Genomic DNA, 72089 nt, shown 5'->3' on the forward strand with positions numbered 1-72089 from the left:
ATTTCTCCAATTTTTTTTTCTCGTGTTACTATAAAAAAGAGAGAGCAAAAATAAGATCTATAACCTTCAACAGTGCCCTTGTAAAAGTTAGAGGTGTGACATAGATGCTATCTTTCACTCATCTTCGCCACCAGTCAGCATATCTCAGCAGCTGAGTGAAATGTACACCTGACCACGTTGTTCTCTGTAAATCCTGGAGGTTCTTTCTGGGTAATTCATGTGAATCTGACTTGAGAACCCTGGGTGTTAGGTTGTAAGGCCCAAAGAGCATGCACCTAGGCCCTCAGATCCTGACTATTCCAACCTCCACCAATTTTGAGCTCATATCTGGGAGCAGGGGTTGTGAGAGACTTGAAAATAAAATGCTGATTCTTGCCATTTACAAATCTTGTTTGATAGGAGTGAAATACATTATCCAAATTTCATCCCAAAACATTTTTTGCCAAATTTTATGCTGAAACCACCCAAAAAAAATAAAAAAAGAAAAACAAAGATTAAAACAGAATTTAGGGGCCAGCACTGTGGCACACTGGGTTAACGCCATGGCCTGAAGCGCTGGCATCCCAAATGGGTGACAGTTTGAGTCCTGGCTGCTCCACTTCTGATCCAGCTCTCTGCTATGGCCTGGGAAAGCAGTGGAAGATCGCCCAAGTCCTTGGGCCCCTGCACCCACGTGGGAGACCCAGAAGAAGCTCCTGGCTCCTGGCTTCAGATCAGTGCAGCTCCAGCTGTTGCAACCAATTGGGGAGTGAACCATCGTATGGAAGACCTCTCTCTCCCTCCCTCTCTCTGCCTCTGTCTCTCCTTCTCTGTCTGTGTAACTCCGACTTTCAAATAAATATATCTTTTTAAAAAACAGAATTTAAATGTCTCACAGGAAGAAACTAAGGGGCCAACACCAGTAGTGCAGCCGGTTAAGCCACTGCCTATGACACCAACATCTCATATGAGCACAGGTTGAATAAAGTCCCAGCTGCTCTTCTTGTGATCCAGCTCCCTGCTAATGCACCTGGGAAAGCAGTGGAAGATGGCCCAAGTGTGTGGGTCCCTCCCATCCACATGGGTGACCTGGATGAAGCTCGGGGCTCCTGGTTTCAGCTTGGCTCTTCAGGCCAACTGGGAAGCGAACCAGTAGATGGAAGATGTCTCTCCCTCTTTCTGTTTCTCCCTCTCCCTAACTCTTGAAATTTATATATATATTATATTAATATATATTATATATATAAACTAAATAATAGCATTCAGTACAAAAGCAACAATTATTCATCATTAGCAATGTTAAGACTACCAATAATAAGTCACCTAGGGCTGGCACTGTGGTATAGCAGATAAAGCTGCTGCCTTTGATGCTAGCATCCCATATGGGCACTGGTTCAAGTCCTGGCTGCTCCACTTCTGATCCAGTTCTCTGCTATGGCCTGGAAAAGCAGTGGAAGATGGCCCAAGTGCTTGGGCCCCTGCACCCATGTTGGAAACCCAGAAGAAGCTCTTGTCTCTTGGCTTTGGGATGGCCTACCCATGGCTGTTACAGCCATTTGGGGAGTGAACCAGTAGACAGAAGACCCCCCCCACCTGTAACTCTGCCTTTCAGATAAATAAAATAAATCTTTAAACAGGAAGAAGTCAACTGCAATGGGTTTAATAAGGAGCTCAATTTAAAAGTCACATAAATGAGAAGTCAAAAGATTTGAGAACTCAGTACAGTTTTTGAAACATTGCCCAACTATTTCAGGTTTGTAAAAATCCTTAATTTTTATATATTGCATGTTTCAGCTTCAAAAGAAAAACAAATATTTCCTTGCTCCCAAAAGGTCCCCACCGTGTTCCTCGATCTCTAGAACCAGTCTTTCTCAGTCTTGTGACCCCTTCTCTATTCTATTATTATTATTATTATTATTATTATTATTATTAGAGGCTAAGGAACTGCTTTTCCCTCTCACCCATGCTCTGCCTCCACAGTCAGAAAGATCTCTTCACCAATCCCAGGGAGAAAAGCCTTAGCATCACCAGCCCAGAGCTTCAGAAAAGGCTAAACTAGGAACTTTTTGTTTGAGGATATGCTATATTTTGCCAAACTTTATTTTATATCTTTGTCAAACAAATGGTTAAGAATGTTATAATCTGAATGTTCGGCGATTATTTTCAAAGTTACTGTATATGAGTGAAATTGACATCTTTTCATTTGATTGTTGTTTAGGGCCCTTGCCTGTGTTCCTGCTGAACTATGGAATTTCTGCTTTTTGTTTGTTGACTCTTTGTTGTCAAAGGTCTAATGCTCCACTAAATAATGCAAATTAAGGGGCCGGTGCTGTGGCACAGTAGGTTAATCCTCCACCTGCAGCAGTGCCGGCATCCTATATGGGCGCCAGTTCAAGTCCCAGTTGTTCCACTTCAGATCCAGCTCTCTGCTATGGCCTGCGAAAGCAGTAGAAGATGGCCCAAGTGCTTGGGCCCCTATGCCCTCATGGGAGACCCAGAAGAAGCTTCTGGCTCTTGGCTTCGGATCGGCATAGCTCCAACCATTGCGTCCATTTGGGGAGTGAACCAGCAGGTGGAAGATATCTCTCTCTCTCTCTCATCTCCCTATCTCTGTCTGTAACTCTGCCTCTCAAATAAATAAAATCTTAAAAAAGGGGGCAGGGGTGAGGTTTTTTAATTTGCCACGATGTGTATGCAGTGAAAATTGGTTTAACAGGGGACCAAAAAAAAAAGCAGGGATATTCTCAATCTCGTCTCCCATCCATTCTCCCCGCTCCATCTAAGGAAGAAGTACTTTTCTTCATCATGCAGAATCAAGATAAGGGGAAAGAAGGAAATTGAAGTCACCAAAGAGGCTAAGTTGACCTATATAACGAAGAGTCAAGAAAAGACAGAAGAGTCAGCAAGTTTATGCAAGTTCTCGGGTAAAGCCTTGGGGAATAGCTTAGGGTAGGGCAGAAGGAGGACTTTGGAGCAGCCGTACTGTTGGGTTTTCAAGAAGTTCTGCCAAGGCATTTTCAGGAGAGACGACAAGAATGCTCTGATCTCTTTGTAATCGTTATTTGATGGTCTGTGAGTGTAATTCACTGACCGGGACCCCATACTGCAAGGAAGCAGGAGTTAGTGTCCACATTCGCACATTGTCAAGTACAACAAGGATTCTGGTTACCAGATCATATGGCAATCATTGGCATGGTTTTCTGTCTATGTCTGTCTTGTTACTTTAACATGGGTTGCTCTGCTATCCTCTATTAGACTTTAAGGATTTCAAAATCCAGGACTGGTCCTACTCACCTCCCTAACCCAAGGGGAATTAGGGACTTATATAATCTTCTCTGACCAGAGCTAAAATACAGTACTATGACCTTAGAGAAGAGAGAACTGAATTAAATCCAACTCTGCTATCATCACACCAAAAAGCAACACAGGGCTAGGAGGTTGTGCAAAGACACGGACTTCGGAGCCAGATGGAACTGCGGTCACTCTCACTCTTGTGATCATAGACAAAGCACTTCAATCTTTTGTGCTTCATTTTCCTCATATAGACAAAGAGCTTATAACATTTACTTATCAGGATTTGTTGTAAGAATTAAAAGGGGCTGGCCCTGTGGCACAGTGGGTTAAACCACTGCCTGCAGCACTGGCATCCCATATGGATGCTGGTTTGAGTCCTAGCTGCTCTACTTCCAATCCAGCTCCCTGCTAATGACCTGGGAAAAGCAGTGGAAGATGGCCCAAGTGCTTGAGCCCCTGCCAACCACATGGGTGACCCAGAAGAAGCTCCAGGCTTTAGCCTGTCCCAGCTCTGGTCGTTGCAGCTATCTGGGGAGTGAACAAATGGATAGAAGAGCTCTCTGTGTGCATCTCTCCTCTCTCTGTAACTTTGCCTTTCAAATAAATAAATACATATTGTTTTTTATTTATTTTTATTTTTTAAAATATGTATTTATTTATTTGAAAGTCAGAATCACAAGACAGAGACAGAGAGAGACAGAGAGATTTTATATCTGCTACTTCACTCCCCAAATGGCCATAACTGCTGAGGCTGGGCCAGGCTGAAGCCAGGAGCCCCACCCTGGTCTCCCAGGTGGGTGCAGGGGTCCAAGGTCTTGGGCCATCCTCTACTGTTTTCCCAGGCCACAGCAGAGAACTGAACCAGAAGTGGAGCGGCTGGGACTCAAACCAGCACCTATATGGGATGCCAGGGCTGTATACTGATGCCTAACTCATAATAATATTGTAACTATTTATGGGGCACTACGCCACAGTGCCCCATAAATGAATAAATCTTAAAAAAAAAAAAAAGAAAGAAAAAGAATTGAATGAGACCAGTGTAGACACTCAGTAGAGGTTAGCTGCTTCCGAGTGGCCTTGGGCAAGTCATTTACTGGCTCTGGATCTCAGCTGCCTCATTGTAAAGCAATAGAAATAGACAACATAATTTCTTTTTTTTTTAACTTTTATTTAATGAATATAAATTTCCAAAGTACAGTTTATGGATTACAATGTCTTCCCCCCATAACGTCCCTCCCACCCACAACCCTCCCCTTTCCCACTCCCTCTCCCCTTCCATTCACATCAAGATTCATTTTCGATTCTCTTTATATACAGAAGATCAGTTTAGCATACATTAAGTAAAGATTTCAACAGTTTGCTCCCACACAGAAACATAAAGTGAAAAATACTGTTTGAGTACTAGTTATAGCATTAAATCTCAATGTACAGCACACTAAGGACAGAGATCCTACATGAGGAGTAAGTGCACAGTGACTCCTGTTGTTGACTTTACAAATTGGCACTCTTGTTTATGGCATCAGTAATCACCCTAGGCTCTTGTCATGAGCTGCCAAGGCTATGGAAGCCCCCTGAATTCACCGACTCTGATCATATTTAGACAAGGTCATAGTCAAAGTGGAAGTTCTCTCCTCCCTTCAGAGAAAGGTACCTCCTTCTTTGATGACCCGTTCATTCCACTGGGATCTCACTTGCGGAGATCTTTCATTTAGGTGTTTTTTTTTTTGTTTGTTTGTTTTTTTGTTTTTTGTTTTTTTGCCAGAGTGTCTTGGCTTTCCATGCCTGAAATACTCTCACGGGCTTTTCAGCCAGATCCGCATGCCTTAAGGGCTGATTCTGAGGCCAGAGTGCTGTTTAGGACATCTGCTGTGTATGAAATGAACACTATGAGAAACGGTGACTTGATCAGCCCTTGCCCTGACTGTTGATGAACAACTTAATATGTTATCCCTCTTAGTATTTTTTTGTTTGTTCTACTTAATACTTTTGGTTGAATACTGTAATCAATACACAATTATTCTTAAGTGTTGAAACTTAACTGAAAAGTGATCGCTGTTAAATATAAGAGTGGGAATAAGAGAGGGAAGAGATGTTCAATTCGGGACATGCTCAAGCTGACTTACCCCAAACAGTAGAGTTAGAAACATACCAGGGGATTCCAATTCAATCCCATCAAGGTGGCAGGTACCAATGCCATCTCACTAGTCCCAGTGATCAATTTCTGTTCACAATTGATCATAATGATAGGACTAAGAACCAAAGGGATCACATAAACAAGAATAGTGTCTGCAAATACTAGCTGATAGAATAAAAAAGGGAGAGAATGATCCAACATGGGAAGTGAGATACACAGCAGACGACATAATTTCAAAGACTCTTGATGCAGAGAACTCTGGGAAGATGTCAGATTCTGGAAGAGGATAACAAACATATGGAAGAAGCAGTTAAGGAAAAGTGAACCTGAGATGGTGGTTGGATCTTACCAAAACGGTCAAGGCAAAGGAGCCACAACCATGATCACAGCTTTGTTTCATTCTGGATCTCCCTGTGACTTTGTGTCTGTTCTTACAGTCCACTTGAATATCTTTACAAACAAGACAGGTATAAACAGAAACCATTTTTGCAAATCACTGTTACTTTACATGTAATTTTCCTATGTCTAAAATAAGAGTTTGGGACTCAGTGTCCAATATCTTTCAATTCTAACCTCGATAATTCTAGTCTTGCCTTTCTATAGCTCAGAGACCATATTAGGTTGTTTTTAATAGAGCCTTTGCTAACAAATGCAGGCAGCACTGGATTCTCCAATATATTTTAAGTTTTCCTTACATTTTTATTGGGAGTGATTTATGCTCTGGAAGGTGACTGTCAGTAGCATGAATAAATTTTAAATGACTCATTTTATATTCCATCCCATCCTATTACTATTAGATGCTCCACTTGTATCCTTGGAATCGGATCTAGAACAAGGCTTCACATTTGTATGGCACGTATAAACTTCACCAAGAGTTTGAAATGACTACACTTGGATCTTCAGCAACCCTACATGACCAGAGAAGTGTGGACAACGCTCTACTTCACAGATGGGAACAGAAAAATAGAACAAGATTAACTGAGTGCTTGAAATCACACAAGCAGTGATTGGCACTAGCACTTTCTGATGCTGAATCCTCAGCCTGCAACCTCCCAACCCCTGCAAAAAGATCCCTCACGCTCCCACTGCATCCTTCCAGGGCAGCCTCTTGGTTATGTGGCTGTAGACAGTTATCTGCTCCAGTGCCAGAGTGTAGCACAGAACTGGTCTCATCGCTTTTGACACACAAACCTTCTAATGTGTGAGCAATCCTGTATCCTTAAAAATCTTTTACTCTTGGGGCCAGTGCTGTGGCTTAGCAGGTAAAGATGCCACCTGCAATGCCAGCACCTCATATGCGTGCTGGTTCAAGTCCCGGCTGCTCCATTTCCGATCCAGTTCTCTGCTGTGGCCTAGAAAAGCAGTAGAGTATGGTCCAAGTCCTTGGCCCCCTGCACTCACATGGGAGACCCAGAAGAAGCTCCTGGCTCCTGGCTTTGGATCGGTGCATCTTCAGCTGTTGCAGCCAAATGGGGAGTGAACCAGTGGATGGAAGACCTCTCTCTTTCTCTTTCTTTGCCTCTCCTTCTCTCTCTGTGTAACTCTGACTTTCAAATAAATAAATCTTTAAAAATATTTAGGGAAACAATGTCAAGTGAAACTCATTTTCAAAAACAAAATATTTTTCTCTTAAGTTGCACAGAGTCAAATTTTCCCTCAGTGCTATTTTATCTGCTAGGCACACAGCCTTGGGCCCACTGGCTTTCCAGCGGCCTCTGGGGGCAAGGAATGAATTGCCAGTGCCTAGATTTCTACATGCAGGCCAAGACATCATTTAGTAAAATTGCTCCCTATGGCCTCACAGTTGATACAGTTTCTTCTAGTTGCTAAATTTGGCCCATAAACTGAGCCCTGTTTAAGAAAATGCACTTGCTAAAGAGCTCTCTGAGCTGTGCCTCCATACCACCAGCATGGCCTACAACAGGCCAGGGACTTAGGAAACCAGACATTCCAAAGGAAGCTTCCTCTCTCCACACCAAACCTAATCCCTGCCAGACATGATGAGAAAGTGCTCTAGAAAACCTCAGACTTTTGGCAAAAGGAGTTGCTGAAGCTGCCCACGTTGCCAAAGGCATGGTTTAATTGCCTGCAGGAGCCTTGCAGGACCCTGCCAAGCTCTGAAATAGTGTAGGTTAAAACTTCTTTCACCCAGACACAGAGACTGCTGCTAATTTGGTTAAACTTCTCATACTCAAGTGACTCACTTGGCATTCAAAATGGCCAATTTTTCCAAGGTTCAGTGGCTCTGTGACCGCTGCCTTCACAGAGCCTAAGATGAAACCATCTGGCACAAAGTCTGTGCCCTTGGTGCCCTCAGAAGTACAGAGGATCCACTTGTGAATTTCTAAGGCTGGTAATGGTTAGAGGCCAACTTCCTGGAGGGCCGAGCCTTGGTTTCAATCCTAGGCCTTCGGGGAGTCTTGGGAGCTGGACTACTGAGCAACAATATTGGTAGTCCTTGCTGAAGCCTTGGCCAATTCTAGAACTTCCTTCCCTGCAGGGACAATGAAAACCTGAACTTCATTTGGGTTCTGTGTGCTTCTGCCCAAGGAAGGATGTGGTGGAATGAGAAGGCCATGCCAAGATGGCTGCTGGCAAGCGAGCGTCAGTTACTCAGGAATGGCTTCAAAACCCACCTGGCAACAGAGCCTGCCTGGCAACAGGCTGTGATTGGTTAAGGCATAAACCACCCCTTGACCGGATTGGCTGCCTTAGCTATATAAGCTGTTATACCAACTGAAATAAACGAGTCTACAGGCTGCTCACCTCTGGCTCACTTTCATCCAACTCCCGGGGTCTGTGTGGTGACTCTGTGACTCTTGCCCCCACCACGCTCCTCCTCTCAGAAAAAATCCACCACAATAGAAGGTTGTCAAGCAAATTCTTCAAAGGGTCGGGGAGGAGACACACAGGGCTCTACATCAAGAAAATGTGCATAGCAGGACTGTGTCATGGCATGGTGGGCTAAGCCTCTGCCTGCAGCGCTGGCATCCCATATGGGTGCTAGCTCAAGTCCTGGCTGCTCCACTTCCAATTCAGCTCCCTGCTGTTGGCCTAAGAAAGCAGTGGAAAATGGCTCAAGTGCCTCGACCCCTGCATCCATGTGGGAGACCCAGAAGAAGCTCCTGGCCCCTGGCTTCAGATTGGCCCAGCTCTAGCTATTGTAGCCATTTGAGGAGTGAACCAGCAGTTGGAAGACCTTTCTATCTGTCTCTCCCTCTGCCTGTCTATAACCCTGCCTCTCAAATAAATAAATCAAAAAGGGAGGGAGGGAAGGAAGGGGAGGGAGGAGGGAAATGTGAACATAAAAACTTCTACCCAAAGGTACTGTATAACTTCAGAGGCTTGGCACCCTCATAAAAGTCCATGTCTCCATTCAGCTCTTTAGTATGTGTCTGGGGCTGCCTCTTACCTCATCTCAGGCTGATTGTCCTATCTCAGATTTGAGTCCACCCATCTGTCCAGGCCCTCAGACTCAGGCTCAGATCAGCTCAAGTCTAGACTCCGGCTTCCCCGAGGCTGCCTGTAGACTTCCCTGCAGGTTTTCCTATCATTGCTGGTTCTGGCTCTGGAAGCTGGCCAGAGCTACACAGTCACCCTCTCTGGTTATCCAGACCAATGCTCCAGAAACTCGGACACAGTGATATCGAGAACTTCCAAGTAGTAACTCAGCCAAGACCCTCGAGGAAGGGGACGTGTTTGGTCATGGAGCAGTAAAGCATCCCTAGAATGTGGTAATACTTATTAGGTGCCTGTGCTACACAAGAACTGTATGACGCACTGGGAGTACAGCAAGGAACAAGGCCCACCCGGGGCCCTGCCCTCGAAGACCTTAGAGTCCCCTGTGACCTGCTGAATAGACATCCTCTTCCTCACCCACTGCTGGGAGCACAGTGGTTGTGGCTTCCAAAACAGCTTGCCTCTGTCTAATCCTGATATGGGCAATGACAGCTGTCACCCCAGGTGGATAGCAGTAAGGCAAGAAATCAGTATAGCCAAGGTTCGTTCCATGTCTTTTACCCGATTCTCCTTTTAGTTCATGCGTTGTTGTTCTGGGGACCCCATGATCCACAGGTGCCTCCAAAAACAGCTCCATCAGTCACTTCAAGCTGTAGCTGTACAGCAAAGAAAATATGATGGATGATAAATACCCCATGGCTATTCAGGCTAATAAATGTTGAACTTGATCTTCCCACTGGAATAAAGAGAAGTCATTTACCACATTGGAGAACACATGATAGCAAGAAAAAATGTACTTCATAAAACCATATTTATTTTCTATTGATCTTATAAGAGCATCCCTCACACAGATTAAAAATCTCAAAACCAAGATTCATGATCACCTGCAGGGCATATGACTGATTTGAAAAGAAGCATTCCTGAATCATAGGGTTGGTTCCCTGGGGGTAACACAAGGAGACAGATGGTCTGCTCTCTCGTTACAGCTCCTAGGATAAGCTTCTCCCAGCTGTGACTAGGGATACTAGTGTCTCTGAGTCTTTCAAAGCTGAGGATGTCTAATCTAAATCCATTCAGAATAACAGAATTCTTACCCTTATGCTACCCTCAATGGCTCTAAATGTTGAAGATCAAATGTACATCATTTTACAAACCAAGAGTTGATTTAACATTTTTCAATTGTAAAATTATTTTTAAGTTGCATATGCATGGTCTTCTCTATGTTTACTGTGGAATAAATGCATCCCAGAAGGGTCACCTTAAAATTTAATCTTCGGCCGGCACCGTGGCTCACTAGGCTAATCCTCCTCCTTGCGGCGCCGGCACACCGGGTTCTAGTCCCAGTCGGGGCGCTGGATTCTGTCCCAGTTACCCTCTTCCAGGCCAGCTCTCTGCTGTGGCCCGGGAGTGCAGTGGAGGATGGCCCAAGTGCTAGAGCCCTGCACCCCATGGGAGACCAGGATAAGCACCTGGCTCCTGCCTTCGGATAAGCGTGGTGCGCCGGTCACAGCACACTGGCCGTAGTGGCCATTGGAGGGTGAACCAACGGCAAAAGGAAGACCTTTCTCTCTGTCTCTCTCTCTCTCACTGTCCACTCTGCCTGTCAAAAAGAAAAAAAAAAAGTGAATCTTCCCCCCCTGAGAATCAGGTGAAACCAACCCCAAGACAAAATAAAACCACCCTCCAGGCTTCAGAAACCCTTTTTAAATCGCACATTGAAAGGAGACATTTTTTTGATAAAATAATAATACCCATACGAAGACTAAAGTTTCTTTTGTTTGGCAGAGTCACTTCTAGAGTTAAAGGGAAAACAGCAATTATAGCTTGAGAACAGAACATCCTAGACCAAAAATGCATCCAGCTCTTATCAAATCTCCTCATCATCGTTTGACAAGAGAATAACAGGAAACTCTCTTTGGGTGCTCAGACCTTGTTTCCTAGCAATTCGTGGAGGCAGAAGGAAGAAGCAGTTGAGCTAAGGTTGAGGGAGGGTGGAGACCAGGATTCCAAGGCTGCAGGAAGTGCACTGATAAGCAGTTAGAAAAAGTAGGCCTCCCTCTTGTGTGTTCATGTTACCTGTTACCCAATTTAAAGCTGAGCTTTAGATATCACTTAAAAACCACTTTAATCGACCAGAAAGCACATATATCCATAAAGGTGGAGAAGAAGGGACAGAACAGGTAAGAGAAAGTAAGTGCCTCATAACAGAAAGCCCCAAGGCAGGGTTGTGAATTGTAGAGTAACTCAGAGTTCAGCACCTGACCCTAAGACACCAGTTAGAGTGTGTGAGTGTGTGCATGCCTGGCCACATGTGCAGACCCAAACAATGTAATAACAACCTCATGACTTCCCTGAGGCGCGGCACAGATTAACTCGGAAGAAAAAATCAGGAGAAGAAATCAGAATACATATCTAAATATACAGCATATTTTCAAGTATGTCAAAGTGAAAGAAATGGTTGTTTCTAGAATTGTGGATAACTCTGAATGATTTTTCTTTGTGCTTTTTTTTTTTGGATTTTCCTAATTTTGACCGTGAACCTGTGTCTTTGACTTCCATATAAAATGAGGAAATTTTTTGGTTTTAAAAAGAAATAAAAGATTGAGATCAAAGAACAGCAAACAAAGACAAAGTCCCCTGAGAAGAGAAAAATCAATAGAAGGAACACTGGATCAAGAAGCTGTGGGTGGAGTTAGTAGAGAAACTGTGAAAACCAGGAAATGGGCCAGGGTTGTGCTTAAAGCTGGCTCTCAAGTTGGAATAAGCAAAAGCTGTCAAACTGACGGGCTCATCAGTGAGGCTCTGGAGCTGGAACTGGCCCACCTGTGCATATTGGTGCCTCCAAATTGCCTCACACCGTAATAGAACTGACTTTGGACCTCAATCACCAACTGATTTACCTGTATGTGAACTCAAGAGCCACTCCAAAAGTAGGCCTAAGAGGAGTGGAAAAGACCTCCATCGAAAAAGTTACCCTCAAGAGAGATCACCAGCCCACGTCCATGGAAAGAGAGTACAGTAAACACATCCATGAACACCCAGAGCCTGTGTGTAATGTGTGGCCCAGAGCAGCAGTTCCCAGCCAAGCCAGGCTCAGCCAGGAACATCAGCATCCCAAAGGCAGGCCAAGTGCGGGGTGGAGAGTCCCCAGAGTGAGAGCTGTGGTCCCATCCTGTTCCCAGCAATCACAGTGCAATCCAGGATATGAGGACCAGAAAGCACATCTTTACCAAGAGGTGCACAATGAAACAGAAGCCGTTTGAATGTCAGTGCCCCACCTTTCTCTTCCTCCAAACCTTAAGAAAATTCTGGGGGCTGGCAGTGTGGCGTAGCAGGTAATGCCTCCATCTGCAACACTGCCATCCCATGTGGACACTGGTTCAAGTCCTGGCTGTTCTGCTTCCAATCAGCTCCCTGCTATGGCCTGGGAAAGCAGCTGAAGATTGCCCAGGTCCTGGGGCCCCTGCACCCACATGGGAGACCCAGAAGTCCTGACTCCTGGCTTCAGACAAGCCCAGCTCTGGTCATTGTGGCCATGTGGGGAATGAACCAGTAGATGGAAGATCTATGTCTCCTTTTCTCTCTGTAAACTCTTTCAATTAAATAAATAAATCTTTATAAAAAAAAAAAAAAAAAGAAAGAAAATTCTGCCTTGACCTTTCTTTCCCCTCCCCCAGCCATAGATGGTTCTGCTTTGCTACATAAGCCCTTTGGGGTTTTGTATTGCAGAGGACAGGGGTTAATGAGACAGGTATGGGGCTAGAGCAGGGTGGAGTGGGAGAGGAAGGGTTTTGTTGGAGAGAGGTTGGAATGACAGAGACGGGTAAGCATCTGCAGTTAGAAGGAAATGGATGAGAAAGCAAAGAATGTGTAAATGATGTGTCACTGCGGCAGGAGTTTGGCACAGCATTAAGTCCGCTTGGGATGCCCATGCCCAACATCCACAGTCCCTGGTTCTAGTCTCAGCTACTCTGCTTTCAATCCAGCTTCTTGCTGATGCACACCCTGGGAGGCAGGAAGCAACAGATGCTGGCTGGAGTACTTGGGTCCCTGCAACCCACATGGAAGACCTAGATTGAGTTCTGGGCTCCCAGGTTCAAGCGTGGCTCAGCCCTGATTGTTGGGGGAATTCAGGAAGTGAATCAGAAGATAAATGATTTTGGTGGGTCTGTCTCTCTCTGCCTCTGTCTCTGTCACTTGTGGTCGGTCGGTCGGTCTCTCTCTCTTTCTCCTTCCCTGCCTCCCTCCCTCTCTTTCCCTTTCAAATTACATGAAAATAAACATTTTCAAAAACCAAAGGATGTCTTGCTATGATCTCCTTAGCTCCCCTTGCAGAGTTCAAAAATGGTAAGGAAATGGTTGGGAGCTCTGGAAATTCCTTTTGAAAGCTGAACTGTATTTTTTTTAACCACAACAAGTGCTCCAAGCTGGTCCTGGGAGGAGGACACAGGCTTTTTTTTTTTTTTTTTTTTTAAGCATTCCATTTCTTTTTAAAGATTTATTTATTTATTTGAAAGTCAGAGTTACACAGAGAGAGAAGAGGCAGAGAGAGATTGGGGGGGGGGGGGTTCTCCATCTGATGGTTCACTCCCCAATTGGCCGCAATGGCTGGAGATGCACCCATCCAAAGCCAGGAGCCACGAACTTCTTCCAGGTCTTCCCACATGGGTACAGGGGCCCAAGGACTTGGGCCATCCTCTACTGCTTTCCCAGGACATAGCAAAGAGCTGGATTGGAAATGGAGAAGCTGGGTCTTGAACCAGTGCCTATATGGGATGCCGGCACTTCAGGCCACGGTGTTAACCTGCTGCGCCACAGCACCAGCCCCAACAGGCTTTCTAAGATCACACGTTGTTGTGTACTGCTTGCTACAGCGATCTTGGGGTTTGAGAGTGAAGTTAACAAGAGTTCAATTAAACCCACAGCAAGTAGTTTAACTTCCTAATGATCTTGTATGTATTGGCCAAAATAAGAGTTTTAGACCTTACTGTTTTCCCCCTGGGTTTTCTTTCTTGTTTCCTAGCAGAACTTCTCCTGAAGCTCCTAACTCGAAAGCTGCTCAGATTTCTCTGGCAGTACAGAAAGTATAAACACACACAGTGCTGGAAGTAACGGGGTGGGGACAGGGATTATACTATCTCCCCTAAGCTCGAGCTGCACAGAAATGTCTATGCTGGGTATGTTTTGAAGGATGAGCATCCAAATATGAAATATTCTCTGCATCTAGTCCACGGTACTCAACAATTTTATACCTTGCTACTCCCTAAAGAAAGCCCTGTAATGAAATCAGCTGCATTTAGCTGAGTCATTAGGGATACTAGTCATCCTGAGTACTCTGAGATGACCCTACTGAGCGTAGATGCACAGTCATGGTTATAAACGCACGCTGGGATCTTCCAGGGAGCTAAGAACTCAGTAGGAAAACCTGAGTCTTGGTAAACAGTCTAGAAGACAATGGTAACAAATGACAACCTGGTATGGTACAGGAATAGTCCTCCACCTCCACTTCCAGCAACCCTGGACCTCCACCTCCAGCGACCCTGACAAATACTCATCAATCTTCCTGCTGAACCACGCATGGTCTCATGGCAGTGCCCCAGGCAGTCACTCCCAATGAGTCAGAGCCGGCATGTGAGATGAAATCTATTTGCCATCCCTATTCTGTGGAAGTAAGGCCAACACATCCATGTGTGTGTGTGTGTGTCCAGAGATCCCTCCCCAGGGACACATGGGAGAATCAGCATTGATGGTGCTAAGCTGGCTCCTGCAAAGGACACAGACATGGCACATCCAGGTGGCAGCTGGCAGAATAACCACCACCGGCAATGCCCGGATTGCTCTTGGCTCTAGGCACTGGGGGCTGCTACTGAAACAAAGACATTATTAAGGAAAGATGAGCTTTTGAGCTATTATCTTTTATAAACACCTTGGCTCAAATCAACTTTCCACATCAATAAGCCAGATACCCAAAAAGACTGAAGGATTAGGGTTTAAGCTGGATCCCGTTTGAAGCAGCGAGTGATCAAGGATTAGTCAAAGATGACACCAAAGCCTAGGCACGGAGCACTCCCCACCCCCAGCTCTCTGGAAGGTCATCCTATAACAGGAAACTCTCCTTTGTAAACCCAGCATCAGATCACCAGGACGGAACAAAAGTCCACAGTAAACAGCTAGGGGAGAACATGTGATTTGGCCTGTAGTCTTGTAGGTGGAAGTAAAATTTAAGGAAAAAAAAGTTTGGTTTGTCTCGCTTTTTTTCACTAGGTTAGAATTAGCTCATCTGTGTCCTACATCTTTGACCAAAACTCAAATATTTCTGTTGGAAGGCATACATTTTCCAATGAAAAGTGGGTAACAGAATCATATAACATCCCTCCCTTCAAGGCTGATTCCTACAGTATGGTTATAAAGAAGATCACTTTGGCAAAGATAGTGAAGAGATTATTAATTTGCCAATATTAATATAGTTTGGCCTTTATTTGCTGTGAAAATTATCATGCTAGAATCCTTGCTGGCTTTCTCTTCTTTGGTCCTTATCTTTCCTGAGCCTCCTTTGTGTACGGGCGATACCGCAACATCATTTTCTTCGACTTCATGAAATCAATGCAATGACGGATAATTCCTCTTCACGGCCTCTTCCTATTGATTTTGCATTTACATGATATGATGTCCCAATGTCCATCAGTGAAACTGGACAGACATGTAGCCAGGTGAGGAGACAGGTGCTTAATACTGGTATTTAGCAGCAAGCATACTTGAAAGAAGTCAAATTTTACAAGCTAATAAGTGATTGCTTCCACAGGATGACAACTTGAGCTTCCCTATGAAGTGATGTAATTGTTGTGACTGGGACAATGAACACTCAGAGAATGAGGGAGCCTGTAATATGCCACCCTCCTCCCTCGGCCACAACAGGTTAGATCACAGATGGACAGACACTTCGCTCATCTAAGCCAATCATTTTCTTCTGGAAACTTGGGATTAAGGCAGTTATATTTCAAGAATAGAGTGGTCACTGTACTTTTTTGGTTCTATATCTCTGTCAGTAAAAATAGTTTATACACCTTCAATAGGCTTGCTTTTATTCATAAATTGTATTAACTATATTTCTTTGTAAGTCACATCAATATGATTTTTAACTATTTCTTTAAAATTTAAAAATTAGTGAAAAGATCTTGAACGTTTTTAGTTTATAACCGGTGAAGAAAATCTTTGTAGGGTTGGGCATTTGGCACAGCAATTAAGACAACATTTGGGATGCTCATATCCCATATCAGAGTGCTGGGATTTGAGTTCTGGCCCTGTTTCTGATCCCAGCTTCCTGCTAATGTGTACACTGGGAGGTAGCAGGTAATACTTGGGCACTTGGGAACCTGTCACCAACATGGGAGACCTTGACTGAGTTCTGGGCTCCTGGCGTTAGCAGGGCTCAGCCTCATCTGTTGCAGGCGTGTAGGAACTGAACCAGCAAATAGGAGATCCAGCTCTCTCTCTGCCTCTCTCTCTGTCTTGACTGTCTCTTTCTCTCCCCACCCCCATCTCTCCGCCTTTCAAATAAAATGAAATAATAAAATTCAAAAATGTTAACAATCACTTTGTTTTTAAAAAGGTTTCATTCTCTATAACAAAAATTATGAGTGAAATGTTATAATTTTTATTATCATTTGTAATCCACTATTTTTAAAGATTTCATCAACTCTACAACCCAAAAGTTCACATTCAGTTTTATCCCAACAGTTGTTTTTAAATACTGCATTAAATTCTGATTCATAATGATGAACAGGTTCAGGCATAGCATTGTGGTGCAGCCAGTTAAGACACTATTTATGATATCAGCAACTTGTTTGGAACTTCCTGTTTGAGTCCTGTTTGCTCTGCTTCCAGTCCAGCTCCCTGATAATGTGTCTGAGGAGGCAGCAGAGAACAGTCCCAAGTATTTGGGTCCCTGCCACTCATGTGGGAGAATAGATGGAGTTCCAGGCTCCCAGATTCAGCCTGGCCCAGCCCTGGCTATAGCAACCAATGGACAATGGAGGGGAGGGAATCAGCAGATGGAAAACCTCTCCCTCTCCCTCTCTTTCCAAATCAATAAATGTTTAAAACATGATAAATAGATCCAAACAGAAAGAAAAACATAAATCATTGACCAATTTTTGAGACCAGGATTTTTTAATCCTAGCCATCAACTACGCAAAAGTTTTTGTTAAAATTGGGTTCACAAATTCATACTTTCTCTGATGCCAATCAGTTGTAATCAAATTCACAGATTTCCTTTCCTGGAAAGTTTTATACCAGTTAGAAAATTCTGCTTTTTGGAGTGTAGAACCATGTAGTTATGAGTGAGATGCATTATTTTCAAAAGCAGAATCACATAATAATAGAAACACTGCCAAACAGCCATTTTCAAGATGTTCTTTCCATAGCAAGAGTTCTTTTGAAAAGCAGATACTTTCCCTCTCACTGACAAAATGTCATCCTCACCTTGGAGAAACAGAAGAAATGTATGCTTTAACAGCCATTAACAACACAGAACACGTCAGTGAATTTGGAATACTTGCCTTATTGACAAAGAAAAGTACATAACTGATCTTCAAGAAAGACCATTCTTGGGGCAGTGTGGCACAGCAGGTTAAGCTGCTGACTGAAATGCTTGCATTGCCCAGTTGGAGTTCTGGTTCAAGTCCCAGCTGCTCCATTTCTAATCTAGCTCCCTGCTAATGTATCTGAGAAGACAACAGATAATGGCTCAAGTATTTGAGTACCTGCCACCCGTGTGGGAGATCAGGAGTTCCGGGATCCTGGCTGCAGCCTGACCCAGCCCTGGCTGCAGTGACCATCTGAAGAGTGAACCAGCAGATGGAAGCACACTCGCTCACTCTCGCTCTTTCTCTCTCTCTCTTCCTCTTCTCCTACTCTCTCCCTGAAACTCTGCCTTTCAAATAATTATTTTTTTAAAAGACCATTATTTTGCCATAAAATGACCAGGAAACTTCTTGTGATGAAGATTTCCATGGTCAACCCCTTTCTTTTTACAAAGTATTGAGACGATTCTGCTACTTAAAAGTCCTTGTTTTTGAAGTAAGCATTTGCCAGAGTAGACAAGAGGCTGCTTGGGACCCTGGCATCCAAGGTAGGAGTATCTGGGTTCACATCCTGGCTCTGCTTCCCACGCAGCCTTCTGCTAATGGACACCCCAGAAGGCAGCAGGTGAAGGATCTAGTACTTAGGTCCCCGTCACTCATACAGAAGACCTGGATTGAGTTCTGGGCTCCTGGCCTGACCCAGTCCCGGTTGCTGAGGACATTTGGCAAGTAAGCCAGCAGTTAGGATCTCTGTGTGTGTGTGTGTGTGTGTGTGTGTGTGTGTTGAAGTGGGAGGGGGTGGGGGGGTCTCCTTTCAAATAAAAATCACTGAATTTAAAAATAAAAAATTAAAGTCCTTGTTTTTATAAAATTAATCTTCTCAATGACCTGGTGGCACACTGTACCTTTTGACATCAATCTTTTCCTACACCAGATTCCTCATGAATAACAGTGGATTGATTTCAGAGTTCATGCTCTAGTCCCACTGCAGAATTGGTTTTTTATTCCAATCATAGAGACTGCTCCATGCGTGCTCACACATAGGCACAGAAAATTATTTTATTAAGGAATTCATTTCCTGTGTGATGGCAGCTGCTGTGGCGTGTTCTGCACCCTGTCCAGGCGGCACAAACACCTCACACCTTGGATGTCCGCTTTGCTGGGTCATTTTGCCAAATGCAGACAGGGTGTGAATGAATATGCAACCATTATCAGAAACCCAGAGGCCACCTATCTCACCCTGTCCTTTTCACGAAAAGAAAGAAGACGCTGTTTTGTTAACAATAGCGACAGATGAGCAAGGCAGAAATTTCAATGAAAAGAAAATACAAAGCAAAAAGCAAATAAGAAAAACATGATTTGATCACCAATGGGACTATTTAAACCCATTCTGACCAGGGCTACTCCACACTGAATGTCCTGTAATCATTCTGAAGAGCTCTGAAAATGGGTTATTTAGCTCCCTCCTCTTAGAATCTAATGCGACTGGATGGAATTCACCTTTTAAAAAAAAATCCTTTTCTAGGTCTTTTGTTCTCAAGGAATAACACAATAATAATGAGCTGGACACTCAAAAGACAGGTATTACTTTTAAATGCTCAGCTAGCTCCTTCTACCTATGTTCTCAAAAGGGAACTGATTCATTGAAGGGAATTAAGAAAACACACTCTGGCATTAGAAGGGATTGTCAGAGCAATGGAATTTGCCTCAAATCAGAGACTCTGAGCCCACCAGAGCTACAAGCTATGGCTCTTATTCTCACCTTTTCTGAAATACTTTAGAATGTTTCTCACTGTTAGAAAGATTTGAAGTCTAATTTCAAACAGTGAATAGAAATGACATTTAGCAAATTAAAAGTGAGCACAGTCTCCGTGGCAATATTCATGCAAATACCTCTATCTTCACATGAACAAAGCCCTTCTGCCAACGGAATTTAAATCAGAACCTGGCACAACACCTCTGCTAGGCTGGCTGGCTGTGCCATTCCTGAGTGAGTAGACTCTTTGGTAAGGAGTCTCAACCCATCATGTATTTTATGAGCAAAATTGCATTGTGTTTTTTAGGATAGCATGCTAAGAGCTCTTTCCTTCTTGAGATGCTTTAGAGAGAAAAGCATCCAATTCGGCAGCTGCACACTGAGCTCCTGGTCATGCAGAGACTTCATCTCAGGTCTGTAAAAGCTTTGAAGATGAAGAGGTCCCCACCCTCAAGAGCTCCCCCAAGGAATATGAGAATGGTCATTTTTTTTAATGCTGGGATGCTCAATGTCATAAAAATCACTATTAAAAGTGTTCAGTTTCAGAGCCAGTGCTGTGGCATAGTGGGTAAAGTCGCTGTTTGCAGGGCAGGCATCATATAGGGGCACTGGTTCAAGTCCTGGCTGCTCCACTTCCCATCCAGCTCTCTGCTATGGCCTGGGGAAGCAGAAGAAGATGGCCCAAGTCCTTGGGTCCCTGCACCCGCATGGGAAGACCAGGAGGAAGCTCCTGGCTCCTGGCTTCGTATCAGCACAGCTCTAGCTGTTGCGGCCATGTGGGGAGTGAACCAGTGGATGGAAGAGCTCTTTCTCGCTCGCTCGCTCGCTCTCTCTCTCATCTCCCCCCACTCTTCAAACAAACAAACAAATCTTTAAAAATAAATGAGTTTATATTGGTGCCAAAAACTTTTAAGTCCATGCACAGTTTTCGTAACACTCCTTCCCATAAACTGTTTTGATGAGCCCCTTATACGTCCAGCACCTCCTGAAGGTAAAACGAGGCCACAGGGACTACAGGTACATGGCCATCATCCTGGTGTCAAGATACCAGGGAAGCCAAACGACAATCAGAGGATTATTCAGAACTAAGGAAATGCAATGCACTGAGGAGAGAGATTCCCCCTAAACTCTAGAAAAAACAAGTATCATGTTCCTCAAGCAAGACCCCAGCTCCAGCAACTTGGCTCCTGAGGCCCTTGTGCCTCCTCCCTGGTTCACGCCACAGAGCTGCTTCCTTCTACACCCATTTTCTTGTACTCATACCCACACTGATCCACGAAATGCACTTAGATGCTACAAGTCTTTCTTTTTTTTTTTTTTAATTTATTTGACAGATAGAGCTAGACAGTGAAAGAGAGACAGACAGAAATGTCTTCCTTCCATTGGTTCACCCCTCAAATGGCTGCTATGGCCGGAACTACACCAATCCGAAGCCAGGAGCCAGGAGCTTCCCCCTGGTCTCCCATGCGGGTGCAGGGCCCTAGCACTTGGGCCATCCTCCACTGCTCTCCTGGGCCACAGCTGAGAGCTGGACTGGAAGAGAAGCAACCAGGACTAGAACCTGGGAACCTGGTGCCCATATGGGATGCCGGCACCATAGGCAGAGGATTAACCAAGTAAGCCATGACACTGGCCCCACTAAAGTCTTTATGAGTCTTAGACACACTCTATCTGATCCCATCTTCATCTCATCTCTGAATTTTCTGAAACCACTCTTAACAAATGTACAGGGAAAATGTACTAGCCTTGGAACGGAGAGACAGTTATCCTAAACACAACAGCACTGCGTCCAGGCAATCGGGGATCTTGGCACAGGCTAACCTAAGAGAGGCCCAGATACAGCATCTCTGTAAAAGAAATAACAGCCCACAGAAGGACAAAGTCTAAGCTTCTGCACAAATGAACACGCCCCTAGAGGGCAATTCAGCAGCAAGATTGTGCTCTAAAAGAAGAAAAACACAATGGGAAAAATGTTCACATCTGCAGCTATCCAACATCCACAATGCCCATGTTGTTTATAAAAATAAAGAATCAGGCCAGCGCTGGGGCTCACTAGGCTAATCCTCCGCCTTGCGGCGCCAGCACACGGGGTTCTAGTCCTGGTCAGGGCGCCAGATTCTGTCCCGGTTGCCCCTCTTCCAGGCCAGCTCTCTGCTGTGGCCCGGGAGTGCAGTGGAGGATGGCCCAAGTGCTTGGGCCCTGCACCCCATGGGAGACCAGGAGAAGTACCTGGCTCCTGCCATCGGATCAGCACAGCACGCCGGCCGCAGCGTGCCAGCTGTGGTGGCCATTGGAGGGTGAACCAACGGCAAAGGAAGACCTTTCTCTCTATCTCTCTCCCTCTCACTGTCCACTCTGCCTGTCAAAAAATAAATAAATAAATAAAGAATCAGAAATAGACCAGCGCCACGGCTCAATAGGCTAATCCTCCGCCTGCGGCACTGGCACCCCGGGTTCTAGTCCCAGTCGGGGCACTGGATTCTGTCCCAGTTGCCCCTCTTCCAGTCCAGCTCTCTGCTATGGCCTGGGAGTGCAGTGGAGGATGATCCAAGTCCTTGGGCCCTGTACCCGCATGGGGGACCAGGAGAAGCACCTGGCTCCTGGCTTCGGATCAGCATGATGCACCAGCTGCAGCGCACCAGCCACAGCAGCCATTGGAGGGTGAACCAACGGCAAAGGAAGACCTTTCTCTCTGTCTCTCTCTCTCACTGTCCACTCCTGCCTGTCAAAAAAAAAATCAGAAATAACCTAAATGTTCAAGAATTAGGAAACTCATAATTAAACTAGTCTCAACTCAATGCTATGTTATACACACTAAAATGATATTTAGAAAATTCTGATGAACTGAGCTTGTGATACATGATTGTCCTCTTTTAGAAAGGAATATATAGAATTGTGTATCCATTAGAATTACAACTTTTGTAGAAAATTTTCTATATATGGGACAAAAAGATGGAAAGAACAACCAATTGCGGGGCTGGCGGTGTGGCACAGTGGGATAATGCCCTGGCCTGAAGTGCCCGCATCCCATACGGGCACTGGTTCTAGTCTGGCTGTTCCTCTTCCCATACAGCTCTCTGCTATGGCCTGGGAAAGTAGTAGAAGATGGCCCAAGTCCTTGCACTCCTGCATCCACATGGGAGACCCAGAAGAAGCTCCTGGCTCCTGGCTTCAGATCAGCGCAGCTCTGGCCCTTGTGGCCACCTGGGGAGTGAACCAGCAGATGGAAAAACTCTCTCTCTCTCTCTCTCTCTCTCTCTCTCTGCCTCTGTCTCTCTAACTCTCTTTCAAATAAATAAAATAAATCTTAAAAAAAAATGAACAACCAAATGCTAATAATTACCTCAGGATGATGAGATCATGGGTGCTTTTTAAAATCTATTTTCCAAATGTTCTTGTATTGTGGTATATTAGTTCTACTGTGAAATATATACTGGTATATAAACAAATGGAAGCATTCAAGCTAAATTAAAACTTAGGAAGTACATTTGATGGGGTTTTACATTGTTACAGACAGAGTCAAGGTGGCAGAATAGGGAGGGAGCTTACTGCTCTAGTCTAGGGGAAGGTGGCTTTTAAAAAGAGGGAGAGAGCACAGTCTCAGGGAAGATTTAGGGAGAAAATGGCAGAGGACACGCCACAAAAATTAGAGGGACACTGTGGATCTACATGGAGGATGTGGACAGGCGCAACGCAGGACCCCAGCAACTGAGAGCATCAGCACCAGCTTTGGAGTGCGCCGAGACCAAACTGCAGCAACCTAAGCCACTGGCGATAAAGCAGCAGGAAGAGCCTGGTGGGAGTCTGGGTTGGAGCCCTGTGGGGGACAGCGTATCTGCCAACTTAGAGGGAAAAAAAAGAGGGGCACATGTCTCTCCCCCACAACCGAGCACCGGGGTCCTGTAACTAGATGAGAAAGGGTGGGCTGGGAGCTCTTGACTGTGGGAGCCTTGTGTGCTGGGTCTGTGACAACACTGTGGTCGTGTGGGATGGTGCAGCATGTGGCTGGGATTTGGGGCATTCACTATGGGTGACTCCACATGCTTGGGGCTCTCTGATTCCCTGGTGAGGGTCATTTCTGTGGGATCCATGCTCACACCAAGGACTGCACAAATACTTTATGGGGTTCTTGTGGCAGTACAGATGAAAATTGTACCCACTTGGGCTAGTGACCAGGCACAAGTCTTCTTTGAGGAGAGGAGATGAGCATGAGACTATGCCAACAGAGCTGAACAAACCTACCCTCTGAATAAAAAAGAAAAAAAAAAGAAGATATTTATCATGTCCAACTTGGGTGTCACCTTGGACACTCCCCTCACCCTGAAGCACTGAACAGAGCACCCTGGCCACACCCAGCACACAGGGTATTCAATGAAAGAGGGGACACTACTAAGCCACAGAGCCATAGTTCAAAGATAAAAGCCATCACAGAAAAAAAAAAAAGTATCACCACAAAATCCTAATAAACACAGCATTTCAAAAAACAGTAAGAGGCCGGCGCCGCGGCTCACTAGGCTAATCCTCCGCCTAGCGGCGCCGGCACACCGGGTTCTAGTCCCGGTCGGGGCGCCGGATTCTGTCCCGGTTGCCCCTCTTCCAGGCCAGCCCTCTGCTGTGGCCAGGGAGTGCAGTGGAGGATGGCCCAGGTGCTTGGGCCCTGCACCCCATGGGAGACCAGGAAAAGCACCTGGCTCCTGGCTCCTGCCATCGGATCAGCGCGGTGCGCCGGCCGCAGCGCGCCGGCCGCGGCGGCCATTGGAGGGTGAACCAACGGCAAAAGGAAGACCTTTCTCTCTGTCTCTCTCTCTCACTGTCCACTCTGCCTGTAAAAAAAAAAAAAAAAAAAAAAAAAAAAAAAAAAAAAAAAAACAGTAAGAAAGACAACATGATGCCCCCAAGAGAACAGAACATTTCAACACTAGAATCTTAAGATGAAAAGATTGAAGAAATGCCAGAAACAGAATTCAAAAAAAAGCTCATAGCATTACTTAGAAGTAATCAGAAGTAAATTCATAAACTAAAGAAATCCAACATGACATGAATGAAAATTTTTCCCATGAAACTGAGATTTTAAAGAGAAATCAAAATTAAATATTGGAAATGAAGAATTCAGTAGGACAAATAAAAATTACAGTGGAAAGCCTTAAGAACAGAATTGGTGAGGCAGAAGAAAGAATACCTGAGTTAGAAGACAAATCTCTGGAGATTTCACAGTCAGACAAAAAATGAAGAAATGAGAAAATAAAAAAACAGTGCCATAGATTTATGGAATACTATCAAATGAACCAATACTGAGGTCTTAGGAGTTCCTAAAGGTGTGGAAAGAGAGAATGGATTAGAAGGCCTCTGTAGTGAAATAGTTACAGAAAACTTCCCTAATTTGGAGAAAAGGAAGTCCAAGTACAGGAAGCACACAGAGCTGCTAGTAGACATGAACAGAAAAGATCTTCACCATGACACACTGTAGTCAAACTCTCCACAGTAAAACATAAAGAAGAGATTCTAAAATGTGCACAAAGGAAAAGCCAGATTACTTTAAGAGGAGCGCCAATTAGACTCACAGCTGACTTCTCATCAGAAATCCTACAGGCTAGGAGAGAATGGCAAGATATATTCCAAGTCTTAAAAGAAAATAATTGTCAACCCAGAATATTGTACCCTGCAAAGCTCTCATTTTTAAACAAAGGTGAAATAAAGACCTTTCATAACAGAGAAATTGAGAGAATTTGTCACCACTCATCCAGTCTTACAAAAGATGCTTAGGATGTGCTACAGAGAGAAACGCAGAAGCATGGTCATCACTACAAAAGAAAGTGGAGGCAGAAAACCTCCCAGTAAAAGCACAAAGGAAATCCAAATAAACAATGGAATATTTATAGAAAAATTTCAGGGCCAAGTCATTACTTATCAATAGTCACTCTGTATGTAAATGGCCTCAACTCTCCAGTTAAAAGATCACAATTTGGAAACAACGGGCCATCAAAGAAGGAGGTACCTTTCTCTGAAGGGAGGAGAGAACTTCCACTTTGACTATGACCTTGTCTAAATAAGATCGGAGTCAGTGAACTCAAAAGGCTTCCATACCCTTGGTAACTCATGACAAGAGCCTAGGGTGATTACTGATGCCATAAACAAGAGTGTCAATTGTTAAGTCAACAACAGGAGTCACTGTGCACTTACTCCTCATGTAGGATCTTTGTCCTTAATGTGTTGTACTATGTGAATTAATGCTATAACTAGAACTCACACAGTATTTTACACTTTGTGTTTCTATGTGGGTGCAAACTGTTGAAATCTTTACTTGATATATACTAAATTGATCTTCTGTATATAAAGATAATTGAAAATGAATCAATGTAAATGGAATGGGAGAGGGAGTGGGAGATGGGAGGGTTGCAGGCGGAAGGGAGGTTATGGGGGGATGGAGCCACTGTAATCCAAAAGCTGTACTTTGAAAATTTATTAAATAAAAGTTAAAAATTTTTAAAATAAATAAATAAAAGACCACAATGGAATGAAGATGGAGATCAACAACTTAGGAATCTCTAGAATATATGTAAAACATAAAGACTGAACAACATGCTCCTGAATGAACAGTGGGTCACTGGAAAAACTTTAAAAATTCTGGAAATGAATGAAGATGATAGTATAACATATACACATTTATGAGATACAGCAAAAGCAGTGTTAAGAAGCAAGTTTATAGCAATTGGTGCCTACATCAAGAAATTGGAAAGGCATCAAATAAATAAGCTGTCAAAGGATCTTAAGGACCTAGAAAAACAACAGCATACCAGACCCAAATCTAGTAGGAGAAAAGAAATAATTAAAATTATAGAATAAACAAAGTCAAAACCAAAAAATAAAAAAAAAGCTATACAAAAGATCAACAAAACAAAGAGCTGGTTTTTTGAGAAAATAAACTAAACTGACAAACCATTGGCCCAACTAACCAAAATAAGAAGACAGAAGACCTAAATCAATAAACTTAGAGCAGAAAAAGGAAATGTAAAAGCAGATAACACAGAAATTAAAAGAATATTCAGAAATTACTACAAAGAGCTGTATGCCAACAAACCGGGAAATCTAGGAGAAATGGATAGATTCCTGGACACATACAAACTACATAAATTAAGTCATTAAAAAAAACTAAAAAGACCCATAACCAAGACAGAAATTGAATCAGTAATAAAGATGCTCCCAGCAAAAAAAAAAAAAAAAAAAAAAAAGCCCAGGACCAGATGGTTTCACTGCTGAATTCTACCAGTCATTTAAAGAACTAACTCCAATTCTTCCCAAGGTATTCAAAACAATTGAAATGCAGAGAACCTTCCCAAACTCCTTCTATTAAGCAAAAATCACCTTAATTCCTAAACCTGAAAAAGATATAACAGAGAAAGAGAACTATAGACCAATTTTCCTGATGAACATAGACACAAAAATATTCAACAAAATACTAGCCAATAAATCCAACAACAAATCAGAAAGATCATTCACCTGGACCAAGTGGGAATTATCCCTGGTTGTGGGGAGCAACTCGGACTAGACTAAGTTACTGGAATTAAGACTTATTCTATGCATCTGCTCTCCCACAATATGGCGCTGGGAGAGGAGGCAACAGCTTCTACCCAGCTGCCTCTCACCAACTTGACAAGCTGCAGGACCTGCTCCTGATTGGAGAAGAGCAGAGTACTCGGCGTGTGGGTAGCAGAGTTGGGATTGGTGGAAAAGGACTATAAAGGAGGAGAGAGACAACATGCACGAGGAACATCTAAGGGGAACATCTATCTGAAGGAACACCTGTGCAGCCCCCGAGAGAGCCGGCCGGCAGTGTGCCGCTCCCCTGCGGAAGTGGGGAAAGTGGCCAGGGGGAACCGCCCTTCCACGGAGGTGGAAGGGACAGTAGCCAACCCGGGAAGAACCAGCAGCAAACCCGGGGAGGGCCGAGCAGACGAAAGAACAACGCAGGGTCCTGTGTCGTTCCTCCACGAAGACGGGGAGCGACACCTGGTATGCAGGGATTGTTCAACATTTGTGGTGGAATGAGAAGGCCATGCCAAGGTGGCCACTGGCAAGCGAGTGTCAGTTACTCAGGAATGGCTTTGAAACCCACCTGGCAATGGAGCCTGCCTGGCAACAGGCTGTGATTGGTTGGGGCATAGACCGCCCCTTGACCAGATTGGCTGGTCTTGGCTATATAAGATGTTATTCCAACTGTAATAAACGAGTCTGCGGGTTGCTTGCCTCAAGCCTGCTTTCACCCGACTCCCGGAGTCTGTGTGGTGACTCCGCGCCTCTTGCCCCCACCACACTGCTCCTCTCAGAAATGAATCCACTGCAACATTGTTGAGAAATCAACAGTAACATCTGGCGGGCCAACTTGACCTGACTGAGAAAGATAGGGTGTTGTGTCGGACTCGGCAAGGTCCCCCCTGGATTTTGGCAAGAAGGCCCCTCGGTGTTTTGCGTGCTGTTCGGTTCTGTGAGGGTGAGCACAGAACCCCCTCCTACGCCCCTTTCCTTGTCCTTGTCCTCAGTCTAAGTGACCCCAGGTTAGGCACACACCGCCCAGAAGCGTACGTCACTTCTCGGCTCCTCCTTTTACTTTTGGTTCGCCTGGAGAATTCACATAAGGGACTGATCATTCCAGAATTCGGAACCAAGTCATCTTCCCTCACTCGAGAGAGGTGACACTCCGGAGACACTGTGTGGGCATATGGCCTTGAGCTAATGAATCAAGGAAGTCCCCCACTAAGCACAGGACATACTTACTTACGATCTGATACACCACTGTCTGTTTGTCTAATGTAGGGAAACCTCCTGCAAAATGCCATCAACAGCTGAGGTGCTAGGAATTTGCTTTGTTACGGCAGCAGTGCTGTAAGTGTCTTTCCTTTGGCTAGAGTTGGCGTGCCATGCTGCTCTTAAGCGCTCAGACATGGGAAAGATACCCTCCTCTCAGAATCCTGTGCAGGTTATCAAAGATAGTGAATCTGTGAGTGATAAGAGCCTGACACTCCAGGTCCCTGTCTCACAGACAATGGTTGATGACTTAGGGAGAGAGAGCTCCCACAGTGAAAAAAACAAGGTAGCAAACAAGGTAGCAATGCCTAGTCAGCCACCCCCCACATACCTGTGGGATGAACCAAGAGGACCTCTAGACAATAACTCATTCAAGGTCATCCCATCCACACCCAGTGAGGATCCCCACATTTGTGGCAGTACTCGGACACCCCAGGCTCTCAGGGCAGCCGCTAGACCCCATCCCACCTGCACATTTGCTGTTAATGTAGGAGCGGATGCAGAATTCAGGCCCTGGATTCCAACACCCATAAATGACCTTACTATGCTAAAAAAGGCTTCTCAAGAGTCAGGTCCTGACTCTCCCTACTTTGAACAGGTGCTCATACAATGGGCAGCAAACCTTCAAACTCATTTTGACTGGATTGCACTGCTCAAAGCATGTTTGTCGAGACCACATTTTTTACAGTGGAAAGCCTCCTATCAGGAAGAGGCTGAAACTGTGGCAAGGAATAATGCTGCCTATGGAATAGCAGTAACCTTTGATATGCTTACAAGCCGTGGCACCTACATATATCCTCAAGAACAGGCCCGCATTGGAGTACTTGCCTATTTTGATCAGGTCAGAGATTTGGCAATTAAAGCCTTAAAAAATATAAATCCTCCTGATTATAGTCAGCTCTTTGGAAATCTAGTTCAAGACCCAGGTGAATGGTTCCCCGATTTCCTTGCCGGAGTCTTGGAGGCAGTAGAGAAAAGACTACTGCCTGGCCCCAATCAAGACAATTTGGTCAAACAATTAGCTTGGGAAGGTGCTACCAAAGAGGCAAAAGCAGCAATCACCCCAGTCCATAATGAAGACATTTCTAAATGGATAGTAGCCACAAAGGAGGTAAACCCTGCTGATACACCCATACAGGCCCTGACTGCAGCCATTAACAAATTGAGCACAAAGAAGTCTAATGACCCTCCAGTTTGTTGGGGATGCCAGGAAATAGGACACCTACGGCGAAACTGCCCAAACGCTGCAAAATGGGGCAAGCCCAAAACGCTGTGTCCCAGATGTAAAAAAGGCTTTCATTGGGCAAAAGATTGCAAGACCAAACCTTTAAACTCCAAGTGGGGTGGCCCTCAGCCCAGCAAGTAAGAGGGAGTCCCACCACCATTAACTGGTGGATGCCTATCTTCAATCTGAGGCCAAAATTGACCCTATATTTAGATAACATTGCCTTTGTGGATTTAATTGATACGGGAGCAGATGTTACTGTCTTAAAAGCTAGGGATGCAAGAAAAATACAACATTGGAAGACAGCACCAGACCTGACCTCCAAGGTGTTGGAGGATTAAAATTGGCTGATCAGGTCATCACACCTATAACTTGGTGAGATGCCAATGGAGATACAGGAACCATCTTTCCACTAATTGCTGAGGTTTCCATGACCTTATGGGGGAGAGATGTGCTCTCACAAATGCAAACTGTCCTTACTACGGATCACAAATCTCCACAAGCCAGAGGTTTAATAGAGAACCTACCAGTAAGATTCACCCCCAATTCTAGGGGCCACTGCTCACCTCATACAAAAGCTAAGCCCAATCCCCACTGAATGGGAAAAAAACAGGTAACATCTGGGTAGAGCAGTGGCCAATAATACAACCCAAACTTCGCATCCTTAAAGAATTAGTACAGGAACAATTGGAAAAGGGACACATAGAACCCTCCACTAGCCCTCATAATACACCCATTTTTGTGATACAAAAAAAAGGGGGGGGGGAATATAGGCTTCTACAGGATTTGAGAGCCATTAACAAAAATATAAAAAAGATGGGAACATTCCAGGCTGGCATTCCCCATCCAGGGGCCATTCCTAATGGATACCACATAGTTACCATTGATACAAAGGTTGCTTCTTTTCCATTCCCATTGCGGAGCAGGATAAGGCTTACTTTGCCTTTACAGTATGGGAGCCCAATTTCCAGCTCCCTGCAAAAAGATTCCAGTGGACAGTACTCCACAAGGCATGAAAAATAGCACTGCCATTTGCCAAAGACATGTTTCTCATGCGACCAGCACACTTAAAGATCAGTGCTTGGTCATACATTATGTGGATGATATCTTACTGCTCACAAGAATGCAGCAATTCTGAATGCCTAAGTGAGACAGTAAGAAATTTACAATTCCTGGGTTTATCTATTGCCACAGAAAAGGTACAACATTTTCCTCCCTTTCAATTTTGGGTTATCAAATCTTCTCCCATATATCTCCAATGAGCCCAAACCTAAAAGTCAAGATAAATACTCACTTAATGAACTTCAGCAACTATGTGGCCAAATCAATTGGCTGAAGCCCTTCCTTCCCCTAACACTTGCAGAACTTAGACCGCCATACGATTTACTGACTAAGGGAAACAGACCTTCTTCAAAAACCACATTGACACCTGCAGCCAAATCCACTATAGAAAAGATTAACACCCAGTTATCAAATTTAAAAACCTTTAGATATGACCCTCAGGTACCTCTATTTGCCATAACAATATCTACCCTCAAGGCCCCCCCCCTTTTTTTTTTTTTTTTTTTTGACAGGCAGAGTGGACAGTGAGAGAGAGAGACAGAGAGAAAGGTCTTCCTTTTGCAGTTGGTTCACCCTCCAATGGCCGCCGCGGCCAGCGCGCTGCGGCCAGCACACCACGCTGATCCAATGGCAGGAGCCAGGTACTTATCCTGGTCTCCTATGGGGTGCAGGGCCCAAGTACTTGGGCCATCCTCCACTGCACTCCCTGGCCACAGCAGAGAGCTGGCCTGGAAGAGGGGCAACCGGGACAGAATCCGGCGCCCCGACCGGGACTAGAACCTGGTGTGCCAGCGCCACTAGGTGGAGGATTAGCCTAGTGAGCCGCGGCACTGGCCTATCCTCAAGGCCCCCTTAGGAGTTATTTGACTTTTTTTGGGTGCACATAGTCTGGAGCGATTGTCATAAAATAGTAAACAAAGTAGCTGCCATCCTTATGATGGGACTTAAATTAAGATATTATACCAATAAAATATTTAACACAGAGCCAGACATAGTGATCCTACCACTATCACAATTAGAACTGTCGACATTGATGCAGAATAGCACAATCTTTCAAACTTTAATGATAAATTTTCCAGAACAGATTGACAATCACCTGCCAGCAGACAGGCTACTCCAGACACTACAAACCTTAGAAACAGACTATCCAAAACATGCTTTCCCTGCTAATCAACCTATACCCATGGCACCATGTGCGTTTACGGATGCCAACAAGTCACTCTTTGGAATACTGATCAAATCTTTAACAGAAAAATATAAGATCCATGTAGAACCCCACGGGGGATCAGTACAGTTGGGAGAAATAAGAGCAATAGTCAAGGTTCTACTCCTTAGCCAAGATGGACCGGTAAATATATTTTCAGACAGCGAATACTCAGTACAGGTAGCAAAGACGATCCCTTTTGCAGTCTTTAACCTGACCAATAAGCCAATTGACCAGATGCTCACAACACTTAAAGAGCTAACGGAAAACAGAAAATACCCATGGTATATATCACACATAAGATCACATACTTGGTTACCTGGCTTTATTTTCCGAGGCGACAGAAAAGTTGATCATCTTATCTCCTGCAACACGGCTTCCATTGGACACTTAGAACAAGCCTGTATTTTACACCAAAAATTTCATATGTCAGCAAACAGCATAAAATTGCTTTTCCCAGAGCTAACAATGAGCCAATGCAAACACCTAGTGCACTCTTGCAAGAATTGTGCACCCCTCGCCCCATTAGGCCCACTGCAACAAGCAGGAGTGAACCCGCGAGGCCTTGCTCCTAATAAGCTATGGTAAGTGGACATCACCCACATTAACTCCTTTGGTAAACTTAAGTTTGTCCATGTGGTGGTAGATACTTTTTCAAAGGCTGTATTTGCAACATCCCAATCCAGAGAAAAAGCTAGTAATGTGATAAAGGCGGTTAAATTAGCCATGCTGGTCCTTGGTGTCCCCTGGACCATAAAGACTGATAACGGGCCAGCATATACATCACAGGAATTTAATTCCTTCCTGAAATCTTGGAACATACAGCCTGCTACAGGTATCCCATACAACCCACAGGGACAGGCAATCATTGAAAGAACTCTTAGGACGATTAAAGATCTCTTACAAAGACAAAGAAACAATCATATGCCCTCAGACCCACAGCTTGCTTTGACTGAGGTCCTTTTCACTATCAATTTTCTTACTTTTGATTCCCAAGGGATAAGCCCAGCTTATAAACACTGGGGATCCTTTCCATCCCAGCCCCCAGCCCCTATGGTTAGGTGGAAAGACCCCCTGACAGGAGAATGGAAAGGACCACATCCTCTGCTAACCAAAGGTCGAGGGTATGCTTGTGTCTTTCCAGAGAATGCGGAACAGCCCATTTGGGTACCAGCCAGAAACATCAAGGCTGCAACTGACAGCCAACCAGAACCAGCTGAACAAGACCGAGACTCCGCCTTGTTAGCAGACGCACCTGCCCTATCATCCTACCCTGAGGAACTGCCCATAGCCATGCCTGTTACTGTTTTATACCCCACTAGCTCTGGTCAGCCACTCAAATGGCCCACAGCCTGTGTGCGCTCATGCCATTCCTGATAACCATTATTCCTCATTCCTACCCCTATCTGAGCAAGCAATCCTGTGGTCTCTCAATTTGAGCGCTGGTTAGTCAATGACGGGTAAGATCCCCTGGGGGACAACCTAAGACAGGCACAGCTGCGTATGGAGACCACATGGAAATGGGGTCAACAATGGTATGGCCAAGAATCATGCCTCCCATTGCTCAAAAATAAACGAAAAGGGGGAAATGTGGTGGAATGAGAAGGCCATGCCAAGGTGGCCACTGGCAAGCGAGTGTCAGTTACTCAGGAATGGCTTTGAAACCTACCTGGCAATGGAGCCTGCCTGGCAACAGGCTGTGATTGGTTGGGGCATAGACTGCCCCTTGACCAGATTGGCTGGTCTTGGCTATATAAGATGTTGTTCCAACTGTAATAAACAAGTCTGGGGGCTGCTCACCTCAAGCCTGCTTTCACCTGACTCCCGGGTCTGTGTGGTGACTCCGCGCCTCTTGCCCCCAACCACACTGCTCCTCTCAGAAACGAACCCACTGCAACATTGTTGAGAAATCAACTGCAACATTCACAAGTCAACCAATGTGATACATCACATTAACAAATTGAGGAACAAAAAACATATAATTATCTCTATAGGTACAGAGAAAGCATTTGATAAAATACAACACCTTATCATGATGAAAACTTTAAGCAAACTGGGTACAGAAGGAACATTCCTTAACATAATCAAGGCAATTTGTGACAAACCCATAGCCAGTGTCCTACTGAATTGGAAAAAGTTGGAGGCAATCCTACTGAGATCTGAACCAGACAAGGATGCCTATGTTTATCTTTGTTATTCAATACAGTCCTGGAAGAATTAGCCAGAGCCAACAGGCAAGAAAAAGAAATCAAAGGGATACAAATGAGGAAGAAAGAAGTCAAACTGCCTCTATCTGCAGATCAAATGATTCTGTACATAGGGGATCCAAAAGACTATGCTAAAAGACTATTAGAACTCAGGAGCCAGCACCGTGGCTCACTTGGTTAATCCTCCACCTGCGGCACCGGCATGCCATATGGCTGCCAGTTCTAGTTCCAGCTGCTCCTCTTCCAGTCCAGCTCTCTGCTGTGGCCCAGGAAGGCAGTGTAGGATGGCCCAAGTGCTTGGGCCTCTGCACCCACACGGGAGACCAGGAGGAAGCACCTGGCTCCTGGCTTCAGATCGGCACAGTGCTGGCTGTAGCGGCCATTTGGAGGTGAACCAACGGAAGGAAGACCTTTCTCTCTCTCTCTAACTCTATCTGTCAAATAAAAAAAAAAATACATGGGGGCCAGCACCATGGCTCACTTGGTTAATCCTCCACCTGCAGCGTCAGTATCCCATATGGGCTCCAGGTTCTAGTCCCGGTTGCTCCTCTTCCAGTCCAGCTCTCTGCTGTGGCCCAGGAGGGCAGTGGAGGATGGCCCAAGCACTTGGGCCCCTGCACCTACATGGGAGACCAGGAGGAAGCACCTGGCTCCTAGCATCAGATCAGCACAGCACCAGCTGTAGCAGCCATCTTGGGGGTGAACCAACGGAAGGAAGACCTTTCTCTCTGTCTCTCTCTCTCACTATATAACTCTATCAAATAAATTTTTTAAAAAGACTATTAGAACTCATAAAAGAGTTTGGTGAAGTAGCAGGATATAAAATCAACACACAAGTATCAGTAGCCTCTGTATACACAGACAATGCCATAGCTAAAAAAGAACTTCTCAGATTAATCCTATTCAAGGGGCCGGCACCATGGCTCACTTGGTTAATCCTCCGCCTGTGGTGCCGGCATCCCATGTCGGTGCTGGGTTCTAGTCGGTTGCTCCTCTTCTGGTCCAGCTCTCTGCTGTGGCCTGGGAGGGCAGTGGAGGATGGCCTGGGTGCTTGGGCCCCTGCACCCACATGGGAGACTGGGGGGAGGCACCTGGCTCCTGACTTTGGATCGGCACAGCACCGGCCGTGGCGGCCATTTGGGGGTGAACCAATGGAAGGAAGACCTTTCTCTCTGTCTCTCTCTCACTGTCTGTAACTCTGCCTGTCAAATAAATTAAAAAAAATCCTATTCAAAATAGCTACCAAAAAAATCAAATACCTTGGAATAAATTTAACTAAGGATGTCAAAGATCTCTACAATGAAAATTGCAAAACATTAAAGAAATAGAAGAAGATACAATCAATGGAAAAATCTCCCATGTTCATGGGTTAGAAGAATCAATATCATCAAAATGTCCATATAACCAAAAGCAATTTACAGATTCAATGTGAAACCAACCAAAATACCAAGGACATTCTTCTCAGATATAGAAAATATGATACTGAAATCCATATGGAAACACTGGAGACTCCAAATAGCTAAAGCAATCTTTTACAACAAAAACAAAGCCAGAGGTATCACAATACCAGATTTCAAGACATACTACAGGGCAGTTATAATCAAAACAGCCTGGTACTGATACAAAAACAGTTAGATAGACCAATGAAACAGAATAGAAATGCCAGAAATCAATCCATGCATTTATAACCAACTTATCTGTGACAAAGGAGTTAAATTCAATCCCTGGATCAAGGACAGTCTTGTGGGGAGCAGCCCGGACTGGACTGAGTTACTGGAATTAAGACTTATTCTATGCATCTGCTCTCCCACAATATGGTGCTGGGAGAGAAGTAAACAGCTTCCGCACAGCTGCCTCCAGTTCAACCAATAAACTGTAGGACTTGCTACTGATTGGAGGAGAGCAGCGTACTCGGCGTGTGGGCAGCCGAGTTAGGATTGGCGGAGGAGGACTATAAAGGAGGAGAGAGACGGCATGCACCAGGAACATCTAAGGGGAACATCTAAGGGGAACACCTGTGCAGCCCCCGAGAAAGCCGGCCGGCGGTGTGCCGCTCCCCTGCAGAAGTGGGGAATGTGGCCAGGGGGAACTGCCCTTCCACGGAGGTGGAAGGGATAGTAGCCAACCCGGGAAGAACCAGCAGCAAACCCGGGGAGGGCCGAGCAGATGAAAGAACAACGCAGGGTCCTGTGTCGTTCCTCCACGAAGAGGGGGAGCGACATAATGGTGCCGTGACTCGGATATGAAGCCTAGGCAGGGTTTAGTGTCGTTCCTCCACGAAGAGGGGGAGTGACACAGTCTCTTCACAAATGTGCTGGGAAAACTGGATCTCCACCTGCAGAAGTATGAAGCAAGACCCCTACCTTACACCTTACACAAAAATCCACTCAAAATGGATTAAAGACCTAAATCTATGACCTGATACCACCAGATTATAAGAGAACATTGGGGGCCAGAGCCACGGCTCAATAGGCTAATCCTCTGCCTGCAGCACCGGCACACCAGGTTCTAGTCCCGGTCGGGGTGCTGGATTCTGTCCCGGTTGCCCCTCTTCCAGTCCAGCTCTCTGCTGTGGCCCGGGAGTGCAGTGGAGGATGGCCCAAGTGCTTGGGCTCTGCACCTCATGGGAGACCAGGAGAAGCACCTGGCTCCTGGCTTCGGATCAGCACAATATGCCGGCTGTAGCGTACCAGCCGCGGCAGCCATTGGAGGGTGAACCAAAGGCAAAAGGAAGACCTTTCTCTCTGTCTCTCTCTCTCACTGTCCACTCTGCCTGTCAAAAAATAAAAAAATAAAAATAAAAAAAAGAGAACATTGGGGAAACTCTGCAAGACAGTGGCATAGGCAAAGAGTTCTTGGAAAAATTCCCAGAGGCATAGGCAATCAAAGCCAATATTGACAAACAGGATTACATCAAATTGAGAAGCTTCTGTACTGCAAAGGAAACACTCAAGAAAGTAAAAAGGCAACTGACAGAATGGGAGAAATTATTTGCAAACCATGAACTGATAAAGGATTAATAACCAGAGTATATAAAGAGATCAAAAAACTCAACAACAACAAAACAAATCATCCAGTTAAGAAATGGGAAAATGACTTAAACAGGCATATTTCAAAAGAGGAAATCCAGATGGCCAACATGAAAAAATGCTCAGGCTCACTAGCCATCAGGGAAATGCAAATCAAAACCACAATGAGGTTTCACATGACCAGTTAGAATGGCTCTCATACAGAGATCAATAAACAATAAATGCTGGTGAGGATATGGGGGAAAAGGCACCCTAATCCACTGTTGGTGGGAATTTAAACTGGTAAAGCCACTTTGGAAGACAGCATGGAGATACCTCAGAAATCTGTATATAGAACTATCATATGACCCAGCCATCCCACTCCTGGTAATTTACCCAAGGGAAATGAAATCAGCATATGAAAGAGTTATCTGTATCCCCATGTTTATTGCAGCTCAATTCACAATAACTAAGATACAGAATCAACCCAAATCCCCATAACTGAATTCTGGATAAAGAAATTATGGGATATATATACCATGTAATACTATACAGCAGTTAAAAAAAATCCCATTGTTTGCAACAAAATGTATGAAACACTTAAAACATCGTACTTAGTGAAATAAGCCAGTCCCCAAAGGGCAAATACCATACATTCTCCCTGATCTGTGATAACTAATAGAGCACCTAAAAGGTATTCTATATAAGTGAAATTAACACTTCAAGATGCAATGGCTTTGAACAGCTCTTGTTTCGACTGTTGAAGAAGTGTTTTTTTTTTTTCATAAAATTTGTTGAATTCTTTATTTAGTATAGAGTTAATTGTAAGTGTATAAAGTTAATTGAAAATAGGCCGGCGCCGCGGCTCACTAGGCTAATCCTCCGCCTTGCGGCGCCGGCACACCGGGTGCTAGTCCCAGTCGGGGCGCCGGATTCTGTCTCGGTTGCCCCTCTTCCAGGCCAGCTCTCTGCTGTGGCCAGGGAGTGCAGTGGAGGATGGCCCAGGTGCTTGGGCCCTGCACCCCATGGGAGACCAGGAAAAGCACCTGGCTCCTGGCTCCTGCCATCGGATCAGCGCGGTGCGCCCGGCCGCAGCGCGCCGGCCACGGCGGCCATTGGAGGGTGAACCAACGGCAAAGGAAGACCTTTCTCTCTGTCTCTCTCTCTCACTGTCCACTCTGCCTGTCAAAAAAAAAAAAAAAAAAAGCCCATGAGAGTATTTCAGGCATGGAAAGCCAAGACACTCTGGCAAAAGATCTCTGTGAGTGAGATCTCAGTGGAAAGAACAGGTCTTCAAAGAAGGAGGTACCTTTCTCTGAAGGGAGGAGAGAACCTCCACTTTGACTATGACCTTGTCTAAACAAGATAAGAGTCGGAGAACTCAGAGGGCTTCCATAGCCTTGGAAACTCATGACTGGAGCATAGGGAGATTACTGATGCCATAGACAGGAGTGTCAATTGGTAAAGTCAACAACAGGAGTCACTGTGCACTTACTCCTCATGTAGGATCTCTGTCCTTAATGTGCTGTGCATTGAGATTTAATGCTATAACAAGTACTCAAATAATATATTTCACTTTGTGTTTCTATGGGGGTGCAAACGGTTGAAATCTTTACTTAATGTACACTAAACTGATCTTCTGTAAAAAAAAAAAAAAAAAAAAAAAGAAAGAAATTATCAATTCCCAACTTGACTCTCACTGGGATTAAACATGACAATAGGTCTGATCTGATTTCATCATCATTTAAAAAAAATCATCTATTATTTTTCACTTTATGTTTCTGTGTGGGAGCAAACTGTTGAAATACTTACTTAAGGTATACTAAGCTGATCTTCTGTATATTAAGATAATCGAAAATGAATCTTGATGTGAATGGAAGGGGAGAGGGAGTGGGAAAGGGGAGGGTTGTGGGTGGGAGGGACGGTATGGGGGGGAAGCCATTGTAACACATGAGTCGTACTTTGGAAATTTATATTCATTAAATAAAAGATTAAAAAAAAATAAATAAATAAATAAAGTTAATTGAAAATAGATATTAGTAAAAACTAAGAATCGGAATAGGAGAGGGAGGAGAGAGATAAGTGGGAGTGTGGATGGGAGGGTGGGTACAGTGGGAAGAATCAATGTATTCCTAAAGTTGTATCCATGAGAAGCATGAGACTTGCATTCCTTGAATAAAAAGTTTCTGGGGAAAAAAATAAATTGCTATAGATGATGGCCAGACAGTGACATCATCAGAAGATCATCAGAAGCCTGCATTCAGGAGGGCATAGGAGAGGCTCTCCCTTGGATCACTTGAAGTAGGGAAGAGGAATAGGGAGGCTCACAGCAGGTAGAAAGTCTTATAAGGTAGACAGTGGCAAGAACAGAGGTACCAGGTACCTCAAAAAGTTCATGGAAATGGGAATGAAAGCATAAGGTTTTTTGGTTCAAAAAAATTTTGAAACCCATGCATGGCTTTTTTCATAATACTATTTGTCACTCACTTTTGGAAGAAGCCTTCATATACATGGATTTCAAAAAAATTGCTACAAAATAATCTTATCTTTTAATTTTATTTTTCACAAGTTTTGTTAACATTTTTAATATTTATTTAGTTATTTTAAAGGCATAGTGACAGAGTGAGTGGGAGAGACAGGCACACAGGAAAACAGAGATGGAGAGAGCTCTTCCATCAGCTGGTTCACTCCCCAAATGGCCACAGAGCTAGGTCTGATCCAGGTACTCCATCCTAGTCTACCACCTGAATGGTACAGGTCCAAGTACTTGGGCCATCTCCCATACTGCCTTCCCAGGTATTTTAGCAGGGAGCTAGCTAGATCAGAAGTGATACAGCTGGAACTTAAACTAGCACTCTGATATGGGATACTAGCATCACAAGCAACTTAACCCACTGTGCACAGTGCTCCCCAGTTTTTTTTTTTTTTTGGTTTATTCATTTGGGGGAGTGGAGAGAGGGAGGGAGGGAGGGAGGAAGGGAGGGAAGGAGGGAGTGAGGGAGAAAGAGAGGGAGGGAGGCAGGGAAGGAGGGAAGGAGGGAGAGAGGGAGAGAGGAAGGGAGAGAGATCCTATCCACTAGTTCATATCCCAAATGCCCACAACAGCTGGGCTAGGCCAGGATGAACTCAATCCAGGTTTTTGATATGAATAGCAGAATAGCAGGAACTCAATTACTTGAGCCATTACCACCATCTCCCATGATCTGCATCACAAGGAGTCTGGAGGTCTGGAACAGAGTCAGGTATTGAACCCTGGCACCCAGATATGGGACATGGATGTCTTTACTGGGACAATTGCCTGCCCCCACAGTTTTTGAAGAACATTTATATAGTAATGTCTATTCTTTTATTGCAACCTTATTTTTACCTGAACATTGATAAAACCAAGGTGCAGCTATACTATATATATATATATATATATATATATATATATAATATTAATTATACTATAATATACTTTATACTATATATCACTTCTTGGGGCTGGCATTGTAGCATAGCTGTTAAGACTCAGCCTGCACATGAAAAGCCAAAACACTCTGGAAAAAAAAAAACCTAAATGAAAGATCTCCGCAAGTGAGATCCCAGTGGAAAGAACAGGTCATCAAAGAAGGAGGTACCTTTCTCTGAAGGGAGGAGAAAACTTCCACTTTGACTACGACCTTGTCTAAATATGATCAGAGTCAGTGAACTCAAAAGGCTTCCATTGCCTTGGCAACTCATGACAAGAGCCTAGGGTGATTACTGACGCCATAAACAGGAGTGTCAATTTGTAAAGTCAACAACAGGAGTCACTGTGCACTTACTCCTCATATAGGATCTCTGTCCTTAATGTGCTGTAACTGTGATTTAATGCTATGTAACTAGTACTGAAACAGTATTTTTCACTTTGTGTTTCTATGTGGGTGCAAACTGTTGAAATCTTTACTTAATATATGCTAAACTGATCTTCTGAATATAAAGAGAATTGAAAATGAATCTTGATGTGAATGGAAGTGGGGAGGGAGAGGGAAAGGGGAGGGTTGCGGGTGGGAGGGAAGTTATGGGGGGGGGGGGAGCCAATGTAATCCATAACCTGTACTTTGGAAATTTATATTCATTAAATAAAAGTTAAAAAAAAAAAAAAAGCTGGTGCCTGCAGCACCAGTATCCCATATGGGTGCCAATTCAAGTCTCAGCTACTCCATTTCTGGTACGGCTTCCTGCTAATGCACCTGGGAAAGCAGAGGAAGATGGCCCAAGTACTTGAGCACCTGCAACCAAGTTGGAGACCCAGACGAAGCTCCCAGCTCCAACCTGACCCAGCCTTGGCCACTGTGGCCATTTGGGGAGTGAACCAACAGATGGAAAGTCGGTCTCGGTCTCTCTCTCTCTCTCTCTCTCTCTCTCAAATAAATAAACCTCTTTTAAAAAATCATTTCTACACTAGACAATATAGATACTGATCATTTTCAAATTTCTCCCCAAAATCATTTCTCAATATAATCTCTACCCTGAGCCCTAATGGCATCAAAGTGATCCAGAAGTCCCTCCATCCCCCACCTGCCACCAGTGACTTATTTCTAAGGGAGCTGAGAGATCTTAAGATATAAAATTAAAGAAAACAAAGGTTCTTTCTGATCTTACCTGATTCAATTCCTGGCCTGTAAATGCCAAACCTCCCACTAAAAGGGAAAAAAGTCAGCTCTGTCAATCTATAACACTAATAATACAGTAATAGTGCAGTATTTCTACCTGTTCCATTAAATGTGTCTATTTTACATATGGTCTTGATACTGGCACCAAAAATATGTAAAAAAAAAACTGTATTAGTTGGCTGGGGATATCACAACAAATACCCTAGATGGGGCAGCTTAAACAATGGCACTATCAACAGCCACTATCAAAAGATGTTTCAAAAAATCATCACTCTATTAAAAGAATCGACAGCTGAAATCTGAGAAAATTCTTTCCTTTCTTCCAATCCAACTGTATATCTCTCTCCCCACTCCCAAAACATCATTTTTCAGAAATAAATCTACATGTAAATCAAAGTATACCTGCAGCTTGAAACTCCAATCAATAAAGTAACAAGCATTTGTTAAGGCTTCCTAGGTGCCTACCTATGTTTTAAGTGTTTGGAGGTACAAAAGAGCCACATGGAACCTCTCTGGATCCATTTAAAACTTATTTTGTTACATTGAAAATATATCAAAAGTTCCAAAGGAAAAAGAGAGACAGGGCCCCTTCAGGAACCTTTTCCTGGTGAGCCTTTGAAGCTCATGTTAAATACTACAGAAGAGTTTTTGAAACTTGGATCCTTAAAAGGGAAAAAAAATTAGGTTGGCCTAAAGTTTAAAAGAGGTTGTAACATTCTAGGAGGCATTCTTCAGGAAGAATAGTGCTTTCGTGTTGATCAGTTATTCACTAGAAAATCGGGGTTTGACTGGCTGACTCCTCATGTAGGATCTCTGTCAAGGCGAGACTTTCATCCTGGAGGGGAGGTAAGTGCTATAAAGCCGGGCGTGGGCTGCCATGTGCTTCTCCAGGGCAGTTCTGAACCACAGGAGCATAGACAGAGGCGGGATGCAGCAGCATCAGAGACAGAGAAGGCTTTGCTGCTCCTTGCACGGAAAGAAATCACGTCTCTCAGAGGAAGAGCGGCTCGAGGACTCAACAGCAGGAGGAGGAAGTAAAGAGGAACATCATTCTGAGAAGACAACCACAGGGATCAGAGCCACGAACATCACTTTTACAGGCCAGGACAGTACAGCCTCTGGTGCAAATAAAATATTCAGAGTTAAAGATGCGGGATCATTAAATAGGTGGTTACAGTCAGAAAGTATTGAAATATTTTAGTTTTATTTAAACCTAAGTGATTCATTTAGATGGATTACAGGCACTCCTCCCTTTGCACAATTCCCATATTTACAAATTTCAGCTATCATGGTTTAATTAAATAATAGCCATCACTCAGCAGATTGTAGCTGCCACTGCATATTAACTGAATAATCACACAAACTACAGACTTTGCTGTGAACCTTCAGTGCACAAATCATTATGCACGAAACAGATGGGCATCATGATCAATAATCAATCACATCTCTGCTTTCAAAGCCTCTCCGTGATTGATTACTGTACACCTGCTACTCTGCCCAGGGTCAAACAGTAAAGCACAGGGTCAGCACTGTGGCATAGTGGATAAAGCTGCCACTTGCAGTGCCAGCATCCCATATGGGCACCATTTCGAGTTCCGGCTGCTCCACGTCCAACCCAGCTCTCTGCTATGGCCTGGGAAAACAGCAGAAGATGGCCCAAATCCTTGGGTCTCTGTATCCATGTGGGAGACCCAGAAGCAGATCCTGGTTCTTGGCTTTGGATCAGTGCAGCTCCAGCCATGGCGGCCATCTGGGGAGTGAACCAGCAGGTGGAAGACCTCTCTCTCCCCTTCTCTCTCTCTGCCTGTGCCTCTCTGTAACTCTGCCTTTCAAATAAAAAAATATATCTTAAAAAAAAAAAAAAGTCAAGCACATAACAGGGTTGCCTTCTTGTTTGCAGTGACAAACTCATGTAACATCTTAACCACAACAAAGTGCAGCAAAGAAATAAAAATTTGTAATGTTGGAAATGAACTTGGATGTAATCAGAATACTTGAAAGTGGCAACACAAAAATAAAAATAGGATAAGAACTAGATTTTCATGATGCTACAGCACAAACCAGATTGACAAAATTCAATGACTATTTAAAAGTTACATTCAATGACTATTAAAAATTCAATGAATATTAACAATATTAAAAATGACTAATAAACAGTAGGGAGTGGGCATTTGGTCCAGCAGTTGAGACTCCTGTATCCTATACTGAAGTACTTCTATACAATCGCTGACTCCAGTTTTTGGCCAATGCAGATCCTAGGAGGCAGCCATGATGAATCACATTCTTGTCACCCATGCGGGAGGCCTGAACTGAGTCCCCAGCTCCTGGACTGGGCACCATCCCAATCCACTGGGCATGTGGGAAGTAAACCAGCAGCTGGGAATGCACATGCTGGCTCGCTCATGTTCTCTGTGTGCATCAAATAAATAAAGCGAGGTAAATTGCTTCAACATATTTTAGCTTAAACTGCAACAGAACACAAAATATACAGTTGAAATATAGTTTTGAAGAAAATAGTTATTTCTTCTTTGGATTGAAGGCTTTAATATAAAATAATACCCCTCAGTTTGGCAGGCATTCAGGCCAAGGTATTACAGCTAGTTGACGCATTGAAAGAAAACAGTAATTCCAAGGAAATCAAAGAAACTTTAACTGCCAGTAAAGATTGATTTTATTATTTCAGATGTCAGCATGAATCAATTAATGTGAAGCTATATGAAAAAGTGGCTAGTGAAAGTAAGGATGGTGCTGTGAAGTCGGAACCCAGATTCCAACAGACACTCTCCTGTTTGCAAGCATCATAGCTATCACACAAACATGAAGATGTCCCAGAGGAAATGATGGAGGAGGAAAAAAAAAAAAACCTCAGGTTAAAGGAATTTTCAGAGGCACTCACAACCTCACAGCCCTGAAATGTAAAGGATAAAATGAGGAAAGCTGAAGCAAACTTTGCAAGGATCATGACACATCACCAAGGCCTTAAACAGGATCGGAATATGGATCACAAACACGGATGAACCTTCAAACACTGAGACGAGTGAAAGAAGTTCATGACAAAAGACTGATTGCATTGGTATAGAATTCTAGAAAGGGCAAATCTGTAGGCACAGAAAGTAGAAACAGTGGTCTCCGACTGGAGGGGGTGGGACGGGAGGTTTGGCGAGGGCGATGACTAAATGGCATGGGGTGTAAATGGTCTGCTTATAGCTATCATCAGGAAGCTGCCAAAATCTGCAAGATTTGCAAGGCAAATGTTCCAAAGGAAAAGGAAGCTCCCTGAGTGAGCCAAGCATTCTGGGAAACCCCCTTTACCCTCAAGGCATTAATGATCCTATTTTTCTTAATTTGTATTGATTTGTGTGTGTGTGTGTGAGAGAGAGAGAGAGAGAGAGAGAGAGAGGAAGGAAGCACACAAACAAGCATACAAGTAGGCTCCCATTCTCTGGTTCACTCCCAAAATGCCCACAGTGACAGGGATTGGGCCCAGGACCAAAACCAGGAGCCAGGAACTCAACCCAGGTCTCCACAAGAGGGCAGGGACCCAACCACTTGAGCTATTGCCACTGCCTCCCAGGGTCTGCATTAGCAGGAGCTGGGGTCAGGAGCCGGGTATCCAGCCCAGGTACTCTCATGTGGGACGCCAGCATCTTGACCGCTAGGCCAAATGCTTGCCTTGCAATGATGATTCTGAAGGAGGGGTGGGGGTGTTTGCTGAGAAGATGAACAGTGAGTGGATGGTAAGAGGCAGAAAACCCTGAAATTTCACAGAGCTGGGGAGGAAAAGCAAAATGTGGAGGCTGCCAAAGCAGCTAGGGTTTAAGCAGGCAAGATTCCTGCAGAGGGGGGCCTAGGAAAGAGAGGCCAGCACTAATGGTTTTCCCCTCGAGACAATAAAAGTGATAATCCTCTAGCAAGGCTAAGCAAGAAAAAAGACAAAAGCACACACACATACACACACACACAAAAAAAAAAAAAAACAGGAATACAAATGTAAACTTCTTACAAAGCCTACAAACATCAAAGAGTTACTAGTGGGATACTAAAAGAACTTTATATGGATACATTTGGGAATTGAGATGAAACTTTTAGAAAAAAAAAAAAAAACTTACCAAGCTGACTCAGGATAACCAGAAAATCTGAACAGTGTTTTAGCTATTAACCGAATCAATCATTGAAAATCTTCCCAGGGCCAGTGTTGCAGAACAGTGGGTTAAGCCACTGCCTGCAACACTGGCATCCTATATGGGCACTGGTTCAAGGTCCAGATGATCCACTTTCAATCCAGCTCCCTGCTAATGGCCTGGGAAAGCAGTGGAATAGGAAATTGATTGAGGCCCAATGAGGGAGACCTGGAAGAAGCCCCTGGATACTGACTTCGGCCTGGCCCAGTGCTGGCCATTGCAGCCATCTGGAGAGTGAACAGATGGAAGATTCTCTCTCTCTCTAACTCTTTCAAAATAAATAAATAAATCTGAAAGAGAGAGAGAGAGAGAGAGAGAGAGAGAGAGAAGGAGAGAAAGGGGGGGAGGGAGGATGGATCTTCCCAAAGAGACATCTCCAGAACCAGTTGGCTCCACTGTTGAGCTCTTCCATTTAAGGGAGAAAGAAATGTCTCAGAGAAGACAACCTAAAATAAGTGAACCTACCAAGTTTGCCAAAGTTAATACATAAGAAAAAACAAAACTCAAAAACAAAACACTAGAGAATAAAATTTAAAGATGATCCACTAGTAGCTCTCAACCATCCCCCTCTCCACTGCAGCTCAGACATATTTTTTTAATAATTATCAGATGCCAAATTTAAAACTTTGGAGTGACAAGAGAAGACCTGTACTGAAACAGCTGGACTCCTGTTTAACCCAACAAACAGGAATACACGTGTCTTCCTTTTAGACAGGCCTTCAGAACAACTCTCTCAGCCTTCAGCCACAAGCCCAACATTCCAAGCACCACACAACTCCCAGAACGTCCCAGTTCTGAAGGAGCCGGAAGGAAGCCTGTCCTCCAGTGGATCCAATCCACAAGCTCCTTCTTAAGGGGTTTAAACTGCATATGGGGTTTAAGCCACCAAATGGTTTTCTAACATGATTTTCCTATAAGCAAAACTTCCTTGAACCTGGCTGGAGAAGCTTCTAGAAATTTAGACAAAAGGGTAAGGGCCAGAGGCCAAGAACATTGGCTGGTGCACAGGGGCCCAGAGTTTTATGTCAACCCACTCTAAGGACTGTTGATGGGCCTGGTGTTGTGCCACAGCAGGTTAAGCCACCACTTGAAGCACTGACCTCCTATGTCAGAGCGCCAGTTCCAGTCCTGGCTACTCCACACTTCCAATCCAGTTCCCATCTAATTTGCCTGAGAAAGCAGCAGCAAAAATGGCCTGAGTTCTTGAGCCCCTAGACCCATGTGGAATACCAGGATGGAGTTCCTGGCTCCTGGCTGAAGCCTGCCAGCCCTGGCTATTCGACTGTTTCGGGCATCTGGGAGTGAACCAGCAGATGGAAGATTGGTATCTCTCTCTTTCTCCTCCTGCCTTCCTCACTCTGCCTTTCGAATAATCTTTCCGATTATGGGAGGGAGGGAGGGAAGGAGAAAAAAAGACTATCCACAATTCTCTTCCACCACTGCACCATGGTTGTTTAGGAAAATGATGATAACAAGTATAAAAGTTATTAAAGTCCTCACTATATAAAGAATAAATGTCAATCTGAAAACCTCTAAGACCCTAAATTCAAGCAATCATCAGTCCTGAACAGAATTTACAGGGAAAAACGACCAATACAAGTAACTGTGTGAAAAGTGGGGTAAAAATAGTTTGTTTTTGACAAACATATGAACAGACACATTTTTTAATAATCATGTTCCCAAAACACAGAGTGACATGGGTGCCCTTGAATCTGACGGGAGTGTATTGCTTTGTCTTTGAAATTTGTAGAAGTTTTGCCTGTACAAAACAGATCCAGACAGAACTGATTCTAACCTAGTGCTACTAAGAAATGAATGCTGCAGGTGCAAGGGTCAGTGTGTCCTCACCCACATTATGTCTAAAGCTGAGACACCTTATACCTGAGACAAGGCCTGCCCTCCCACCACAGCGAATAGGAAGACCAGGCCCGCCTTTTGCTCTTGACCTGGTTTTTCTATCATGACTCAGGAATGACACCAAGAGAGAGCTAAACTGACTAGTAAACTCTATCAGAACAAATTTCAGCATTCAAACTGACCAAATACTCCCAAAAGATCTCTCCCACACACACATACACACACACACACACACACACACACACACCCTTCATGAACCCTTTATCTTAAAACTTTTTAAAACATACCTCATCACAACTCTTGGCTTGGTCCACAACCTTGGCTTTCCTCTTTCGGGCTTATACCTTCTTGACTGGTTTGAGACCCTCAGTCTTGGGGGCCGCCACTTGCAACGCCAGCATCCGTATCCGAGAGCTGGTTTGAGTCTCAGCTGCTCGGCTTCACATCCGGCTCTCCCCTAAGGCACCTGGGACAGCAGTGGAAGATGGCCCAAGTGCTTAGGCCCTTTGCTTCCCATGTAGGAGACCCAGATGGAGTTCAGGGCTCCCAGCTTTGGCCTGGCCCAGCCCTGTTTGTTGGAACCATCTGGGGAGTGAACAAGCAGATAGAAGATCTGTCTCTCCCTCCCTAGTTACTCTGCCTTTCAAATAAAATCTTTTTTTAAAGAAAAAAAGACTCTTGGTCTATACTACTGTTTCAAGAATTTTCATTTCTGACAACTTCTACCTCCGTATCTCCAAATCTGTGTGAACTTTCCTCATGGATACTAAACATTTCTTGCATTAACTTCGAACGCACACATCTAAAATGGAATTTTCCTTTCTCACCCCATCCCGTGCACTTGTTGTCCCATATTTATTCAATGATTCATTCATTTGTTCAACAAATAGTCACCAAGAATCAATCTTCATTAGTCTCAGCCCTCTCTCTTCTCCCCAACTCAGGTCAACTCTGCATTCTTTTTCTTGCTTTTTAGAGGCAGAAAGAGAGAGAGAGAGTGCTCTTATTCTCTGGTTCACTCCACAAATGCCTGCAACAGCCCCCCGGCTGAACCAGAAGGAAACCAATTCACATTCGCAGGAAGCCAGTGTCTGGAATCAAACCAGGCACTCCAATAGGAGACACAGGCATCCTAGCCAGAATTTCAGCTGCTAAACCAAACGCCCACCCCATGCATCCTAACTCAGATCTCCTGGACTCTGCTCTTCATTTCCACCAACACTTTAGCCTCATTCCTCATCATCTCTCACCAGGATGCCTGCGGCAAGCTCCCATCTCTTTCCCTGCCAGTGTTCACTCCTTCTTCTACATAGTTGGCAGAATTACCTTCCTTTAAAAAAGAGAAAGAAAGAAATTGGGTCATGTCACTGCTTGTTCTTAAAAGCCCTCATAGCCCAAAGTAATGGTGAGGTCTGTGGGCCAACCACATTGGAATCGGCTGGGGAGCTCATTAAGCTGCTACTTCCTGGCCCCAGCCCTACAGCGTCCATCTCCACAGAGAGAGGACCTCGGAATCCCCACGTTTAATGAGCTCCCCAGGTGATTCTCATATCTCTAAAGGTAGAGAGCCAATGGCCTGAAGGAGAGAATCCAAGCCCCTAAGGCAGAAATGTCAGGTCCTTTCCTCTCTGGACCCAGCGAGTCTCCGTTCCCTCCACCCGTTACCAGCCACACTGGTAAGTACCAGCCACACTGAACATGCTGCTCCCACACACCCACACTGTCTCTACACACTGCGCCTCTGCCTCCTTCTCCAGTTACTCGGAGAACCCCGATCTACCTTCTGCTAGGAATCCTTCCCTGACCACCAACCCCAGGCCTGTCAGAGTTGTCACCCGTTCTTCACCCCTTCACTGTGGCCAGGCAGAATCATCATTTATCTGTTTATGTCGTGACCTCCCAAGTTAACTGTAACTGGCATCATCTGACAAATTAAGGAATTTTCGTAATTATCTAATGGAAGGGGGCAGCAGACACTTGGTACAGCAGTTAAGTCACCACCTGGGATGCCCGCATCCCAGTCTACTGGTTCTCAGGCTGTCATACTTAGATTGAAACTACACATCATCTCTCCTGGGTGTGAACCAATTCCTTATAATAAGGCTCTTGGCAGATAGGTAGGTAGGTAGATAGATAGATATCTCATATTGGTTCTGGTATCTGTCATAAAGTGTCATTTAAAAAATGTTTCCATATTATTCCCACTGAAAATCTACCCATATGTTAAATGCTCCATTGAGTATAGAATTTATTACCTTCACTCAGTAACATTTTTTTTAATATTTATTTATTTTACTTGAAAGAGTTACACAAAGAGAGAAGGAGAAGCAGAGAGAGAGAGGTCTTCCATCCATTGGTTCACTCCCCAATTGATCGCAACAGCCAGAGCTGCACTGATCCAAAGCCAGGAGCCAGGAGCCAGGAGCTTCTTCCAGGTCTCCCATGTGGTTGCAGAGGCCCAAGGGCTTGGGCCATTTTCTACTGCTGTCCCAGGCAATAGCAGAGAGCTGGATTGGAAGTGGAGCAGCCAGGACTCGAACTGGCGCCTATATGGGATGCCAGCACTGCAGGCAGTGGCTTTACCTGCTATACCACAGTGCCAGCCCAAGTAACATTCTTAATTTATTGAATTCTTTCTTAATTGGCTAATTGCTTAATATCATAACCACTTTTTTTTGTTTTTATTTTTGTTTTTGTCTTTGAGAGAGGTGGGAAGAATTAGATCAATGAGCCCTCTAGGGATGGTGGAGGTGCCTGCTCCATTATCCCAACCTTTTTGTTATGAAACATAAGAATATCCTCCATTAATGCATTAAAAGAAAGTGAGTCCTTGGGAACAAATTTTATTGTTAATTAAGGAAGCACCTAAGAAAACAAGCAATAGAGTTGGACATTTAGGCATAACTAAAACTTATGTGACATAAGAATATCTTCCATTTAATAAACTAAAATGAAATACATCTTTGAGAATAGGTTTTAATGTTAACTCTCATATTACAATTCTTTGAGGATAGAGGTCCTGCATGGGAAGTTAGTACACAATGACTCTTGTTGTTAATTTAACAATTAACACTCTTACGTATGACATCAGTGATCACCTAAGGCTCTTAATATGAGCTGCCTAGGTGGAAGCCCTTCTGAATCCACAAACTCTGTCAGTATTTAGACAAGGCAAAGTGGAAGTTCTCTGCTCCCTTCAGAGAAAAGTATATCCTTCTTTGATGACTACTTCTTTCCACTGGGGTCTCACCCACAGAGGTACTTCATGTAGGACATTTTTTGTCACATTATCTTGCCTTTCCATGCCTGAAATACTCATGGGCTTTTCATCCAGACCAAAATGCTTTAATGGCTGATTCTGAGGTCAGAGGCTACTTAAAGCAATTGTCATTCTATGAATCTGCAGTGTGGATTGCTTCCCATGTTGGAGCATTCACTCCTTTTTAATTCTATTATTATTACCAGACATTTAATCCTATTTATATGATCACTTTAACACTTAAAATGCTATTTTTACCACCCAGTTTAAGGGGATCTGGAGTATCATGGCAATTTTTTTAAACTGTATCCTTAGAAGTAAGTCTGTAGGAATGCTTACGAAACTATACAGCTTTAGAGTTACAAACTTCATACACTTCATAGTTACAACCTTAGGAACAAGGTGATTATTCCCACCGTGCCTACCCTCTCACCCTTCTTCCTCCTCCCTCTCTTATTCCCACTCTTATTTTTTACGTAGATCTATTTTCAATTAACTTTATACACATATGATTAACTCTATATTAAGTAAAGAGTTCAACAAATAGTATTAAAAAAAAAACTGTTCCTCAACAGTCAAGACAAGGGCTTCAAAGTCATTGCTTCTCAAAGAGTCAATTTCACTTCTACAGATTGCCTTTTAGGTGCTCAGAGGTCAGGTCAGGGAGAACATACGATATTTGTCCCTTTGGGACTGGCTTATTTCACTAAGTATGATGTTTTCCAGATTCATCCATTTTGTTGCAAATGACTGGATTTTTTTTTACCACTGTGTAATATTCCATGGTGTACATATCCCATAATTTCTTTATCCAGTCTTCAGTTGACAGGCATTTGAGCATAACCACATTTTGGTTACAAGTAAGTAAGTCAGAGTCTAGAGAAAATTGTCTTCACTCTTACAAATATTGGACAAAGATTTGGTGAAATATCAAGAGTTACCTGTGAAGGAGAGAGAAACTGACTTGGTGCTACAGTCTGAATGCTCCAACAAAATTCATGTGGAAATTGAAACCCCACTGTGAGGTATTATGGGTGATTAGGTCAGGGATTGGTTAATGCATTCATAAATGGGTCAGTGGATTACTGGGTCATTGTGGGAGCACCTCTGGCTGGCTTGCTCTGCCTCAACAGGTGACGTCCCCTTGCCACTTCATGACCCAACAGGAAGGCCCTCACCAGAAGCCAACATCATGCTCTTAGACTTCCAGATCTGTGAGCTAAACAAAACCTGTTTTGCAGTAGCTGCAGCACCCAGCAAGTGCAAGGCTTTGAGTTTCTGTAGGAGTTTCTCCACCCCCAGCCCACACACCTCTGAATCCACAATTTGCCTTCCTCGCACCAGGAGAGGGCCTCGGGGTCCTTCTCATGCAATAGGACAGAAAAGCAAAAAAGAGTGATCACATCACACCAGACATTCCACATCTACTCTTTCCATTTCAGCACCCATACCTACCATTTTAAGGTTTCTTCATTTATTTGAAAGTCAGACTTAGAGAGACAGAGACAGAGAGAGAACTTTCATTTGCTGTTTCACTCTCCAAATGGCCACAATGGCTGGCCAGTACTGGGCCTGGCTGAAGACAGAAGCTTCCTCCAGGTCTCCTACATGGGGAGCAGAGGTGCAAGCACTAGGGCCACCCTCCTCTTTTTCCCAGGCACCAGTATGAGATGTTGGCATTGCAGGTGGCAGCTTTACTGGCTGTGCCACAATGTCGGCCCCATTGTGTTTTTTTCTAAGACAAACAGGAGGTCAGAGAGACAGCTCCCATTTGCTGGTTCACCCCACTAGATGCCCACAATGTTGGTGCAGGGCCAGGTCAAAGTCAGGAACATGGAGTTTAATCCAGATCTTCCACCTGGCTGGCACAAACCCAACTACTTGAGCCATCACTGCTACCTCCCAAGGTCTACATTAGCAGAAAGTTAGAATCTGGAACCAGAGCCAGGAACTGAACCCAGGTACTCCCATGTAGAATGCATCTTAACCACTAGGCCAAACACCTACCCCCAGAGTCTTCCAATAGGCACTTTACTCAGATATTAATGTCTACATAGGTGCCAACTATAACTAGGACAAAATGTGAAGTTTCATTTGAAAATTATGCCAAGTAACTGCATAGTCAGAGTGACTTATATAATATGCAAGGGTTATATCACTGTTGTTATTGTTTCTCATGCTCTGAGTGCCTTTCTCCATGGCTGAGACACTTCCCTATTCCAGCACAGAAACAGATGGCAGGGCCAGTTTCAACATGTGAGAGAGCACTTTTAACCTAACAACAGATCAGACCTAAACACACCGACATCTTCAAAGTCTGTTGTGAGCATTTAGTAAGTAATGCATTATTTATCCCACCTAGAGGGCAGCCACAGTGATGCAAGAGCTGGAAGGTCACACATGAATCTATACAGCTTAGGCAGGACAAACAGAATATAGTTGTCCTTTGGTATCTACAGGGGATTGGTTCCAAGACCCTTGTCAAATACCAAAATCTGCAGATACTCATATGAAATGGCTTACTGTCGCTCCCCGTCTTCACGGAGGAATGACACAGGACCCTGCGCTGTTCTTTTGTCTGCTCGGCCCTCCCCGGGTTTGCTGCTGGTTCTTCCCGGGTTGGCTGCCGTCCCTTCCACCTCCGTGGAAGGGCGGTTCCCCCTGGCCACTTTCCCCACTTCCGCAGGGGAGCGGCACACCGCCGGCCGGCTCTCTCGGGGGCTGCACAGGTGTTCCTTCAGATGTTCCCCTTAGATGTTCCTCGTGCATGTTGTCTCTCTCCTCCTTTATAGTCCTTCCACCAATCCCAACTCTGCTACCCACACGCCGAGTACGCTGCTCTCCTCCGATCAGGAGTAGGTCCTACAGTTTATTGGTTGAACTGGAGGCAGCTGTGTAGAAGCTGGTTCTCCCTTCTCAGCACCATATTGTGGGAGAGCAGATGCATAGAATAAGTCTTAATTCCAGTAACTCAGTCCAGTCCAGGTTGCTCCCCACAGCTTACAACTTATGCACATCCCCGTCTACTGCACATCATCTCTACATTACTTATAATAACTCTGTGAAGAGGCAACCAACAGAATGGGAGAAAATATTTTCAAATTATGCAACTGGTAAAGGGCTAACATCCAGAACCTATAAACAGCTCAAGAAATTCAACAACAAAACAAACAATCCAGTTAAGAAATGGGCAAAGGACTTGAACAGGCATTTTTCAAGAGAGAAAATTCAAATGGCCAACAGACACTTGAAATATGTTCAGGATCACTAGCCATCAGGGAAATGCAAATCAAAACCACAATGAGATTTCACCTCACTCCATTTGGAATGGTTCTCATACAGAAATCAACAAACAATAAGTGCTGGCAAGGATGTGGGGAAAAAGGTACTTTAATCCACTGTTGGTGGTAATGTAAACTGGTGAAGCCACTGTGGAAGACAGTATGGAGATACCTCAGAAAGCTGAATATAGACCTACCATGTGATCCAGCCATCCCACTCCTGGGAATGTATCCAAACCAAAAAAAAAAAAAATCAGTATATGAAAGAGTTATCTGTACCTCCATGTTCATTGCAGCACAATTCACAATAGCTAAGATATGGAATCAACCCAGATGTCCATCAATGGTTGACTGGATAAAGAAATTATGGTATATATACATTATGGAGTACTACTCAGCTGTTAAAAATGAAATCCTGTCTTTTGCAACAAAATGATGCAACTGGAAATCATTATACTTAGTGAAATAAGCCAGTCCCCAAAAGACAGATACTGTATGTTTTCCCTGATCTGAGGTAACTAATAGAGGACCTAAAATGTAATGTATTGGAGTGAAATGGACATTTTGAGATTCGATAACTGTTTATAGCCCTTGTCTTCCACTGAGAAACAGTGTTCTTTTTTTCTTCATACTATTTGTTGAACTCTTACTTAGTGTACGGTTAACCAAATGTTCATTAAGTATACTGAAAATAGATCTTTGTAAAAATTAAGAGTCGGAATGTGAAAGGGAGGAGGAAGAAGGTTGGAACATGGGCAGGAGGGAGGTTAGAGGGGGAAGTATCCCTATGTTCCTAAATCTGTATATATGAAATATATGAAACTTGCATAACAAATTTTTAAAATACCTATTACCATGTAAATGCTATAGAATGACAAGGAAAATGTCTGCACACCTTAACTACAGATGCAATTTTTTAAAAATATTTTTAACCTGCACTGGGTTGGATGCATGGATGTGAAACCCATGGATAGGAGGAGCAGTCTATGAATCTACAATAAACCTGGAAAGAAAGAGTTCACTAATGGCTTCTACTCCTCTCTTCTCTATACCTGTAGAGGCCCAGTTGTGCTATACAAGAACCCATCCAGCATCAAAATGTGTGTTCATTGAACACGTATATTCCAAGCACTAAAGTTGTTGCATCATCTAAGCCCCCAACAGCTGAGCAAGAACTGCATCATGACCCCATTTCCCAAATAAGGAAACTCATCCAAGTTAAGCCCTTCCCCAGTTGATAGAGCTAGGGTTTGGATCCAGGAGGTGTGACTCGAGCTCCCATTCTTAGCCTCTAAACAACACTGTCTCCCACAGGATGGCATAGTGCCAGTGGGGAGAGATGACAAAATGAGGCACATCATCCCACACAACCAACTCTGAAGAGCAAGAAACTGCTGTTGCAAATGACCAGACAGAATAGATTGGCACATCAGAGACAGGAGAGAGAGACCCTGTTAAAGTTCTGATCTGAGCATAACTCCAAAGCTCACAAGTGGCTGTTGGCTAAATTAAACTACAACATTGGTTGAAATTACAGTAATGTGGCAAATCATGTTCATTTTAATCTATTTTATAATAGGTGAAGTTTCCTTCTGAAAACCAAAATTTCAGCTTCGATAACGTATCTGCCAAATGATTTCTGAAAAGATGAAATATTTAAAGACTTTACCAAATAATCTGAATGGAGATACTTCTAAAACAAATACTCTTAAGCCCTGAGTCTAAGTTCCCTGTGTGAGACCACATACACAAACACACACATCACATGCACAACACATAATACATGCAACACACACATATATAGCACACATATATCCATTACATGCAAATACACTAAAACGACATACAGACACATCCAATACATATATACCCAGTACGCAAACCACACACACACCAAAGATACACACATGCAAGATATCTGTGCTACACAAACACACACATACAAGTCTCTGAACAGCAAAGTGGCATGTCCTGCCTCTCCTTGTGATCTCTTTACTGTTTATGGTGTAATGTACCTTTCATCTTCAATTTGAAGAGCAAAACTCTGAATGGGTAATTGCTTCAAACTTGAGAATACCTGAATTAAATGAGAATTTCAGCCAATTTTTATCATCATTTACACTAGCCAAAAAAAGGTATTGGGCTCCAAAAACCATGCTCTTAAGCTACCCGAATCACTGTAATTTTAAAATCTTCGCTGTGCCACCAGGGAAGAAAAGATGTGTATTCTGCAATCTTGCATATTCCTATGAGGAGTTTTTGGCTGTGACTCATGCTATAGATGCCTTGTGCAAATGTAAAAGAAAAAGAACAGATTGAAAAGTGAGGAGAGTGTTAGTGAGGAGAGAGGAGTCATTTGCATTCATCAAGCCCTTTCAGCCCTGCCTGACTTGGGGTTCCTGGGTCTGCCCACCTCATGCCAAAACAGCATTCTCACAGGCCAGGGAAAAAATGCACAGGACATGAACAGGAAAAAAGAGAGTCTTCTTAAACTTGTCCTCGCCAACACTCCTGCGAGTCTATGGAAATACAGTCTCTGAGACCCTACTCTCCGAGTTAAAACCCTTCGTGACTAAATGCTGCATGGTATCCCAGGCTGTATCCTAGAACAGGGAAAAGACATCAGGGGGAAAACTGGTAAAATCCAAGTAAGTTCTGGTCTTTGGTTGGTGACATGGTACCGGGGTTAACTTCCTAGTTTTAAGTGTCCCATTACAAAATGAGATGTGAACAGTAGGTAAGCAGGGTGAAGGAAACATGGAAACTTTCTACACTATTTTTACAACTCTTCTGTAACTCTAAAATCATTACAAAATTTTTAAGAATTTAATATTTATGGTAGAGAAAACCTCCCATCTCAATCTATCCTTTTTCACTTAAAGAGAATATCCAATCCAATAATGATTTGATTGGATTTACAGAATATTTGGGTACAGTGTGAGTATCATAGCATATGATTTTTGGGATAATTTTAAATATTTGATTAAGCTATTTCAAATTTTTTTTAATTTGGGTTTTATGCCCTTTTTTCCTGTGCAGACTCTCATATCACTTGACATGTGTGTTATGATTTCATACACAGTGAGTACTAACGGGTGCTAGGCACTTTACCAATGTCATTTGAGTGAATTTCATGTGAGGACTCCCAAGAAGAGCCGCCATGTTCAGATAATTACATGGATGTTCACTTCTTCTTTTCCCCCTCAATTTGGTACCTGCTTCAATTTCAAGGGGGAAAGATCCTTTTAAGTATCATTATCCACAATAGCTAAAAACTAAAAGAATCCCAGTGTCCACTGACAGATGAATGAATGAGCAGAATGTGGCAAATGTATCCAATGGAACATTATTCTGCCTTTAAAAGGATGGGGTGAGCATTTAGCACAACAGTCAAGACACTGCCTGGGATACCTGCATCCATACTGCATTGCCTAGGTTCAACTTCCAGCTTCATTTCTGATTCAGTTTCCAGCTGCCGCACACTTGGGAAGGCAGTGGGTGACAGCCCAGGCTCCAGGTTCCAACTCACACATGGGGAGATCCGGATTGAGTCTGGGCTCCAAGTTTTGACCTGACCCAGCTCTGGGCTGCTGTGGGTATCTGGGGAGTGAACTAGCAGGTGGAAGACTAATCTTTCTATGTATCTATCTATCTCTATCTCTATAAATAAAATATACAATAAATAACATAAATATAAAGGAAGGACGATGTGAAGGTCATTGGGCTAAGTGAACAAAGGCAGTCACCAAAAGATGATCACTGTATGATGCTACGTGTGTGGGGCACCCAGAGCAGTCAAAGTAGACCCAGACAAGGAGAATGGTGGTTGCCACGGGCTGGGGCAGAGAAGAGCAGAACTGGGGGATTGCTGTTTAATGGGATCAGAGCTTCAGCTTTGCAAGAAGGAAAGGGCCAGCATTGCAGCATAGCGTGTAAAGCTGTCGCCTGTGTCACCAGCATCCCATTTGGGCGCCGGTTCAAGTCCTGGCTGCTCTACTTCTGATCCAGCTCTCTGCTAATTGCCTGGGAAAGCAGTGGAAGATGACCCAAGTGCTTCGGTTCCTGTACCCATGTGGAAATCCAAGAAGAAACTCTTGGCTTCTGGCTTTGGCCTGGCCCAGCCCTGTCCTTTGCAGACATCTGGGGAGTGAACCAGTAGATGGAAGATCTCTGTCTCTCCTCCTCACTCTAAAACTCTGACTTTAAAATAAATAAATAAATCTTCCTGGTTGTTCCTCTTCCAGTCCAGCTCTCTGCTGTGGCCCAGGAGGGCAGTGGAGGATGGCGCAAGTGTTTGGGCCCTGTACCCGCCTGGGAGACCAAAAGGAAGCACCTGGCTCCTGGCTTCAGATCAGCACAGCGCGCGGGCCGCATTGTGCCAGCCGTAGCAGCCATTTGCGGGGGTGAACCAACAGAAGGAAGACCTTTCTGTTTCTCTCTCTCACTATCTAACTCTGCCTGTCAAAGGAAAAAAAAAAAAAAAAAAAGAACTCTGGAGATTGGATCCACCACAATGTGAATGTGAGTAACTCTACAGACCTGCACACTCAAAAATAGCTCAGATGGTAGATTTTGTTGTGTATATTTTATAATTAAAATGTTGTGTATATATTACAATTAAAATATTTCTAATATTTTCATCTTATTTCAAGGGGACTAACATTGTATTTCACTCTTTTTATTCTTATTATTTAAAAGGCAGAGAGACAGAGAAAGAGACAGAGACAGGGAAACAGAGATCTTCCATCTGCTGGTTCCCTCACCAAACACCTGCAACAGCTGGTGCTGGGCCAGGCTACAGTCAGGAACCCAGAACCCAATTGGGGTCTCAACTGGGGTCTCCCACATGGTAACAGGGACCCATGTACTTAAGCCATTATCTGCTGCCGTCCAGGGTGCACATTAGCAGGAAGCTGGAACCAGAAGCAGAGCCCAGCCAGGAGCCCAGGCCCTCGGATATGGAATGTGAGCTTTCCAACCAGTGCCTTAACTGCTGAGCCAAACACATACCCCCGTATTTAATTCTTTTGTCACTCACCAGAGAGTTAAATGTAGGCTCTAGCACACAGTGCAGGATCACAACTTTTTTTTTCTTTTTTTTTAACTTTTATTTAATGAATATAAATTTCCAAAGTACAATTTATGGATTACAATGGCTTCCCCCCAATACCGTCCCTCCCACCCACAACCCTCCCCTTTCCCACTCCCTCTCCCCTTCCATTCACATCAAGATTCATTTTCGATTATCTTAATATACAGAAGATCAGCTTAGTATACCTTAAGTAAGGATTTCAACAGTTTGCTCCCACACAGAAACATAAAGTGAAAAATAATAGATGATTTTTTTTAATGATGATGAAATCAGATCAGACCTATTGTCATGTTTAATCCCAGTGAGAGTCAAGTTGGGAGTTGATAATTTCTTTTTTTTTTTTTTTACAGAGGATCAGTTTAGTATGCATTAAGTAAAGATTTCAACAGTTTGCACCCCCATAGAAACACAAAGTGAAATATATTGTTTGAGTACTCGTTATAGCATTAAATCTCAATGCACAGCACATTAAGGACATAGATCCTACATGAGGAGTAAGTGCACAGTGAAGTGAAATGGACACTATGGGAAACGGTGACTTGATCAGCATAGCCCTGACTGTTAATGAACAACTTAATACATTATCCCTCTTAGTAGTTTTTTTTGTCTGTTCTACTTAATATGACTGGTTTAATTCTGTAATTAATACACATTCTTAAGTGTTGAAAATTAACTGAAATGTGATCCCTGTTAAACATAAGAGTGGGAATAAGAGAGGGAAGAGATGTAATTTGGGACATGCTCAAGCTGACTTGCCCCAAATGGTAGAGTTAGAAACATACCAGGGGATTCCAATTCAATCCCATCAAGGTGGCATGTACCAATGCCATCTCACTATTCCAAGTGATCAATTTCAGTTCACAATTGATCATAATGAAAGGACTAAGAGTCAAAGGGAGCACATAAACATGTCTAGTACCTGCTAACACTAACCGATAGAATAAATAAAGGGGAGAGTGATCCAACATGGGAAGTGAGATACTCAGCAGACTCATAGAATGGCAGATGTCCTAAATAGCACTCTGGCCTCAGAATCAGCCCTAAAGGCATTCCGATCTGGCTGAAAAGCCCATGAGAGTATTTCAGGCATGGAAAGCCAAGACACTCTGGCAAAAGATCTCTGAGTGAGATCCCAGTGGAAAGAACAGGTCTTCAAAGAAGGAGGTACCTTTCTCTGAAGGGAGGAGAGAACTTCCACTTTGACTATGACCTTGTCTAAACAAGATAAGAATCGGAGAACTCAGAGGGCTACCATAGCCTTGGAAACTCATGACTGGAGCATAGGGAGATTACTGATGCCATAGACAGGAGTGTCAATTGGTAAGGATCACAACTTTTTAAACTTGCAATATTTCTTTGTTATATGAATATATATTAGAGAAAAACCAGAAAACAAAACAAGTCAGAAAAGGACTATAACTTCATCCCACCGCTCAGAAATAATGTTCTTGTTGGTCCACACAGACTTCTGCAAGCCTACAGTTTGTTTTTAACACATTTTTAGCAGCAATTTTAAGGACACCCTGGTACCAGGCATCATAGGGCTTCAACATTTTGGCCTTAAAAGGGGAGCTAAGAGATCAACCAGCAGATTACAAGGAAACAGGATATTCCAAGAGCCACACAGGTAAGTAGTGAGAAAGGCCTCAAGGACTGGCATCAAACAAGCCAAAGGAGAGACTGCTGGAGGTCAAACCAAACAGAGCAAGGCCCAGCTTCCCCGTGCCCCAGCCTGCTCGGGAGGTCCAAGGAGGCTCTCAGCAGGCTACCTGGGCTGTGCTGGCATCTTATTGGCTACTTGACCTTGGTCCAGTTATCCAACTTCTTACATCTCATCTTATCACCACCTGTTCCTAGATCACCAGCATGAACAGAAGTAATTCATGGAATTCGGGGAGGAAACACTTTCAGATGTGGATCACAATTACTGGTACTAAGAAATCAGCTTCACAGATCCCATTCGCAACATCTCCTATGCTTGCCCTGAACATCAATGGCTCACCCAAGGCTCTGTGAACAACTGAGCTGGGGGGAGACCACCTAACTCATAACTTTTCTCCACTTGGCTTTGTTCAGCAGCCATTCAGTCACTAACATAACCTTCACCCTGGCGCACAGCACAGTAAAGAGGACAACACTTAGAGAAGCCCCAGGCCAGGCCATCCCTGCAAGGGAAGAGTCCAGTTCCACCAGCTTGCCATCAGGGTTGTCTAAAGCTGACAAGAGAGAGGTCCCACGGAAGGGCTGCACACCGACTGTGCTCTCGGGACCATCGCCAATCCTGGAGACAAAGTGAGCCTGGGAGGCCGCGTTCCTCGCTCTGTACCCAGACCGGCACCATCAGACCTCCAGAGGCGGATTCTTAACATGATACTGCACGGAAAACCACCAACTCTTAGGTGTTCTTCCAAATCTCAGTGTTATCGTCACTTCATAAATGTACAGGGACCGTTAAGTTACACTCAAAACAGTGTGTTTCTTGGTGTATGGTGAGACGGGACAAACAACCTCTCCTGTTACCTAGTAACTTCCTTCCTGTCCCACCCCAGTTCCCCCTTTTAGTAAAAGATTAGTGTTACTGGGGGCCAGCATTGTGCTGCAGAGGGTAAAGCCAGCGCCTGCAACACTGGCATCTCCTATGGGCACTGGTTCGAACCCCAGCTACTCCACTTCCAATACAGCTTCCTGCTAATGCTCCTGGGAAAGCAGCGAGGGAATGGCCCAAGTGATTGGGCCCCTGCACCCACGTGGGAGACCCAGAAGAAGCTCCTGGTTCCTGGCTTCGACCTAGCCCAACTCCAGCCATTGCAGCCATTTGGGCAGTGAATTAATGGAGGATCTCTCTCTCTCCATGTCTCTCCCTCTGTTCCTGTAATTCTGTCTTTCAAATAAGCAAATGTTAAATGAACAAAACAGGGGCCAGCACTGTAGCGTGGTAGGTTAAGCATCTGCCTACTGCATCGACATCCCATATGGGCACCAGTTCCTATCCCCGCTGCCCCACTTCCAATCCATTTCCCTGCTGATGGCCTGGGAGAGCACTATAAGATAGCCCAAGTTTTGGGCCCCTGTACTCATGTGGGAGACCCAGAAGAAGCTCATGGTTCCTGGTTTCAGATTGGCCCAGCTCCAACCATTGTGGCCATGTGAGGAGTGAACCAGAGGATGGAAGACCTTTCTCTCTGTCTTTCCCTCTCCCTGTCTACAACTCTACCCCTCAAATAAATAAATAAATCTTTTTTAAAAAGTAAACAAAAGGGACTGGCGCTGTGGTGCAGCAGATTAACACTCTGGCCTGAAATGCCAGCATCCCACATGGGTGCCAGTTCGAGACCTGGCTGCTCCACTTCCAATCCAGCTCTCTGCTATGGCCTGGGATAGCAGTAGAAAATGGCCCAGGTGCTTGGGCCCCTGCAGCTGCATGGGAGACCCGGAAGAAGCTCCTGGCTCCTGGCTTCGGATTGGCGCATCTCCGGCCATTGAGGCCAACTGGGGAGTGAACTATCAGATGAAAGACCTCTCTCTCTCTCTCTCTCTCTCTCTCTCTGCCTCTCCTCTCTTTGTATAACTCTGACTTTCAAATAAATAAATAAATCTTTTTTAAAAAAAAGTAAACAAAACAAAATAAAACAAAAGATTTGGTGATGCAACAGCCCTGGCCATTGTGGCCATTTAAGGAGTAAAGGGTAGATGGAAGATGGATTTCTCTCTCTCTCTCTCTCTCTCTCTCTCTCTGTGTCCCTCTCTCTGCAACTCTGCCTTTCAAATAAATCTTTTTTAAAAATCAACAAGATTAATATTACTGGCCCACAGGAATTTTTGATGATAAATGCATTTCATTATTTATTCAGATATTTAAGCTCTTGCACTAAGTTTTCACAAGCTGGTGAAACTGACAAATTATTTTTCCTACAGAACTATAACACACATTCCCAGAGAGTATAAATATATGGTTGAACTAACATTAATATACATCACCATTTTATCAATCACATAATAAAACAAATTATTGAGTATTCAAATATTAAAGTATACAGCTCAAAAGTAATAAAATATTAGAAGTCTACTCAAATCACATTTTTTTGCAAGAGGTTGGTAAGAAAAAATCACATTTTAAACAAAAACAAGTTGGTAAACAACTTTTGATTAAGTATGGAAAAAAATCACAAGAATTTCAGAAGCTTTATGATTAAGATTTGTCTTAAGCTACAATAACCAAACATCTTTACATCTTAAAAAATATTTACTGAATTAAAGAGCATCTTCTACATGTTCTGCACAAGACAAAGGCAACTTTTTACTAAAAATATTTAATGGCCCCTTCTCATTGTTTTTTCAGGCCCTCCCTGGAAAAGGTGCATCTCAGAGTGCACACATAAATTAACCATAAAGCTTGGTCTGAAGATATTAAAGACATGCGGTTCTGTACAATGTACATTTTCAAAATGGAAGTTTTCTATTAATGACAAAAATAAGGTTTATAGAAACATATTAAATAATGATGAGACTCAGTGGTTAAGCAAAGCTGATGTACACTGGTATGAACGTGGGAGGTGCAAGTATAAAGTGGGCAGGCAAATAGCCATGGAGTCCCCACTTTCAATGTTTGAGATGATTGAAGAATAAACCACATAACAGCCAGAGTGTTCAAAGTTCCTGGGATTTTAATTCTGTATGATATTTGAAATACACAAGTATTGTGCTGGGTATTTTGGCACCTAATCTTTCTAAATTTCTTATGTATTGATAAGATTCTGGCATGAGGATAGATTTAAGATACAACTCAATACTGCATGATTTCAGGAAAGGTCAATGGGTACAAATAATAACATATTTTAAAAGCTAAACAGCTGGGGCCGGCGCCATGGCTCACTTGGTTAATCCTCCGCCTACGGCGCCGGCATCCCATATGGGTGCCGGGTTCTAGTCCCAGTTGCTCCTCTTCCAGTCCAGCTCTCTGCTGTGGCCCGGGAGGGCAATGGAGGATGGCCCAAGTGTTTGGGCTCCTGAACCCGTATGGGAGACCGGGAGGAAGCACCTGGCTCCTGGCTTCGGATCGGCGCAGCGCCGGCCATGGAGGCCATTTGGGAAGTGAAGGAAGACCTGTCTCTCTGTCTCTCTCTCTCTCACTGTCTCTAACTCTACCTGTCAAAAAAAAAAAAAAAAAAAAAAAAAAAAAAAAAAAACCTAAACAGCAAGAATCTTTTGCTAAATGTCCAAATAGGTTGTTATAACCCAAACATAGAGGTTGCAATCCTATCAGACTTGTGACCTGACAAAACTGCTTTTCAATACCCCTTATGAAGCTTCATTACACTTATTCACCAAACTAACATGTTGGCTAATACATACGACAAATTAGATCCTGTGTCACGTTCCACTTCCAAGGCAATAGCATGAGGCACTCCAGTTTCATTGATTGCAAGAGTGGTCTCTATGACCAGCGGAGTCTTAGGATGACATTTTGCCAAATACAAAAGTTGCTTGCTGTTCAAAGTTCCAAGGCACTTTTGTCTTAGGAACTGTACAGCATCTTCCTACTTCATTCCACCTTCAAAGAACGCTAGGGCGACAAGCACTGGTGCTCTCCCAAGCCCTGCAGCACAGTGAACAGCTACCCAACAACCAGGTCCTTCAAGAAACTTAATTTTCACATGACTTAACCAGTCATCAACAATCTGGTTGGACAGTGGTACACCATCGTCAAAGGCCAATCGAGAATACAGACGCCTTCCTTCTTCACAACAGTAGTGTCTTCAGTTGCTGCACACACTCTTACTACTATGATAACTACATATTTCTTAAGTGCCTCAGAAATTTGTTTAATGCTGCATTAGTTGGATTATGTGTAACAATAAATCTCATGTTCTTATATGTGACTTCCAGAAGAGCTGGGCAGTTCATTCATGCCATGTTAATTTACTTAAAAAACACTTACTAGGTTGTGAAAGAATTTTACAAACTGAATACAGAAATTATGCAAAGAAGCTGAAGTCTCCTTCACTATCCCCCACTTTCAATTCTCAGAGCTGTGAGTATGAGGTTGGGAGTAATGGGAAATGAGAAGAATCTTCCAACGAGAAACAGCAATAATTGGCTTACTCATCTCCATGGCCCTTCAGAAACCCCATAAATGTGTGACCCAGCAAACCACAGAAAGGAATCCGTTTTCTCACTGAAGACTGTGGCCTAATCCTACAGCCAGTCCTGACAAGGGCAGCAGTAGCCGATGCAGGGCAGGGGCTGTAGTGGTCATTGTGGTGCCACGGCAGGGATGCAGGTGGCGGCCAGGGCACCAGACTCTACCAGGCAATGCAGGATTTTCCATTGATCACAATCAATTGCTAAAATTTCCAGAAAAATGCAATCTCTTTTTTACTTAATTTTTAATTTATTAATTTTGAAAGTGAGACAGAGAGATGCTGAGAGGTCCCGTGCACTGGTTCACGTCACACATGGCACTAAGGGCCAGGGTTGGGTCAGTGTGAAGCTGGGAGCTACACCTATCAGTGTCACTAGTGTTTCAGTGGCTGTGGGGTAAAACACAAAATCTAAATCAAATCAGAAAAATCTCAGAAGAGAATTCTCCCTCAGCACAGATGATTCTCAGGCACGAAGAGAAGAAACCAAGTGGACAGATGGGTTGCAGAGATTTCCCAGGTCCCCACGCATGGCCAGCTCTGGCTTGGGTAGGCTGCTGCTGCGGCTGCTTAAAACCCTGCATGAACTTGGCTGCCATTGCTCTTTGCCAGGCAGCTGCCCCCTCCTCAAAACGTTTCTGCTTTGCTCACAGACATTTCCATATATAATTATAGAAGAACTTGCTGTGTATTTAGATATTAATTAAAGGCAACAGACAACTGGCTGGAGGGAGAGCTCTGTTCAGCACAAAGAACAGATGGCGATCTGAACATAGGTGTCTGAAATGACTAAGGAAGCGCAAAACCAGGACATGTCTCCCGGCGCTTGAGTCTAAGGGAAGACACCACCCGTGAGCTAGAAACTTCTTCCCAGGATCATCGAAGTGGTAGCCAGAAGAGGGCAAGAACTCGCGTCCAACTCAGTACCCAGGGGAAGTTAGTTCATCTGGGTGGTCCAGGGGTCGAGGAGATCCTGAACATCCTGACCATCTCTCCCTCTGAAGGAACTTCAGATCCATGGACCGAGAGAGCAGGAGGCCTGGGGACCCAGGGCAGCAGCAGAGGAAGAAGGAGGCACATCCTCCCAACACAGCAAGGACTGGTCCCCTAAGAGCAGGACCCAGAGGAGGCTGGGTGAGAATTAGGTGTTTCCAGGAAACAGCCAGACTCCCCTGATGTAGTAGGAAAAAGGTACGGAAGAACCCAAGTCACAGCGAGCCTGGCTCCCAGCACCATCATTTCTGCAGAGACAGTAGTGCTGTGTGTCCCAGCAGGGCTATCCAAGGCCCACCAAGGTGCACTTTCGCCTGGGAAGCTCCTATCCCTGAGCACAGAACCCTCCCCAGCCCCAGCTTAACCTGGGAGGGAGACCCTAAGAGCCTGCAAGCAGAAAGTGGGAATGCACCAGAAAAAGTTACTCAGCTCTTCTTCAGGATAAACCACCTATCTTGGGTAGAATCTCATGGATCAACTTTGAATAAATAGAAACAATAGTAAGTACATAATGAGTTTTTAATACCTAAAACATGTAAAGGAATATGGAACTCCAGAGGCAAAAAAAAAAAAATAGCATAATACTACATAAAAGAAATTTGTGTTTTCTCTTTGCTCTTTCCAGTAGTAGCAGACTCTGTGCTTTTTTATTTTTCTTTAAAAGCAGAGTTACAGAGAGAGGAGGAGAGACAGAGGGATCTTCCATCAACTGGGTCACTCCCCAAATGGCTGCATTAGCCGGGACTGGACCAGACCAAAGCCAGTAGACAGGAGCTTCTTCTAGGGCTCCCATGTGAGTGCAGGGGCTCAAGCACTTGGGTCATCTTCCACTGCTTCCCCAGGTGCATTAGCAGAGAGGTGGATCAGTAGCAGAGCACCTGGGACTCAAACCCACACCCACATGGGATGCCAGTGCCACAGGTAGAAGCCTAACCTGCTATGCCACAATGCCAGCTCCACATGTGGCCTTCTTGCTGGCAATGGGTCAGGACAGGACAGAAAATAGAAGTGACTGCAATGCGTCCTTTCCGTCCAGAGCCCAGGACAGCTGGAAGACTTGCAAAATATCCTGAGGGAGGAAGGATTCTTGGAGGGGACATGAAGGAAGGGTAAGTATATTCCTGATGACCAAGATAAGTCACCCAGAAGCCTACTGGGGGAAACAGATGTCCAGTAATTAATTCTGCAGGTAAACAAGACCAGAGCCCTCGACCAAGCCAGGCCTGCAGACAGCAAGCCCGCCTGGGAATCTCTGAGAGTTTCCTGTTTATGCCCAAGAGTCACATACTCCACACCTGCCACCAAAGCAGCAGAACCCAAGATCCACAGGCACAACACAAGGTGACTCAGTAAAAACCAGTGCAGACAGAGGACTGTCGCTCCCCCTCTTCGTGGAGGAACGACACTAAACCCTGCCTAGGCTTCATATCCGAGTCACGGCACCATTATGTCGCTCCCCCTCTTCGTGGAGGAACGACACAGGACCCTGCGCTGTTCTTTCGTCTGCTCGGCCCTCCCCGGGTTTGTTGCTGGTTCTTCCCGGGTTGGCTACTGTCCCTTCCACCTCCGTGGAAGGGCGGTTCCCCCTGCCACTTTTCCCCACTTCCGCGGGGGAGCGGCACACCGCCGGCCGGCTCTCTCGGGGGCTGCACAGGTGTTCCTTCAGATGTTCCTCTAGATGTTCCCTGGTGCATGTTGTCTCTCTCCTCCTATATAGTCCTCTTCCACCAATCCCAACTCTGCTACCCACACGCCGAGTACGCTGCTCTCCTCCAATCAGGAGCAAGATCAGCTCCTGCAGCTCAGTCAATCAAGTTGGCGAGAGGCAGCTGCATAGAAGTTGTTGCTCCCTTCTCAGCGCCATATTGTGGGAGAGCAGATGCATAGAATAAGTCTTAATTCCAGTAACTCAGTCCAGTCCGGGTTGCTCCCCACAGATCCCCCTTTCTTTTTATTTTTTGGCGTTGATACGCGCCTGTCTTCGGTGTCCCGCGGCACACACTCTGCTCTGCTTGCTAGAGTTGCCCACAGGTACTTACAAGCCCTATCAGTCAGGCAAACCGAATCCGGGTCCTCTCTTCGCCATGTTGTGAGGAGGTTTTTAGGCGCTGATGCGTGCCTGTGTTCGGTGCCCTGCAGCGCATGCTCTGCTCTGCTAGAACTGCCTGCAGGTGCTTACAAGCCCTATCAGGCAAACCGAATCCAAGCCCTCTCATTGCCGTCTTGTGGGGAGACTTATTGGTGTTGATTCGTGCCTATCTTCGGTGACCTGCAGCTCATACTCTGGTCGAGCTGCCTGCTGGTGCTTATCGCCTAATCAGGCAGACCGAATCCAAGCCTTCTCATTGCGGTATTGTGGGGAGACTTATTGATGTTAATTCGTGCCTGTCTTCGGTGACCTGCGGCGCATAAGCTGCTAGCCGCCCGCAGGTGCTCACCACCTCCCTAATCAGGCAGACCGAATCCAAGCTCTCTCATTGCCATGTTGAGGGGAGGCCTTATTTTTCTGTTTCTCTATCTCCGGGCATTCCTATTTCTCCTATTTTACTTCTATCTACCAGCATTCTTATTTCTCTCATTTTACTTTTAAACTTCTGTTTCTCTTATCCCTGCGGCATCCCAGCGCCCACCCCGAGGCTGCTTCTCCGCACCTCGCCGCCCCGCGGCGGCTTCCCAGCTTTGCGCCGCTTCAGCCCGCACTTCTCTCATCTGCGCGGCTTCCCGGCTTTGCGCGGCTCGGCTTCGCATGCACACTCCGCGGTCTCCACGCACTTCGCGCCCGCACCACGGCCTTGCGCCAGCCCCGCGTTCCCTATCTATTCACGCCCCGTGCTCTCTCTGCACGCGGCGGCTTCCGCGAATCACACAGCGTAGCTCACGTTTCCGCCACTGGTATTCAATCCAAGTTCCCTGGACTAACCTGGCGAATTCCAACCTGGCGGCCCACGTCTCTGCCTCTGGTTCCAGATCTTCGCCTCTTGCTCCCCGGGCTGACTTGAAGAATTCCAAGCTGGCTTACGTCTCCGCCGCGGCCTGCACTCGCGGCTTCATCCTCCCTAACATTTTTCTCTACCCGGTATGTTTCCCTAAGTTTTCTTCCAACAATATTCCTCCCTCATTTCTCCTGGCCTCTCCCCACAGTCCGTATCCAAGTCTAAGTTTCTTATAGGTTTCACTTTCACTTTCAACCTGCAGTCCGTATCTGAGTCTAAATTTCTTCTTGCTTTCACTTTAAATCCTAACTTCTTTCCCACAGTCCGTATCCGAGTCTATGCCTAGGCTTTCGATAGCTTCTTCCGGCACCTTTTTTTTTTTTTTTATTTTTTGACAGGCAGAGTGGACAGTGAGAGAGAGAGAGACAGAGAGAAAGGTCTTCCTTTGCCGTTGGTTCACCCTCCAATGGCCGCCGCGGCCGGCGCGCTGCGGCCGGCGCACCGCGCTGATCCGATGGCAGGAGCCAGGAGCCAGGTGCTTTTCCTGGTCTCCCATGGGGTGCAGGGCCCAAGCACCTGGGCCATCCTCCACTGCACTCCCTGGCCACAGCAGAGGGCTGGCCTGGAAGAGGGGCAACCGGGACAGAATCCGGTGCCCCGACCGGGACTAGAACCCGGTGTGCCGGCGCCGCTAGGCGGAGGATTAGCCTAGTGAGCCGCGGCGCCGGCCCCGGCACCTTTTCTGTCCGGCTTTTCCCTAGGCTCTTTGCTAGTCTCTCTCTCCGGTATTTTCCACTTCTTCCCGTTTCTTCCCTCCTAGGTTTCCTATCCGAGTCACAGCACCATTATGTTGCTCCCCCTCTTCGTGGAGGAACGACACAGGACCCTGCGTTGTTCTTTCATCTGCTCGGCCCTCCCCGGGTTTGCTGCTGGTTCTTCCCGGGTTGGCTACTGTCCCTTCCACCTCCGTGGAAGGGCGGTTCCCCCTGCCACATTCCCCACTTCCACAGGGGAGCGGCACACCGCCAGCCGGCTCTCTCGGGGGCTGCACAGGTGTTCCTTCAGATAGATGTTCCCCTTAGATGTTCCTGGTGCATGCTGTCTCTCTCCTCCTTTATAGTCCTCTTCTGCCAATCCTAACTCGGCTGCCCACACGCCGAGCGCGCCGCTCTCCTCCAATCAGGAGTGGCTCTTGCAGCTTGTCAAGTTGGTGAGAGGCAGCTGGGTAGAAGCTGTACGCTCCTCTCCCAGCGCCACATTGTGGGAGAGCAGATGCATAGAATAAGTCTTAATTCCAGTAACAGTATAGTCCGAGTTGCTCCCCACAAGGACCAAAGCCTGCACCATCGACCCCGATGCTTCAAGCTCTGTAAGACACACACCCCACCTTTCACCAACCTGGAAAGGAAGATGCATAAGAACATTAGGTGACTGTTTCTAATGAGATGTGGTCCAGAGTCAAGATCCAGGCAAAGAACAGAGAGTTTTAAGTGTGATATTTCTTGCATATCTGAGCAAGTATCTACTACACATCTGTTTTGTGCTCTCAAATGATTTCTATGAAACAAGAGTGCCTCAACCACCTGCCTAGTGTCCTCTCTGTTTCTTTGTTTAAATCCTTGAACAAGTGTTTGTCTGTGGTCCACAAAGTCGAGGCTAGGGAGGGAGAGAGGTAGCTCTGGCATCCTGGACCTGCCACCCCAGAGTCCTCGGGAAGGCAGCTGGGAGCAAGGCTGAGCCAGCTGGACATGTCTAGGAGAAGGCGTTGAGACAGTCACTCAGTCAGAAGATGACCCAGCTGACAGCCAGCAGACTGAATGAGATGAGAGCAGGAAAGGATGTGTGACACCAGACATGCCTCGACGACTGCGTGGAATGCAGGGTGCGATCAACACTCCAGGGAAAGACCATTCGGAGACACCTTCTCAGACAGCTGATGAAGAACAGAGTCAGATTATGGGAAAGAAAATAAAGACACTGAGAACAGAGCCCATGAGCCAACAGAAAAGTGTTGTGTGTCTACAGAAAGGACCAGAACAAATAGAAAAGAAGCAACAGTCACAAAAAGAAGGATCTGGGGGTTGGGGAAGACTTGCCTGAACTGGCAACTAAAGTATTACATTCTCTGATGGGAAGGACTCACTGGGAGCCAGGTGGAATTAATGGCAAGACTGGCTCCCAGACCTGCCAACATGCAAATAAGGAACCTCACGGTAGACACAAATGCTAAAAGAAGCAAAGCCGAAAAAACAAAGATACCTGCAAAGGACGAACAGTCAGCCTAATCTCCCCTGCAAGGAGAAAAAACCCAAAATTCTCCACCAGCCAAGCTGTGTTTGCCATGAAAAGCAATATTAACACACTCAGGTGTACAAGACTCAGAGCTCACCACCCACACAACCTCCAGAGAAACAGGCCTCCCTCTAGCCAGCACAGAGAAGCCAGAACGTGAAAAGTCAAGCAATAAAAACACGACAGTCAGGGCCAGCACTGTGGCGTAGAGAGTTAAGCCACCGCCTGCAATGCCAGCATTCCATATTGGAAAATCTGCTCAGTCCCAGCCACTCCACTTCCAATCCAGCTCCCTGCTAATGCGCCTGGAAAAGCAGTTAAAGATAGCCCAAGAACTTGGGCCCCTAGGCTTCTGGCTTTGACCTGGACCTTCTCTGTCTGTTGTAGCCATTTGGAGAATGAACCAACAGAAGGAAGATCTCTGTGTCTCCCCCACTCTGCATTTCAAATAAGCCAGTCTTTTAAAAACCTTCCCAGGGAAAGCAGTAGAAGATGGCCCAAGTCCTTGGGCCCCTGCACCCACATGGAGGATCCAGAGGAAGCTCCTGGCTCCTGGCTTTGGATAGGCACAGCTCCAGCCTTTGCAGCCAGTTGGGGAGTGAACCAGCAGATGAAAGACTTCTCTCTCCCTCTCCTTCTCCCTCTCCCTCTCCATGTTCCTCTCTCTGCCTCTCATTCTCTGTAACTCTTTCAAATAAATAAATAAATCTTT

The 72089-nt window shown here is 44.7% G+C and overlaps 1 long non-coding RNA gene and 1 pseudogene across 11 annotated transcripts; both read right to left on the minus strand.

The window, feature by feature from the left end:
* Nucleotides 1-5039: 5039 nt before the first annotated feature.
* Nucleotides 5040-48886, minus strand: LOC149128797 (uncharacterized). 11 transcript variants are annotated; one of them, XR_016210379.1, is made up of 7 exons: nt 48638-48886; nt 47675-47853; nt 33298-33411; nt 31809-31898; nt 9428-9522; nt 8174-8323; nt 5040-5683 (listed from the first exon to the last, which is right to left on the minus strand). It is a non-coding gene; the product is annotated as an uncharacterized LOC149128797 (long non-coding RNA). The 11 variants fall into 11 exon arrangements; XR_016210377.1 differs by having other exon boundaries at nt 31817-31898; nt 48638-48849; XR_016210380.1 differs by lacking the exon at nt 8174-8323 and having other exon boundaries at nt 31817-31898; nt 48714-48855.
* A 15454-nt stretch (nt 48887-64340) lies between these two features.
* Nucleotides 64341-64932, minus strand: LOC127490754 (protein tyrosine phosphatase type IVA 1 pseudogene; annotated as a pseudogene).
* Between the last annotated feature and the right edge of the window lie 7157 nt (nt 64933-72089).

Source organism: Oryctolagus cuniculus, chromosome 1 (assembly GCF_051225735.1).
Source record: "Oryctolagus cuniculus isolate XC-2025 breed Fujian yellow rabbit chromosome 1, ASM5122573v1, whole genome shotgun sequence".
Classification (NCBI taxonomy): domain Eukaryota; kingdom Metazoa; phylum Chordata; class Mammalia; order Lagomorpha; family Leporidae; genus Oryctolagus; species Oryctolagus cuniculus.